The 72,089-nt window shown below is 42.7% G+C and overlaps 1 long non-coding RNA gene across 1 annotated transcript; it reads right to left on the minus strand.

Moving 5' to 3' along the window:
* Positions 1-8,246: 8,246 nt before the first annotated feature.
* On the minus strand, positions 8,247-45,339 carry LOC126456670 (uncharacterized). The gene is made up of 2 exons (XR_007585372.1): positions 45,256-45,339; positions 8,247-9,266 (listed from the first exon to the last, which is right to left on the minus strand). It is a non-coding gene; the product is annotated as an uncharacterized LOC126456670 (long non-coding RNA).
* Between the last annotated feature and the right edge of the window lie 26,750 nt (positions 45,340-72,089).

The raw sequence follows: 72,089 nt of genomic DNA on the forward strand, positions 1-72,089 counted from the left end.
ACAGGACACTAGACTTGACTTTTCCTTGAAAATGAGCTATTTTGCCATTGGTGATGTCCAGATTTCTGTGGATTCAATTAAGAAGAATAGTGGCCATGGGAAATACTGCCAGAGTACAAAAGTCTACTGGGTAGCTCATGACACTTGTATGGAAGGAGCAGCAGTCGGAGTCTACTACAGTTCTTGGTACCAACAAACAAATAAAGTCTAAGATGGTAGAATGAAACAATTTGACAGAATCCTATTGCTTAGAGTTGTTAACCTATTGCTCAAATATGCTAATGAGTTCTTAGAAAGGCCTGAGTGATCCATGGATGTCTGTGTCACTTTGATATAGTGCCACAGAAGACGTTCTGTCATAGTTCATATGCCGTTCTGTGATCAAAGAGACCAGCAGCAGATAGAGAAAGAACAAAAAAGGGCAACTTCTGTGTACTGATCCATTTCGTATTATTAGGATTCCTAATCAAGGAGTGTATGTGCTTGCATATCCTGGTAGTCATAAGATTAAGGGTTTATATCCTCATAAAGATTTTGAGGCGATATTTTCATGAGCAATGAAATAGTATCAAGAACTTTTTACAAGTGTGACATATGACTTTCAGGTAAGTCTATGAGTATTTTTTACATATTTTAAACTGAGGAGTAATGGCACGTAAGTTTTGACTACACAGTACTGTAAAATGTTGTATAGAATGTATATATTTTAATTACACCACATAATTCATCAGAAAAATCTTGCTATTCTGATCAAAACTGTATCAAACAAAGACAGAATAGTTGTACCTGTAATATTGAAATCTTAACTGCGCAACAGTGCTGTTGAATTATGTATTGTTTAAATTCTGACTTACCACAAAAATGATGCATTGACTCATCAGTATTGCAAACCATGTTTGTATCTTAGTGAGAAGGCAAATTAACTTCAACCTGTAGTTAATACTGTCCTATTCTACGAATGAAATTCCATCCATGTTGATCCTTATGGAAAAATTAATATTTATCAGCTTAAAAAGCTAATGGCCTTCAGCCGAAAGAGTTGTGAACTTTGAATGGTAGCTGAAGCATATAACATGTTAAAGATTCTGGCTCCCATTGGGGGCTTTGTAATGCCTCATAATAAGAATTTCATGACTTGTGTAGATCAGAGTAGCTGTTCCATTAGTGGGACACTGCACATGTTGTTATCTCTACTTCTCCCACGATTCAGTAGTTCCACAACTTCTTAACAATAAAATAAAGTGATATTATAATACCTGGACTCCAGCTTTAGATAGAACCAGATGTAATTTTGAAGGTAGGAACCAGCCATTTTGTTGAAATTGATTCAATTGTATTTGCAAGATGTGTGATGCACTTATAGTTCCTAATTGTGAAGACTGAGTTAATAAATATGGAATGGGTGAGCTTGTTCCTTATTAAGTACTGATTATTCTCAGTTATTTAAGTAAGACACCTATCCTTTTCTTTCTTTTTTTGCAAATTGTGATAGCTTTTGTGGTGTGGCTTTAGTGGCCAGCTCGTGGCCAGTTGTGTCATGACCTGCATCTTCAAATTTTGTTATAATTATTTTTCCAGTACAAAAAAACTTATTGCTGACTAATAGCCATCCACATTGTGGATAGCACTGCAGGTGATACCATCAAGCCACTGAGTACAATAAGATTTGCTCCCAAATTAAAAATTAATAATAGCTAAAGGTTTTAAGTTTGAAACAAAAAAAATATGCTGAGGCAGATTCAAAGCATTGAAAGTGATTTGCATTCCTACTTTCGTTATGTATGACTGTCTTAAAAACCACTTTAGTAGGAAGCTGGACTACTGTAAACCCTTCTTCACACCTAGGATTGATGACAATTTTCAGTCAATGTATCTTCAACTCTCTCATGTACATGAAGGAAATACATGATACATTCAGAAAAAGGAGTGATAATCACAATTATAACAGATTATGCTGATCCATTATGGACATTTTAGAACTGTGACTGTATATTAAATATAAATAAGTTATACAAAACTGCAACTAGTCACTTTTTTGAATAATTATGTTTTATTCCATGAACCAGTTTTCGAACCTTTTCAGGATCATCTTCAGATGGTTTCAGGAAGTTACATCATTATTGCTAGCATAATGCTGGGTGCTGGCTTGTGACAGTATAGGCGGCTTTTTTCGGTTAGTGTCCATCTGTCTGACTTCATTTTGATGTCCAGTTATTGTATTACTACACACACTTCCACACAAACTATATTAATTACACTCTGACAGCGAGACTTTTCCAGCATCCAGCATGTGCTTTACAACTGTTGCTTGTGACAAGCACTGCCACAAGCCAGCACCCAGCATTATGCTAGCAATAATGATGTAACTTCCTGAAACGATCTGAAGATGAACCTGAAAAGGTTTGAAAACCGGTTCATGGAATAAAACATAATGATTAAAAAAATGACTGGTTGCAGTTTTGTATAACTTATTTACATACAATTATAACATACACAATAAGGAGAACATACACATGCCAAGCTGTTAACTCTCTATGACATGGGGCAGTTTTCCAGCATGGGCTGTTAAAATGTTCAGTCATCTGCAAAAGACTGTAGTCCTTGGAATTGGTGAAATTTCGAGGAAAGATGTTGGAAAATCTATGCCAAAAACCACTCTTCAATTTGAATGAATTGTTTGATAGTGAACTGGCAAAATGGACTACCTAAACAGTGCAGTACTGTATCAAATGACTTACTGTTTAGTGAACAAGTACTTGGAAAAGAAATTATTACTTTATGTTATTAAGTGTGATACTACACTTACACTAATTTGTTATTGCGTTATTGTCTCTAAATCCTTTTGTAATCCTAATTTTTCATTTGACTCAGTCTCTTCAATCATGACTGGTGAATCACATAGCTATGATAATAAATGTAATATTATTCTGTCATCCGTACCTAGCTTTCGTGTGGGCCTGTGGTGCGTGATTGTTCTCCAAACTGCAACATACATACCACTTATCCATATTTACAGTCTGATAAATTATTATATCAGTAAAAAATATTTTCCTTAACCGCTTTAATAGTAATGGTACTTGATATAATTCAACTATGTCTTACAAGAAAAAAATCCAGTCAACATCAGGTTCTTGACAGTCTATAGCGTTCATAAAATGCAATAAAAATAAAACAGAAAACACATTGGACTATGGATCCCCTTTCGCTTGAAATCGCCCACTTCATGTAAGATGAAGATCTATAGTCTAATTTGCCTTTTTTCTCTATTTTATTTTATTTCATGAACATCGCAAACTCAGTGTCAACAACCTGACGACGAGAGCATTGTCACATAAAATGCATAGTTGAATTTTTCAAGTACTATTGTTGTTGTTGTGGTCTTCAGTCCTGAGACTGGTTTGATGCAGCTCTCCATGCTACTCTATCCTGTGCAAGCCTCTTCATCTCCCAGTACCTACTGCAATCTACATCCTTCTGAATCTGCTTGGTGTATTCATCTCTTGGTCTCCCTCTACGATTTTTACCCTCTACTCTGCCCTCCAATTCTAAATTGGTGATCCCTTGATGCCTCAGAACATGTCCTACCAACCGATCCCTTCTTCTAATCAAGTTGTGCCACAAACTTCTCTTCTCCACAATCCTATTCAACACCTCCTCATTAGTTATGTGATCTACCCATCTAATCGTCAGCATTCTTCTGTAGCACCACATTTCTAAAGCTTCTATTCTCTTCTTGTCTAAACTATTTATCGTCCATGTTTCACTTCCATACATGGCTACCCTCCATACAAACACTTTCAGAAACGACTTCCTGACACTTAAATCAATACTCGATGTTAACAAATTTCTCTTCTTCAGAAACGCTTTCCTTCCCATTGCCAGTCTACATTTCATATCCTTTCTACTTCGACCATCATCAGTTATTTTGCACCCCAAATAGCAAAACTCATTTACTACTTTAAGTGTCTCATTTCCTAATCTAATACCCTCAGCATTACCAGACTTAATTAGACTACATTCCATTATCCTCGTTTTGCTTTTGTTGATGTTCATCTTATGTCCTCCTTTCAAGACACTATCCATTCCGTTCAACTGCTCTTCCAAGTCCTTTGCAGTCTCTGACAGAATTACGATGTCATCGGCGAACCTCAACATTTTTATTGCTTCTCCATGGATTTTAATACCTACTCCGAATTTTTCTTTTGTTTCCTTCACTGCTTGGTCAATATACAGATTGAATAACATTGGGGAGAGGCTACAATCCTGTCTCACTCCCTTCCCAACCACTGCTTCCCTTTCATGCCCCTCAACTCTTATAACTGCCATTTGGTTTCTATACAAATTGTAAATAGCCTTTCTCTCCCTGTATTTTACCCCAGCCACCTTCAGAATTTGAATGAGAGTATTCAAGTCAACATTGTCAAAAGCTTTCTCTAAGTCTACAAATGCTAGAAACGTAGGTTTGCCTTTCCTTAATCTATTTTCTAAGATAAGTCGTAGGATCAGTATTGCCTCACGTGTTCCAATATTTCTACGGAATCCAAACTGATCTTCCCCTAGGTCAGCTTCCACCAGTTTTTCCATTCATCTGTAAAGAATTCGCGTTGGTATTTTGCAGCCTTGACTTATTAAACTGATAGTTCGGGAATTTTCACACCTGTTAACATCTGCTTTCTTTGGAATTGGAATTATTATATTCTTCTTGAAGACTGAGGGTATTTCGCCTGTCTCATACATCTTATTCACCAGATGGTACAGTTTTGACAGGACTGGCTCTCCCAAGGCCGTCAGTAGTTCTAATGGAATGTTGTCTACTCTCGGGGCCTTGTTTCGACTCAGGTCTTTCAGTGCTCTGTCAAACTCTTCATGCAGTATTATATCTCCCATTTTATCTTCATCTACATCCTCTTCCATTTCCATAATATTGTCCTCAAGTACATCGCCCTTGTATAGACCCTCTATATACTCATTCCACCTTTCTGCTTTCACTTCTTTGCTTAGAACTGGGTTTCCATCAGAGCTCTTAATATTCATACAAGTGGTTCTCTTTTCTCCAAAGGTCTCTTTAATTTTCCTGTAGGCAGTATCTATCTTACCCTAGTGAGATAAGCCTCTATATCGTTACATTTATCCTCTAGCCATCCCTGCTTAGCCATTTTGCACTTCCTGTCGATCTCATTTTTGAGATGTTTGTATTCCTTTTTGCCTGCTTCATTTACTGCATTTTTATATTTTCTCCTTTCATCAATTAAATTCAATATTTCTTCTGTTACCCAAGGATTTCTACTAGCCCTCGTCTTTTTACCTACTTGATCCTCTGCTACCTTCACTACTTCATCCCTCAAACCTACCCATTCTTCTTCTACTGTATTTCTTTCCCCCATTCCTGCCATTTGTTCTCTTACACTCTCCCTGAAACTCTGTACAACCTCTGGTTTAGTCAGTTTATCCAGGTCCCATCTCCTTAAATTCCCAACTTTTTGTAGTTTCTTCAGTTTTAATCTACAGTTCATAACCAATTGATTGTGGTCAGAGTCAACATCTGCCCATGGAAATGTCTTACAATTTAAAACCTGCTTCCTAAATCTCTGTCTCACCATTATATAATCTGTCTGAAATCTGTCAGTATCTCCAAGCTTCTTTCATGTATACAACTTTCTTTTATGATTCTTGAACCAAGTGTTAGCTATGATTAAGTTGTGCTCTGTGCAAAATTCTACCAGGCGGCTTCCTCTTTCATTTCTTAGCCCCAATCCATATTCACCTACTAAGTTTCCTTCTCTCCCTTTTCCTACTACCGAATTCCAGTCACCCATGACTATTAAATTTTCGTCTCCCTTCACTATCTGAATAATTTTTTTTTTATTTCGTCATACATTTCTTCAATTTCTTCGTCATCTGCAGAGCTAGTTGGCATATAAACTTGTACTACTGTAGTAGGCGTGGGCTTCGTTGTCTATCTTGGCCACAATAATGCGTTCACTATGCTGTTTGTAGTAGCTTACCCGCATTCCTATTTTTTTATTCATTATTAAACCTACTCCTGCAATACCCCTATTTGACTTTGTATTTATAACCCTGTAATCACCTGACCAAAAGTCTTGTTCCTCCTGCCACCGAACATCACTAACTCCCACTATATCTAACTTTAATCTATTCATTTTCCTTTTTAAATTTTCTAGCCTACCTGCCTGATTCAGGGATCTGACATTCCACGCTCCGAACCGTAGAACGCCAGTTTCCTTTCACCTGATAACGACGTCCTTCTGAGTAGTCCCCGCCCGGAGATCCGAATGGGGGACTATTTTACCTCCGGAATATTTTACCCAAGAGGACTCCATCATCATTAACCATACAGTAAAGCTGCATGCCCTCGGGAAAAATTACGGCTGTAGTTTCCTCTTGCTTTCAACCGTTCGCAGTACCATCTCAGCGAGGATGTTTTGGTTAGTGTTACAAGGCCAGATCAGTCAATCATCCGGACTGTTGCTCCTGCAACTACTGAAAAGACTGCTGCCCCTCTTCAGGAACCAAGCGTTTGTCTGACCTCTCAACAGATACCCCTCCGTTGAAGTACTATTAAAGCAGTTAAATACAAATAATTTTTACTGGTAAACTATAATGACTGCTACCTGACAGCTGAAAAATGGATAGTATTTCAGACATCTTGGGCATGTTTAATACTGTCAGTACTTTCGATGTACTTTCTTTACTAGTTATGTAAGACCCGAAATATTATCTCTGTTATATTTAGTAACCTTTTCATGGATTTTGGTTTATCCTTTTCTACATAAACGACCATGAAGAAACCTCAAGTTTAACATACTTCAAATACAAAATAGTTGTTTCCTACAGGTTTCTGTTATTTTGGCCATTTCATGTGCATAGTTGTCCAAAAATGTGGTCACTAATGAGAGAACTATTCCACGATTCACCTGAAGGAAACCCACCACGATTCACTTGAAGGGAACCCACACATAACCTGAACTGTTATAACTTGATATGGATTTAACTGCACTACTCCACAATGAAATCTCGTGTCCTTAATCTCTATGGCACCTTACCTGATGCTTGGGTGTGTATTGGGCAGTTGGCTCTGTCAGTCATTTCAAACTGACCACAGGAATGACCACATGTATGGTAGATGATAACACAGTGTGAAGAACTTCGAATCCACCCTGCACTGTAAAGTGGCACAGCTGTTAGATTTGGGATGTCACTGGATACTGAGGTTTTAAACTGAATTAGCCAGAAAGTTAACATGTGCAGCATTAAGTGGCATCAAACATGATGCATGGTGTCTTTAGTGTCAAATAAACATGCAGAGCTGTATTTAGCACTTCAATATACTGACTTACAGTTAATAATAATACTAATTGGTATTAAGTGTTAGCAGGTGGTATTGCTTGTTTGTTTAATTTTACTGTCATTAAGCTGATTGTTTTCATATTATTCATATTTCATTTCTTACATTTGTTGACAATTTCAAGTAGTATATCTACATTTGCAGCCACATGATTACTCTGCAATTCACAATTAAGTGTCTGGCAGAGAGTTCATTGAACTGCCCTCAGCTCTTTCTCTATTGTTCCACACTTGAACAGTGCACAGGAAAAACGAACACTTCAATCTGTCGTGCAAGCTCTGATCTCTCTTATTCTATTATGATAATCATTTCTCCCTATGTAGGTGGGCACCAACAAAATATTTTCACACACTGAGGAAAAAGTTGGTGATTGAAATTTCATGAGCAGATTCTACCACAACGAAAAACACATTTGTTTTAATGATTGCCACCCCAATTTGTGTTACATACCTGTGGCACTCTCTCCCCAATTTTAATAAAGTTCATAATTTTCATTCATGTTATTCTAAGTCATCAGTTTTACAATGTTTTATGTGATTTGTGTAAATAGAAATGCGCTGAGGTATTGGAATACTGGTTTAGGATATGGCAACTTGAGTTGTACCAGATCTCACAAAAATCGGATGATTCTTGTAGAGTGTAGAAAAGATAAAAAAGTATCCCAGTTATCCTAAATGGCGTGCAGAGAGTGGAGTTTTTCTGTGGCCTGCACAGAAATTGGGTCCGGTTATCTTCAAGTTTATAGTTCAGTAGAGGGTTGGTAAAGCCATCTTTTAATTTTCATTTATTTCTTTCATTTCATATTTTTTACTTTTTTGAAAAATGTCATTAAAATGGCCAACTGCCATATGGTCAAAACAGAAAAATGTATGGTAGTACATGGTGTAAGCAACATATAATTTACTCTCAAGTGAATGTTTACAGAAATATTGAAATAAGTTTAAAACGATACAAAAATAAATAGATAAAGTTTATGCACATCAGTCAGTGTTCTTTGTTGTTAGATGGAGAAGTGCAGGACTTGATCCTGTGAACTCCCCGGTCCGTAAATGCTTGCAGCGGTTGCAGTCCTCTGCAATGTGATCGGTTGCATGCACAGTTCTCAGTCATACGATTGAACTAAATAGTTGGTCACTAGGAGCACAAGCTGTTGGAGTTCTTACAAGTGAGTGATTGTGTGACTGTGCCTCTTGCCATTGCTTTTCTCGATCCTTACTCTATTCAAAGTCTGGTGTTGCAAAACATACACTCCACAGAGGAGAACGATTTTCGGTGATATGGAGAAACTCCAGTACGCTTCCTGCTGGCGGATGTAAGCTATTTTATGTATAGAATAGCCGTTTATACTCCAAATGAATAATAAAATGTCTCTCTCGAAGATTGTGATTTTAAGACGACTGTTGTTGATTAAGTAGGATATTTAAGGTCATCAAATACGTATAAACCTTCAAATTAACCTTAGTCTGAACGGCTCCTTCAGGCACTAGGGCATTTTGTTACCTATATTAATATGATTGGAAATATGGCAGATAGGACGAGAAAGTACATAAAAATTATTCAGTCTTGAGGCAAATCCCGAAGTGCAAAACTCCAGTTATCTTCCGATGGATACAGATTCAGCGTCGTACATTCTACAGGTTGTCTTTATCTGTGTGTAGAACAACAAGTAAACTGCTCTCACAGAAATAGATCTACCACGCAGAGCCATCATTGGTTCTTGTGTCAACAATCTCAAGAGGGATGGAACTATTCATAACACAAGTGGTGAGAGTCCAGCCAGGTCTTGAAAGTTGAGCACAGAGTGTGTTACGTAACATTCTAGTGCTGATAAGGTCCAATGGAGCCCACTACACGCCTGGCGTTGACCTCTCCTGGTCCATCTCCAGAGGGCATGGCAGATCTGCAAATGGAAAACATGTGAGCAATTAGATCCTCTAAGTGAATTGTTGCCATTTGTTAAATTATTTCAAGGCATCTGAAATAGTTATTAAGGCTAAAGCGATTAGAAGGTAATACTCTCTTTAGCAATGTAATGAGAAATAGCTGTTTTGTCGTATTGCCTGTCTCTGGTTCTTTGGCCGACGTTTGTTTGATGTTTTTTCTGACATTAGCCCGCGCAAGTGGCTGGCATTGTCAAAGCATCATAATCCATTACCACTGGTGGAGTGGAGTCAAATCCACGGCCCGGGATTGTGCGCCTATCTAGCCAGATTCTGAGGGCTTTTCTTGGGCTTTGCTCCCATTGTTGCTTGCAACGGTCGTTCGCTTCAGCACTGAGGTCCAGGATGCTTGAGGCTTTCCTCTTGTTGGCGATCATGTTTTGTGTATTTCTATAGCTTCCCTGGACAAGTGGGTGTGGCAGCTCGCCGGGCGGGATTAGCCGAGCGGTCTAAGGCGTTGCAGTCATGGACTGTGTGGTTGGTCCCGGCGGAGGTTCGAATCCTCATGTGTGTGTGTGTTTGTCGTTGGGATAATTTAGGTTAATTAGTGTGTCAGCTTAGGGACTGATGACCTTCGCAGTTAAGTCCCATAAGATTTCACACATTTTTGTAGCAGCTCTTCTCGACTGCGAGAACTTCCGTGTTTGCGAATTTTGTAATTTGGTGAGCTTCACACAGCGCGTGCTCCGCCACGGCCGATTTCACCACCTATCCTCACCTGCAATACTGTATATGCTTAGAGATGCTTGTGTTGAAAGGATCGTCCGCTCATTATCACATAGAGTTTTCCACATTTGCAGGATATGCGGTATATTCCCAGCATTGCAAGTGGGTCCTATTCTCCATTGCTAACGTGAGACATTCTTTGATCTTCTTCGTCGGTTTACTCATAGTCTTGACGTCATCTTTGCGCAGTATACGGCTGATCTGTCCGTCATCCCGGATATGTATGGTAGAAAGGCCGCAGCCGATATTTCTTCTCCTGGTGTGTCACTTCACCGAGTGTTAGATTTCGTGGCACTTCTTACGCTACTGGTGGAGTATTCATTGCGCCTCAGAACACTTTCCATGTGTTACATCTTGCACCCGACATGGTGTACCTCACGTATTCGTCTCGTCGAGAATTACGAGCGTACTAACCGTTCCTCTTTCCTGGTCTGGTCATAATTTAACGGTTTGTGCAGGTAACGCTCTGTATGTGTCGCTTTTTGATACGCGGTGTGTACCAGGTTCTCACCATTTTTCGCAACCAGCACATCTAAAACGGTATTTGTTGGTTCTTTTTTACGTACTTAGTAAATTTTACGTTAGCGTGGAGACCGTTCAGGAGTTTTAGGAAGTCACCAAGGTGTTCCTCACAATCTGCAATACGAATGTGTCGTCGACTAATTCGTAATACGCCTTTGATTTACAAGGTTCCAACTCCAAAGCTGCAGTGCGCCGATGAGGCGGACATGAGTTACGGGGATTCATAAGCTTGCTGACACTGTCTACTAACACTGCCTCCCTCCCACCCCGCCACCACAAGCCCAGAACATTGTCTAGCCTACGATGCGTCATTGCAGTCTACGGTAGCAGTGAACTTGAATTGAAAGTGATTTGTGTTATTGGTAACAGTAAAATATTTTTGTTAGTAGCCAGTTTCGTAATAGAAAAAAAAAATTAAGGGTACACTACTGGCCATTAAAATTGCTACTCCACGAAGATGACGTGCTACAGACGCGAAATTTAACCGACAGGAAGAAGATGCTGCGATATGCAAATGATTAGCTTTTCAGAGCATTCACACAAGGTTGGCGCCGGTGGCGACACCTATGACGTGCTGATGTGAGGAAAGTTTCCAACCGAATTCTCATACACAAACAGCAGTTGACCAGCGTTGCCCGGTGAAACGTTGTTGTGATGCCTCGTGTAAGGAGGAGGAATGCGTACCATCACGTTTCCGACTTTGATAAAGGTCGGATTGTAGCCTATCGCGAGTGCGGTTTATCGTATCACGACATTGCTGCTCCCGTTGGTCGAGATCCAATGACTGTTAGCAGAATATGGAATCGATGGGTTCAGGAGGGTAATACGGAACGCCGTGCTGGATCCCAACGGCCTCGTATCACTAGCAGCCGAGATGGCGACCATCTTATCCGCATGGCTGTAACGGATCGTACAGCCACGTCTCGATCCCTGAGTCAACAGATGGGGACGTTTGCAAGAGATCAACCATCTGCACGAACAGTTCGACGACGTTTGCAGCAGCGTGGACTATCAGCTCGGATACCATGACTGCGGTTACCCTTGACGCTGCGTCACAGACAGGAGCGCCTGCGATGGTGTACTCAACGACGAACCTGGGTGCAAGAATGGCAAAATGTCATTTTTTCGGATGAATCCAGGTTCTGTTTCGCTCACCTCTTGTTCGCATTGACGGCACTTTGAACAGTGGACGTTACATTTCAGATGTGTTACGACCTGTGGCTCTACCTTTCATTCGATCCCTGCAAACCCTACATTTCAGCAGGATAATCCACGGCCGCATGTTGCAGGTCCTGTACGGGCCTTTCTGGATACAGAAAATGTTCGACTGCTGCCCTGGCCAGCACATTCTCCAGGTCTCTCACCAATTGAAAACGTCTGGTCAACGGAGGCCGAGCAACTGGCTCGTCGCCATACGGCAGTCACTACTGTTGATGAACTGTGATATCGTGTTGAAGCTGCATGGGCGGCTGCACCTGTACACGTTCTGTTTGACTCAATGCCTAGGCGTACAAGGCCGTTATTACGGCCAGAGGTGGTTGTTCTGGGTACTGATTTCTCAGGACCTATGCACCCAAACTGCGTGGTAATGTAATCACATGTTCTAGAATAATATATTTGCCGAATGACTACCCGTTTATCATCTGTATTTCTTCTTGGTGTAGCATTTTTAATGGCCAGTAGTGTAGCTAAATGCTCCACCCACTGTTACGCGGCCTCTAAACACTGATTACGTGTACACTCAATGAACTGTAACTCTGTCCTAGAACGCTTTAAATGACCGCACCAGTTCTCGCGCCTGCGCCGGGGAATGAACTTATTGCGAACTCTTTCGAAGCTTTTGGCACAGGCACACCAGCTTTATTAATCACCAACAGTCTCGAGATGACACTTAAAAAAACCGCTCCACATGTCCCACTACTCGCATGGAACCATCTCGAAGGCTGGTGGCCTATTTTATTATTTCAAGAGCTCGGAAACTGCTCTAAGAAGTTTTTTCTAACTATTATGCCCTTTAAGCAATCAACCTCAGGAGCAGAACACTTGCGTTTTCATTGATCATTTCCCGGTCACGCTTCGAATTCCTTCCAAGTCTGCAAACCTTCTTAAATCAATTTCACGATCTCTCTCTCTCTCTCTCTTTCTCTCCCTCTCTCTCTCTCTTTCTCTCTCTCCACACCATGAAGCATTTATCAGTGCTGTGCAGTTGTTGCAGTGGATAGCGTTTTGGGTTAGCATGCATGAGGTCGAGAGTTCGATGCTCGATTGAGGCGTTCTTGTATTTATTGGCTAAATGTGGTCTGCGTGGTACGGTATCTGGCGTCTTAATCGTCATACAGTGGTTGCAGAGGGTTTTCTATAAAGCATTTGCAGTTAGGTATTATGCAAACGTACATAGAAGTACAGTCGTTTTCGTTGGTCAGTTTTTAAAGAAGCCTTGTGGACATCGTGGACGCGAGTTGTTTCGCGCCACTGCATCTGTTACATTCCAAATGTGTTTTCTCCGTACCCTCCCCCAATGATCCCGTCTAAATTATTTACAAAGCACGTTGATAGCCCTGTTGGTGAAGTAGGCAAGAATAATAGTTGGCATTAATCAATGGAACCGTTAGGAGAGCGTACACACAAAACAAGTTTGGAATCTATAAGATGCAGTGATGCGAAACAATTCGCGTCCACGACGTGCAAAAACCTTCAAGCTGACCAATGAAAACGAGTGTACTTCTATTTCTGTGTTCATAGTACACACCTGCAAATGTTTTGTAGAAGACACACTGCAATCGCTCTACGACGATTAAGACGCATGATACCGTAACATGCATACTATATTTAGCAAATAAAAACAAATAAGCCTCGACCCAGAATCGAATCCTCGACTTCCTATATACTATCACAAAACGCTATCGACTGCACCAAGTGCGCAGCACTACTGCTATGTGCTGACAGAGGCAGTTACCATTCACGTGATTACTGTGTTGCCAGATTGCTAATCTTTGAAGTCCGTTTACTGTCCGAAACACGTGCAGGCTGAAATTTTGTGATAGACATTTTTTTATTGCTAGTATGTGGGAAATCGTGCTGCAATGTGCGAGTGCGCGAATTTTTCGTCACCCTGTTTTCTATTACATATTTAAACCAGCTTACATAATTACACCAGGCTAACGGAAACAAAATTATATTAAGAAAATCTTCCGTCGGTTCTTGGTAGAACAACATTATAATAAACGAAAAGCACCAGTTTGCTTTTGTTCTACAATATTACGAGGGCAGTTCAATAAGTAATGCAACACATTTTTTTTTTCTGAAACAGGGGTTGTTTTATTTAGCATTGATATACACCAGGTTATTCCCCAATCTTTTAGCTACACAACACTATTTTTCAACGTAATCTCCATTCAATGCTACAGCCTTACGCCACCTTGAAATGAGGGCCTGTATGCCTGCACGGTACCATTCCACTGGTCGATGTCGGAGCCAACGTCGTACTGCATCAATAACTTCTTCATCATCCGCGTAGTGCCTCCCACAGATTGCGTCCTTCATTGGGCCAAACATATGGAAATCCGACGGTGCGAGATCGGGGCTGTAGGGTGCATGAGGAAGAACAGTCCACTGAAGTTTTGTGAGCTCCTCTCGGGTGCGAAGACTTGTGTGAGGTCTTGCGTTGTCATGAAGAAGGAGAAGTTCGTTCAGATTTTTGTGCCTACGAACACACTGAAGTCGTTTCTTCAATTTCTGAAGAGTAGCACAATACACTTCAGAGTTGATCGTTTGACCATGGGGAAGGACATCGAACAGAATAACCCCTTCAGCGTCCCAGAAGGCTGTAACCATGACTTTACCGGCTGAGGGTATGGCTTTAAACTTTTTCTTGGTAGGGGAGTGGGTGTGGCGCCACTCCATTGATTGCCGTTTTGTTTCAGGTTCGAAGTGATGAACCCATGTTTCATCGCCTGTAACAATCTTTGACAAGAAATTGTCACCCTCAGCCACATGACGAGCAAGCAATTCCGCACAGATGGTTCTCCTTTGTTCTTTATTGTGTTCGGTTAGACAGCGAGGGACCCAGCGGGAACAAACCTTTGAATATCCCAACTGGTGAACAATTGTGACAGCACTACCAACAGAGATGTCAAGTTGAGCACTGAGTTGTTTGATGGTGATCCGTCGATCATCTCGAACGAGTGTGTTCGCACGCTCCGCCATTGCAGGAGTCACAGCTGTGCACGGGCGGCCCGCACGCGGGAGATCAGACAGTCTTGCTTGACCTTGCGGCGATGATGACACACGCTTTGCCCAACGACTCACTGTGCTTTTGTCCACTGCCAGATCACCGTAGACATTCTGCAAGCGCCTATGAATATCTGAGATGCCCTGGTTTTCCGCCAAAAGCAACTCGATCACTGCCCGTTGTTTGCAACGCACATCCGTTACAGACGCCATTTTAACAGCTCCGTACAGCGCTGCCACCTGTCGGAAGTCAATGAAACTATACGAGACGAAGCGGGAATGTTTGAAAATATTCCACAAGAAATTTCCGGTTTTTTCAACCAAAATTGGCCGAGAAAAAAAATGTGTTGCATTACTTATTGAACTGCCCTCGTACTTTTATTGCTAACCGGTTTTCGGCTTACAAGGCCATCTTCAGACATTTACTTCTGAAGATGGCCTTGTAAGCCGAAAACCGGTTAGCAATAAAAGTAGTATAGTCGAACAAAAGCAGACTGGGAAATAAAATTATGTAGTAAATGATGTACAATGTGAAGCGTTCAGACTCCATTGTAAACTAACTATAAGAAACTTAGGCCTCATCTCGAGTGAACTCTCCCGTGATTGGTTTGTATGTAACGCCTTAAAGTGTACACGAAGTTTCAGCGTCCGCCATACAGACAAATAGCTCGTCGCGAAAGTCTAATTCCAGATCACAGCGAGAACTACTGATATGTTGTAGCATTACGGCTCAGCTGAAAGTCAAGTTTTAGTGAAGGCGTGGCTAGTGGCAGGCAGTTAATTTAGGTTATCCAATAGTTTCATGTTTGTAAGACAATTGGTGTTGCTCACCCCAGATACGTTAGATAATGAATTCTGTCAGTTGTACGAGCGCATTGACTGAATCCACTGTGTAGGGGGACTGTTGCTGCTCTCTAGCTGGACAGATTGGATTGCAAGTTATCATGTGATACCAGTTCTATAAGACCTTGTCCTGTTGATCAGACGTAGCGTGTCTCTGGCGTTTTTCCACAAATACATGGAAAAAGGAAGCGCATTCGTCGCTTTTCAGACGGTTTGGCCGCGTGAATTAAGGTCATTGTCGTTCACAGGGCTATTTTGTGAGAAATATTCTGAAAGATCCCAGTTTAGAAGCTGGGTTACGCCGTTTAAAACTTTTGTTTCCCTCCGGGATCGAACAGGAAACGTTGCGTGTGTGCGCGTAAGAACAACTTTTTTTTCCAGGGAACACACCGGGTGGATTTCGGTAAATAAATTTAATGAACATGGTTATTGCACTCACTTGGCAAGCGCTTTCCTTCTTGCAGTAAGTACACCTGCAACGGATCGAAATCACTAATTCTTCGGTTTCTCAGGAAACGTAGGGTTGCGTACTTGATATGTAGTTTACACAAAATATCCTGGATTCTGCGACTGTATCTTTGGAATTCCCCACAAACACATGAATTTCGGAGCCTTCAGCTGAGTCACTGATAATACATATTTAAGAATTTCTCACTTAGCTCAGTTTGAGAACAAATGAAGGGTCTAGTGGACTAGACCGTCGATTTTGCGACTCGTGATGTCAAAGTGATGTTTCCGACTACAACAATTTTAGCCAAGATTTTTCCGACAGACGAAGGCACCTGCAGCAATGGGGAGAGGCTCTGATCGGAAACACCATGGTGCAAAACTGGTTCGTGTAGTGGCTTTTACGACCATTCTGTAATAAGAAGATCCCTTCACATTTTATATTCATGTATATAATTAAGGCGATGGTGGTCAGTGATCCCTTCAGTGCAGAGGCACTCTAAGCTAGAACTCTTACGGGTACCTATGAGATGCCACAAGTAATAAGATTAGTGGGCAAGGGGCACTACATCGGTAGTGTGCAGATAATTTGGGTCTGTAAAGGAGGCCGCTTATAAAACACTAATACGAGCTACTCTTGAGTACTGCTCGAGTGTTTGGGATCCCTATCAGGTCGGATTGAGGGAGGACATAGAAGCAATTCAGAGGCGGGCTGCTAGATTTGTTGCTGGTAGGTTTGATCATCACGCGAGTGTTACGGAAATGCTTCAGGAACTCGAGTGGGAGTCTATAGAGGAAAGGAGGCGTTCTTTTCGTGAATCGCTGCTGAGGAAATTTAGAGAACCAGCATTTGAGGCTGACTGCAGTACAATTTTACTGCCGCCAACTTACATTTCGCGGAAAGACCACAAAGATAAGAGAGATTAGGGCTCGTACAGAGACATATAGGCAGTCATTTTTCCCTCGTTCTGTTTGGGAGTGGAACAGGGAGAGAAGATGCTAGTTGTGGTACGAGGTACCCTCCGCCACGCACCGTATGGTGGATTGCAGAGTATGTATGTAAATGTAGATGTAGATGTAGATGTCTGACAGGAGAGGTGCTACGGTAGTACGTCCAGTCGCAATGACACTGTGTCCGTATGGCGCAGAGGTCAGCGCATCTGATTTGTAAGCAGGAAATCCTGGTTCGAATCCCAGTCTGCCACAAATTTTCAACTCTCCTCGTTGATTTAAATCAGTGCCCACTGACAGATAATGTCTGCAGTTCCTTTGTGGCTTCAAATTTTATTCAGGCATAGGACTGGTTATGCACATAATACATAGACATGTTTAAATTTTTTTCTTATTAAAAGACGAATATATGGTGTATTTTGAGGCTGTGGTTAAGCAGGAACTTAAGAGTATAGCATAAATTGCTCCGAATGAAACGAGCAACAATATCATCTGTATTGTTGCTTGTCACAAATATTTGGCTGTCCACTTCTGAACATATTGCGATTTCCGAGGGAGTGGTTAGGCAACCTGAAATTGTTACGAGTGAAACGAACAGCAATGCGGTACACCTGTCTGTTGCCACGTCAAAGAACGGCGCAAAAGTGTGGGAGGTTCTGGTCGGATACACCACGGTGCACAACTGGTTGGTCGGAAATGCCACGGCTCCTGCGACACTTGCAAAGGAGCTGCAAACGCCAGTGTAGGGAAGTCTACGGAGCAAACGTAGGCGCTTATAGACTAATACATGGTCCGGCAATAAGACCTTCCGCGTTTGACGTGGCCAGCGTGCGACTTGTGGTAAGAATACTGATGTGGGGAGTGTTCTGTTTGAAAGCGGTGTACGTGCCATTTTCAGTGTGGCCTGGCTTGGTGAGCATCGTTTATTCGTGACGGGATTAGTTCTGGGATTAGTACTCAGCGAGCGTTTCGGAGACGACTCGAAGTTGGCCGACATGGTGGTGTCTCGAATAGAAAAACTATTCAACCGAGGCTGTCAAACTTTAGAAAGACGGGTTCAACACTGGAATGAAAACCTACAGACCGTCCTCGGACTGCAACAAAGCCGGAAAATGTGGCGCGTGTGGGAGTCTCTGTGCAACAATCACCAATGTGCTCAGCACTTATAATTGCAGCTGCCCCGGCGTTATCTGATAGGAGTGTAGGAAGAATTCTTCATAGAGAACTTCATATGCACCGCTTCAAAATGATGCTTATCCAGGAATTAAGTTCAAAAAAATGGTTCAAATGGCTCTGGGCACTATGTGACTTCTAACCTAAGGAAATCACACACATCCATGCCCGAGGCAGGATTCGAAACTGCGACCGTAGCAGCAGCTTGGTTCCGGACTGAAGCGCCTAGAAAAATGGTTCAAATGGCTCTGAGCGCTATGGGACTTAACTTCTGAGGTCAGCAGTCCCCTAGAACTTAGAACTACTTAAACCTAACTAATCTAAGGACATCACACACATCCATGCCCGAGGCAGGATTCGAACATGCGACCGTAGCAGTCGCGCGGTACCAGACTGTAGCGACTAGAACCGCTCGGCCACTCCGACCTGCAAGCGCCTAGAACCGCTCGGCCACAACGGCCGGTGGGAATTAAGTGAAAGAGATTTTGAAACCTGCAGAGCTGCCTGTGAGGAAATTCTTCAAAACATTCCACCTGGCACTTTGTTTGTTTCTTCGGATGAGGCCCATTTCCACTTCTCAGGAACTGTACACAAACAGAATTTCCGCTACTGGGCTGCAGAAATCCCTCGTGGCCGGCCGGTGTGGCCGAGCGGTTCTAGGCGCTAAGGTCTGGAACTGCGCGACCGCTACGGTCGCAGGTTCGAATCCTGCCTCGGGCATGGATGTGTGTGACGTCCTTAGGTTAGTTAGGTTTAAGTAGTTCTAAGTTGTAGGGGACTGATGACCTCAGATGTTAAGTCCCATAGTGCTCAGAGCCATTTGAACCAAAACCCTCGTGGAATTCATCAGCGACAACTACACAGCCCTCCTGTGACAGATTGGTGTGGGGACTGTATTTTTTCGAAGAAGGTGGCCACACGGTAACGGTTAACTGAAGCCGTTATTGTCACATGGTAGAGACCTTCCTCCAACCTAGGCTAAACAAGTTTACTGCAGATCGTGATGATAAATAATTGTGTTTGCAGCAAGACGGAGCAACACTCCACACGTCTCGGCGTTCTGTGGAAATGCTGCGCGAGTTGGTTGCTCGTCATCTTGTCACTTCACGAGGAGACATCGCGTGGCTCTCAAGGTCGCCTGATTTATCGCCTTGCGATTGTTTTTCTTTTGGTACACTTACAGGTTCTAGTGCACAAACATCGTGCGACAACACTGCAAGCACTTAAAAGAGGCCATTACCCAAGAAGTGGCATCCATTCCAAGACAAATGACATGGAGATCTATGGAGAACTTCGAGACAGACTTCGTCAGTGTGTCAACAATGGAGGACGTCATCTAGCAGATATAATTTTTAAAACCAAATAATTCAAAATGACAAAGTACGCATTTTTCATAAATAAAAGTAATATTTCTCTATCAGATTTAGTTTTGCTGTGACAACCTGTTAAAATGAGGGATGTTTTATTGCCGGACCCTGCATTTCCCTCACTGTCATGTTTTTTTAATGAGTGAAGTAACAACATAGGCAGTGTTAAGTAGTGGACATGCGGCTGTAGTGTGGCAATGTTGTTGTGTCAAAAATTGCAATGGAGTAACATCTCCAAATCAAGCGAAATGCATACCGTGGACGAGTGTTTTTTGAAAAAAAAAAAAAAGGAATGTCACGGGTGACGAGACGCAATGTTATTAGAACGAACCTATCACCAAACGACGAACTGTAAAAATTCACGTGAACCGTCAACACTTTGACGGCATAACCGTTATTCAAACCAGTGCGAGGCGCGAGTTGAACAAGATGGCAAAGCAAGACATATCTGACAGTTTCACATTGAAACGTCCCCTTAGAAAAATTAATGAATTACTGTGCTGACAAACCTCTTACATTATTTGATTTTCAAACAGCTGAGCAGAACTGAACGTACTCAGACATTTCGCTCTTTACCTATTCTGATCAACACTAAACTGACACACAATATTTTTAGCGCAACGCAATCTGACTTTCAATAATCCCTACAAAAGAATGGCCCTGACTAACATTAACCTATACCTTTCACAAATCACTTACCTCAGAAAAATCTTCGTTACTCGAACTACTGCAATACAGCGAGCGCCACTACTGCTAGCTAAATAAAAGATTCAAACTACTGAAGGCACTAACTACTGATAGGCATAGTTAGCAAAAGAAAGATTTTGATAGAGAACAAACAATGTATATACCTTAATAGTGTTCAAAAGTCATAATATATATAGCAGTTCATGGCATCCAGTCTTACAAATTTACTGTGTCTGATGGACACACGTCCAGATCATCCGCTCTCAAAACTCTGCCATTTCTCTCCCCACATACACCACTGCTGGCGTCTCACCTCCAACCGCGCGATGCTACGCGCTGTTAACATCCAACTGCCCAACACTACAATAGCAAATATTCCAACAATGGAAACTAGCCACAGCCTTCACACAGCACAGTCAGTGATTTTCATATAGAGCGCTACGTGGCGTTACCAACATAAAAACCTAAACAGCCTACTTACAACATGTTTGTGAGAACGTTCAATGTTTTGTACTGAACAAGGGGGGAACAACGTAGGGCAGCTGAGGCATTAAAACCACTGTGTTAACTCTTCTCTATTTTTTATTAGTCCAGTCTCGAAACTTTCTGGGCTGTTGGTGGGATACATATACGTATCAGTATGTTCTTTCACTACACCGCATATCGATATTGTGAAAAAGCAGTTATCGTCCTTAAAATATAGAATGCGATTGTATAAAAGGTTGGTTGGTTGGTTGGTTTGGGGAAGGAGACCAGACAGCGTGGTCATCGGTCTCATCGGATTAGCGAAGGAAGTCGGCCGTGCCCTTTCAGAGGAACCATCCCGGCACTTGCCTGGAGTGATTTAGGGAAATCACGGAAAACCTAAATCAGGATGGCCGGACGTGGGATTGAACCGCCGTCCTCCCGAATGTGAGTCCAGTGTCTAACCACTGCGCCACCTCGCTCGGTATTGTATAAAAATTTTTATTTCTTAATTACACATACGATAGATCATAAGATAAATAATTTTTTCAAGTTCTAAAGTCTTAGAACTGGCAGACAGCAGAGCCGGATTGTATGTTTCTCGCCAAGAAGAAAGCGACTACAACGAGACAGGCTAAACTTTAATGAAGCCCCACCGAAGTCTGATTCCCTTCCCGTAGAATGGGAATTCAGAACACCCAGAAACGAGGGTCTTGAGATCTGTGAACTCTGTATTTTCGAAAGCGGTAGCATAGCGAGATAATCCTTTCGCAGGAACTACTTCCTTGTGGTCCCCGACTATTGCGCCTAATCACGCCAGATGCGGTGAGTAAACCATTACTCCGCGATATGCATTCTCGCGGGAGTGCTAGTACACCAGAGAATGTAGAGCAGCTGCTGTGAAGTGTATAGGGTGTTACAAAAAGGTACGGCCAAACTTTCAGGAAATATTCCTCACACACAAAGAAAGAAAATATGTTACGTGGAGATGTGTCCGGAAACGCTTACTTTCCATGTTAGAGCTCATTTTATTACTTCTCTTCAAATCACATTAACCATGGAATGGAAACACACAGCAACAGAACGTACCAGCGTGACTTCAAACACTTTGTTACAGGAAATGTTCACAATGTCATCCGTTAGCGAGGATACATGCATCCACCCTCCATCGCATGGAATCCCTGATGCGCTGATGCAGCTCTGGAGAATGGGGTATTGTATCACAGCCGTCCACAATACGAGCACGAAGAGTCTCTACATTTGGTGGGTTGCGTAGACAAGAGCTTTCAAATGCCCTCATAAATGAAAGTCAAGAGGGTTGAGGTCAGGAGAGCGTGGAGGCCATGGAATTGGTCCACCTCTACCAATCCGTCGGTCACCGAATCTGTTGTTGAGAAGCGTACGAACACTTCGACTGAAATGTGCAGGAGCTCCATCGTGCCTTGTAAAGGCACATGTTCTAGCAGCACAGGTAGAGTATCCCGTATGAAATCATGATAACGTGCTCCATTGAGCGTAGGTGGAAGAACATGGGGTCCAATCAAGACATCACCCAAACGTTCACAGAAAATCTGTGTTGATGACGTGATTGCACAATTGCGTGCGGATTCTCGTCAGCCCACACATGTTGACAGTGAAAATTTACAATTTGATCACGTTGGAATGAAGCCTCATCCGTAAAGAGAACATTTGCACTGAAATGAGGATTGACGCATTGTTGGATGAACCATTCGCAGAAGTGTACCCGCGGAGGCCAATCAGCTGCCTGCACACGCTGTACATGGTACGGAAACAACTGATTCTCCCGTAGCACTCTCCATACAGTGACGTGGTCAACGTTACCTTGTACAGCAGCAATTTCTCTGACGCTGACATTAGGGTTATCGTCAACTGCACGAAGAATTGCCTCGTCCATTGCAGGTGTCCTCGTTGTTCTAGGTCTTCTCCAGTCGCGAGTCGTAGACTGGAATGATCAGTGCTCCCTAAGACGCCGATCAATTGCTTCGAACGTCTTCCTGTCGGGACACCTTCGTTCTGGAAATCTGTCTCGATACAAACGTAACGCGCCACGGCTATTGCCCCGTGCTAATCCATACATCAAATGGGCATCTGCCAACTCCGCATTTGTAAACATTGCACTGACTGCAAAACCACGTTCGTGATTAACACTAACCCATTGATGCTACGTACTGATGTGCTTGATGCTAGTACTGTAGAGCAATGAGTCGCATGTCAACACAAGCATCGAACTCAACATTGCCTTCCTTCAATTGGGCCAACTGGCAGTGAATCGAGGAAGTACAGTACATACTGACGAAACTAAAATGAGCTCTAACATGGAAATTAAGCGTTTCCGGACACATCTCCACATACCATTTTTTCTTTATTTGTGTGTGAGGTGTGTTTCCTGAAAGTTTGGCCGTACCTTTTTGTAACACCCTGTAGAAAGTGGGAGAGAGTCGTAGTGGTAAAAGTAAAGCTGTGAGTGGTGCCTCGACCAGTAAGATGATTGGAAGATTCTGGGCACCTTTGGCCGTCCAGCAAAACATTTTGGTGCAATGGAAACGCCTTGGTAAGAGAACATTGAGGTCAGCAGCTTACAGACTGTAGATAGAGCGATCGGTTCGTACCTGTTTGGCAGCGGACATTGGGGAGATATTCACGAGTACCGTCTTCAGGACGCTCCGTTCCAGATGTGCGACGCACAGCTGCCAATGTACTTGTGCAAGGCGATTATCGCCTCGTGTCGGTATTTAGTACTGCCCAGATAACCCGACGGGAAACGGCTTGGTAAGGGCCGGTATCATATGGACTATGAAAGATAAGATAGACTGCAGAAGTGCTCTAAGAGCATGTTTTCAAAAATGGTTCAACTGGCTCTGAGCACTATGGGACTTAACTTCTGAGGTCATCAGCCCCTTGGAACTTAGAACTACTTAAACCTAACTAACCTAAGGACATCACACACATCCATGCCCGAGGCAGGATTCGAACCTGCGACCGTAGCGGTCTCGCGGTTCCAGACTGTAGCGCTTAGAACCGCTCGGCCACTCCGGCCGGCAGCATGTTTTCCATAGCACCGTTGCTTGAAAGTCTGTATACTTTTTAAAAAAGTGAAGTAATTGCTTACACACTTTTGGAAACCATTACTTGCTCAATATCTGTTTGTCATTTTATCCTAAACAACCAGTTTTGGTCAGACAACAGACCACTGACAGAACGTCTTGACGGAAATTGGTTGATGATAAGATGACATACAGAATGTTTTTGTACTTTCAACATTGCAGCCCAGTCAGCAATCGTGGTAATCTAATACATAACAAACTATCAGCCTCGATTGTGGTAATGAAACCAACCTTTACCTATGTTTCAGCCCAAATAATTGAGCCTTCTTCAGAAGATATACCTGAATCTATAATTTGTCTAAGAGGGCATGGCCTAGAAATAAAACGCCCATGGAGATGACGCGCACGCCAGAGCTTTTGACTTAGTAATTATGTACCGCATTTTTAAAATGTGACAACGTCTATTCAGGCTGTTTTAGTTTTATTTCTAGACCATGCCCTCTTAGACAAATCATAGGTTCAGGTATATCTTCTGAAGAAGGCTGAATTATTTGGGCTGAAACCTAGGTAAAGGTTGGTTTCATCACCGCAATCGAGGCTGATAGTTTCTCTTATATACATACAGAATGATTTTTCAATCAACACAGAACAGTAAAAGGGGAATCAGAAGTGAAAGATCGTAAAATAACGAGGAAAATCCTAGGACCAAGAACTAAAGATGGTGTGCATTATCCGAAACCCAATGCAGAAATATATAAAAATTTCTCCAAAATAACAGACACAATGCGCATGAGAAGAATCCAATTCATGGGGCATTTAGAAAGAATGGACTCAAACAGGTTAACGCACAAAATCCATACATTTTTAAAGAAAAAAACCACAAGACTGAACTGGTATAAACAGACGGAAAAAGACCTGAGAGAATTAGGGTCTCCAAATCTACATGACAGAAATGAAATCAGAAAATCACGAACACACGGGATTTTGAGGAAGAAGAGAGAAAAACTAACCGACATACGTGGTGTGCACAACGAAAACTAGCCTATTCATTGCGTATGAAGGAATACTGGGCGAAAAGGAAGGCCAACAAACGTTGATTACGCGTGGTCCTAACTGATCCATCCGCGAAGAAGAAGAAACTATAGGTTACCGCCTCCTTAAAATAATTACTTATATTCTATACCTTGTTACGTCAGATTGTCGCAGGCGAAACGAGTGGTTTTGGGACGATGTACTTTTGCTTAACTATTCACAACTGAGGAGGTAGTTAACAAAAAAAAAAAAATGGCTCTAAGCACTATGGGACTTAACATCTGAGGTCATCAGTCCCCTAGACTTAGAACTACTTAAACCTAACTAACCTAAGGACATCACACACATCCATGCCCGAGGCAGGATACAAACCTGCGACCATAGCAGGAGCGCGGTCCGGGACTGAAGCGCCTAGAACCGCTCGGCCACAACGGCCGGCTGGTAGTTAACACTTTGATAAGTAATAATACAATTTAATTAAATAATTTGCCAATGGTTACCTTTTCCACACAATACTGCATTTGCTTCTATAGTGCCTGTGTTTTATATGAAGGTCCAAGCTGATTAAAGCACGTTTAAGAATTTACGAATTTTGCAGTTCCTCTCTGACAATGGTATTCTTATTGAGGTCGCCAGGCGTCAGCACGTTTAAGAATTTGCGAATTTTGAAGTTCCTCTGTGACAATGACTTCCTTTTTGAGGTCGGCAGGCGACAGCTATTTCGGCCGATCTCGCATTTCATATGGTTTGTGAAGTAGTCCTGACTGACGCTCGGCCGGCCGAAGTGGCCGTGCGGTTAAAGGCACTGCAGTCTGGAACCGCAAGACCGCTACGGTCGCAGGTTCGAATCCTGCCTCGGGCATGGATGTTTGTGATGTCCTTAGGTTAGTTAGGTTTAAGTAGTTCTAAGTTCTAGGGGACTAATGACCTCAGCAGTTGAGTCCCATAGTGCTCAGAGCCATTTGAACCATTTTTGAACTGACGCTCGCGCATGTAGTGGTAGTTCTGAAGCTCCTTGAATATCGGCAGCTTTCATACCAGCGACGCACTCATAGGAAAGGGTCTGTATTTGTGTAAACAGTTCACCCACTTTTGGAGGACACTTGTCATTCTTTGCTCCACACGTCCCTACCTCAACGTGCATCTCTTCATACGAAATCAGTAGTTGAGATCCCGCTAGGACTAACTCTACAACATCTGTGACGTTAATCTGCAGATTGTTTTATTTGGTTCGGATGCTAAAGAAATTCGGCTAAGGCTGAAGGAACTGGACATTGCAACATGACAGTTGGCTTGAAGAGTATTTGCAATAAGACGAAAATAATATACAGTCAGTATGTCGGCAGGAGAATAGTCAAATTTAATCCGAATCTGAACACTTGGTGGCAACTGAAAGCAACAAGCGGATGAACGGTTACCATATTTTATGGACTATAAGAGCCACTTTTTCCCTCGACAGAATACCTCCAAAATTCAGGTGCGTCTTATACTCGAAATTAATACGTATAAAAATGTACAGTGTTTGACTTAAAATTCCAGTCGGTCTTAAAAATGGCCATATAGTCTACGCCGCAGGAAACCTATCTCTATCTGGCAACATTGGATTCAACAGGGATCTCCCGGCACCGATGAGACGAACATTAGTTACGGGGATTCACAAGCTTGGTAACACTGCCTTCCTCCCGCCCCGCCATCACAAACCCAGAACACTGTCTAGCCTATGATGCGTCATTGCAGTCTAGGCTGCCAGTGAACTTGAACTGAAAGTGATTTGTGTTATTGGTAACAGTACAATATGTTTGTGTCTTTGATGTAGGATGGGAGTCTGCGGGTGATAGGTTGTAGGTGCTGGTCTTCCAGAGCTGAGATACGTTCGGTTGGGGATTTGAAGCCTGCTACAATGGGACGGCCAGGATGGTTCTCTTTGTGGATTTTGGGTAATAGGTAGAAGGTACAAACCACGTCCTAGAACGCCTCAAATCCATTCCCACTCCTCTCCCACCTGAAACCTTTCTTGTCACCATAGATGCTACATCCCTTTACACAAACATCCCACATACCCATGGTCTCTCTGCCCTTGAGCACTACCTCTCCCAACGCCCACCCGAAGATCTTCCAAAAACCTCGTTCCTTATCATACTTACCAACTTCATCCTCACCCATAATTACTTCACTTTTGAAGGCCAGACCTACAAACAAATCAGGGGAACGGCCATGGGAACCAGGATGGCTCCCTCCTATGCCAACCTCTTCAGGGGCCGCATGGAGGAGGCTTTCCTGAAGACCCAACAGCTGCTTCCCCTGGCCTGGTATAGGTTTATAGATGACATCATTGTGGTCTGGACTCATGGTGAAGAAACACTCCTTAATTTCCTCCATAACCTCAACTCCTTTTCGAATCTGAATTTCACCTGGTCCTTCTCCAAAACCCAAGCCACCTTCCTGGATGTTGACCTTCATCTTGTTGAAGCTCACATCCACACCTCTGTCCATATCAAACCCACAAACAAACAACAGTACCTTCACTTTGATAGCTGCCATCCTTTCCACATCAAACGCTCCCTTCCCTACAGCCTAGGTATTCGTGGCAAACGTATCTGCTCCAGTAACGAATCCCTCAACAACTACACCAATAACCTGACCAGTGCTTTCCTCTCCCGCAACTATCCTGCAGACCTTGTCCACAAACAGATTTCCCGAGCAATACATTCCTCCCCGTCCAACAACAATGTTCCTACCCCCAGACCACACAGAAGCATCCCCCTTGTCACCCAATATTATACTGGCCTCGAAAACATCAACAAATTACTCCGCCAGGGATATGACTTTCTCAAGTCAACCCCTGAAATGAGATCATCCCTTGACAAAATTCTCCCCACACCACCCAGAGTTGCCTTTCGTCGCCCCCCTAACCTCCGTAACATCCTTGTTAAACCCTACAATATTCCCAGACTACCTTCTCTACCCAGCGGTTCCTACCCCTGTAACCGACCCCGCTGCAAAACCTGCCCCATGCATCCCCCCACAACCACCTACTCCAGCCCCGCTACTGGTAAAACATACACAATTCAAGGCAGGGCTACGTGTGAAAATACACATGTCATTTATCAACTGACATGCCTGCACTGCACAGCCTTTTACATCGGCATGACAACAACCAAACTGGCTGAGCGCATGAACGGACACAGACGAACTGTCCGCCTAGGAGATGCCCAATACCCAGTAGCGGAGCATGCCCTCCAGCATAATTCTAGGGACCTAGGAACCTGCTACACCGTATGTGCCATTTGGCGTCTCCCACCCAACACCAGTCCCTCTGAACTGCGGAGATGGGAACTTGCACTCCAACACATCCTTTCATCCCGCCATCCCCCTGGACTGAACCTACGTTAAACAACCTCACTCCCATTCACTCTTCAGTCTTCTCCTCTTTCCCTTTCCTCTTTAGCCATTCACTCATCTTTTCATCCTACATAGTTGTGTTTATCTTTATACTATATACCTCTTTACTTCTGTATGCACCCTCTTTGGTTTGAAGCTGGCACAGTACTTACAGTAGAATATCTCTGGCTTCCCTCTGACAACCATGCCTCCATCCTTGCTACCCTCCCTGTTTACCTTTCCCTGTTGCTTCATAACCTGGGTTGTGAGTAACTGAATCCACTTTCCCTTCTTCCCTTTTTTCCCCTCTCTCCTCCCTGATGAAAGAACAAAGTTCCGAAAGCTAGGAATGTAAATTTTCAGTTCTGTTTTATGTGTATCTATCGGCTGTACTGAGCTGAGGTAAGTACTGGCCAGCCCCTCTATCTCTTTGTTAGTAAAAGTAACAGGATATGCTGATGAACATGGAAACTGAGCAGCTGAACAGCATTTCGGCCTTCACCTACAGGAAAAAAAAACATTCGCGATTGGAGGGCTAGTAAAGACGAACTGAAAAAAAATATGAGGAAGACTAGGTGTGCAAATAGAAGACTGAACTCGAAATGGCCGATATTAGAAGATGAAAATTTTCAGGGATTTCAATGGTCAGTTCGGTTTTATAAACTTAGATTTTTTTTAGTGTGGCTTTGTAGTCTAAAAATAAAAATGGTAAAAAAATTTAAATTGCTTAAATATGAAGGTGCGTCTTATAGTCCGCTGCGTTTTATAGTCTGTAAAATACAGTAAGTAAATAAACAATAGGGTAAAAATGGTTTGGCGTTCATTTCGTAAATTAAAAGCTGTATTCAAAAACAAATTCCCAATGTGCTTAAACGGAAAGCACACGCCATACAACACCGCGTAGTGCGAAGCAGAGGGAATTTAGCGTGGATCGCATATTAGAGTATGTAACGAGGGAAAAAGGACTGCGTAAATGTCTATGTGGGTGCAGCAATTATTACTCTAGCCATCTCTTCACGGCCTCCATTAGGAAGTCGTGGTCTTATGGCTAGCGTCGCTGGAATCTTACTACGGATTTTCCCCTTCCCGGACTCTGTGTGTGTGTGTGTGTGTGTGTGTTCTCGTCATCACTTCACATCATGGCTGCACAAATCGCGGAAATGCCGTCAAATAAAAAGCCCAGTATCAGCCGACCGAACTCCCTAGAAAGGGACTTCCGGCCAACAACGACTTATATGACATATGCGCATCTCACCTTTTAGGGTTCCGTATCTCATTTGAGACCACCCGTGGTCTAGGGGTAGCGTTTTTGATTCATAATCAAAACGTCTCCGGTCCCAGGTTCATAAATAATCAGCATTGGCGGCCGAAGACTTCCGGCATAAGAAGTCAGCCTCATTCTGCCAACGGCCTTGTCAAAGAGGGCGGAGGAGCGGATAGAGGTTCAGGGCACTCTCTTGTCCTAGGGGTGGGAAATTGCCCCTAAAGGCGGAAGAATCAGCAATGATCAACGACATGAGGATGCAGAAGGCAATGGAAACCACTGCATTAAACACACGTAACGTGTAGCCACAGGACATGTGGCCTGTAATTGAAGAAGTGTCATGAAGATCTCTCCATTGGTAAAAGATTCCGGAATAGTCTCCCATTCGGATCTCCGGGAGGGGACTGCCAAGGGGGAGGTTACCATGAGAAAAAGATTGAATAATCAACGAAAGGATAACGTTCTACGAGTCGGGGCGTGGAATGTCAGAAGCTTGAACGTGGTAGGGAAACTAGAACATCTGAAAAGGGAAATGCAAAGGCTCAATCTAGATATAGTAGGGGTCAGTGAAGTGAAGTGGAAGGAAGACAAGGATTTCTGGTCAGATGAGTATCGGGTAATATCATCAGCAGCAGAAAATGGTATAACAGGTGTAGGATTCGTTATGAATAGGAAGGTAGGGCAGAGGGTGTGTTACTGTGAACAGTTCAGTGACCGGGTTGTTCTAATCAGAATCGACAGCAGACCAACACCGACAACGATAGTTCAGGTATACATGCCGACGTCGCAAGCTGAAGATGAACAGATAGAGAAAGTGAATGAGGATATTGAAAGGGTAATGCAGCATGTAAAGGGGGACGAAAATCTAATAGTCATGGGCGACTGGAATGCAGTTGTAAGGGAAGGAGTAGAAGAAAAGGTTACAGGAGAATATGGGCTTGGGACAAGGAATGAAAGAGGAGAAAGACTAATTGAGTTCTGTAACAAGTTTCAGCTAGTAATAACGAATACCCTGTTCAAGAATCACAAGAGGAGGAGGTATACTTGGAAAAGGCCGGGAGATACGCGAAGATTTCAATTAGATTACATCATGGTCAGACAGAGATTCCGAAATCAGATACTGGACTGTAACGCGTACCAAGGAGCAGGTATAGACTCAGATCACAATATAGTAGTGATGAAGAGTAGGCTGAAGTTCAAGACATTAGTCAGGAAGAATCAATACGCAAAGAAGTGGGATACGGAAGTACTAAGGAATGACGAGATACGTTTGAAGTTCTCTAACGCTGTAGATACAGCAATAAGGAATAGCGCAGTAGGCAGTACAGTTGAAGAGGAATGGACATCTCTAGAAAGGGCCATCACAGAAGTTGGGAAGGAAAACATAGGTACAAAGAAGGTAGCTGCGAAGAAACCATGGGTAACAGAAGAAATACTTCAGTTGATTGATGAAAGGAGGAAGTACAAACATGTTCCGGGAAAATCAGGAATACAGAAATACAAGTCGCTGAGGAATGAAATAAATAGGAAGTGCAGGGAAGCTAAGTCGAAATGGCTGCAGGAAAAATGTGAAGGCATCGAAAAAGATATGATTGTCGGAAGGACAGACTCAGCATACAGGAAAGTCAAAACAACCTTTGGTGACATTAAAAGCAACGGTGGTAACATTAAGAGTGCAACGGGAATTCCACTGTTAAATGCAGAGGAGAGAGCAGATAGGTGGAAAGAATACATTAAAAGCCTCTATGAGGGTGAAGATTTGTCTGATGTGATAGAAGAAGAAACAGGAGTCGATTTAGAAGAGATAGAGGATCCAGTATTAGAATCGGAATTTAAAAGAGCTTTGGAGGACTTACGGTCAAATAAGGCAGAAGGGATGGATAACATTCCATCAGAATTTCTAAAATCATTGGGGGAAGTGGCAACAAAACGACTATTCACGTTGGTGTGTAGAATATATGAGTCTGGCGACATACCATCTGACTTTCGGAAAAGCATCATCCACACAATTTCGAAGACGGCAAGAGCTGACAAGTGCGAGAATTATCGCACAATCAGCTTAACAGCTCATGCATCGAAGCTGCTTACAAGAATAATATACAGAAGAATGGAAAAGAAAATTGAGAATGCGCTAGGTGACGATCAGTTTGGCTTTAGGAAAAGTAAAGGGACGAGAGAGGCAATTCTGACGTTACGGCTAGTAATGGAAGCAAGGCTGAAGAAGAATCAAGACACTTTCATAGGATTTGTCGACCTGGAAAAAGCGTTCGACAATATAAAATGGTGCAAGCTGTTCGAGATTCTGAAAAAAGTAGGGGTAAGCTATAGGGAGAGACGGGTCATATACAATATGTACAACAACCAAGAGGGAATAATAAGAGTGGACGATCAAGAACGAAGCGCTCGTATTAAGAAGGTTGTAAGACAAGGCTGTAGCCTTTCGCCCCTACTCTTCAATCTGTACATCGAGGAAGCAATGATGGAAATAAAAGAAAGGTTCAGGAGCGGAATTAAAATACAAGGTGAAAGGATATCAATGATACGATTCGCTGATGACATTGCTATCCTGAGTGAAAGTGAAGAAGAATTAAATGATCTGCTGAACGGAATGAACAGTCTAATGAGTACACAGTATGGTTTGAGAGTAAATCGGAGAAAGACGAAGGTAATGAGAAGTAGTAGAAATGAGAACAGCGAGAAACTTAACATCAGGATTGATGGTGACGAAGTCAATGAAGTTAAGGAATTTTGCTACCTAGGCAGTAAAATAACCAATGACGAACGGAGGAAGGAGGACATCAAAAGCAGACTCGCTATGGCAAAAAAGGCATTTCTGGCCAAGAGAAGTCTACTAATATCAAATACCGGCTTTAATTTGAGGAAGAAATTTCTGAGGATGTACGTCTGGAGTACAGCATTGTATGGTAGTGAAACATGGACTGTGGGAAAACCGGAACAGAAGAGAATCGAAGCATTTGAGATGTGGTGCTATAGACGAATGTTGAAAATTAGGTGGACTGATAAGGTAAGGAATGAGGAGGTTCTATGCAGAATCGGAGAGGAAAGGAATATGTGGAAAACACTGATAAGGAGAAGGGACAGGATGATAGGACATCTGCTAAGACATGAGGGAATGACTTCCATGGTACTAGAGGGAGCTGTAGAGGGCAAAAACTGTAGAGGAGGACAGAGATTGGAATACGTCAAGCAAATAATTGAGGACGTAGGTTGCAAGTGCTACTCTGAGATGAAGAGGTTAGCACAGGAAAGGAATTCGTGGCGGGCCGCATCAAACCAGTCAGTAGACTGATGACAAAAAAAAAAAAAAAAAAAAAAAAAAAAAAAAAAAAAAAAAAAAAAAAAAAAAAATCTCATTTGATCAAAGCAGCTCCTTATAGGATCGTTTAAAATGAGTGTAAAGAGTCTCGACCGCAAGAAACCTTTATTTTTGTGGTTACCGGTACCCACAAACTCACTCATTAAAACATAACAGAGTACTTCCCTTTGACGTGGAGTCACGAAAGAAAGGTTTCACATTCCAAGTAAAGAAAGAAAGTCAGAAAATTGTTAATTTGTAATTATATTACACGGCAAACGTTTCTTTTGTCATTTGTTATCCGACCTCAAATATCCTCAAAAGTCTTGGAATCCGTGGGACGGATATCTTGCCAGTATCAGTATCGATAACAGGCAAAACTTGTGGAGATCTTCGATTCTGCAATGGATGAACTGTCTGTACACATAACTAAGCTTATACGGAATCCTCAGTGCGCCATCTCTACTCGCATCTTACCACTTTGTAATTATTATTTTTTTCACGACCTCTACGGGAGTAGTACGTAGGGGGCTGAAGATTTATGTTACTAAACAGCTAAGCCTGTTCCTGGTTGTTGGTTTATGTTCATGGTGTATAATCCCAAATGCAGATTGACTATCCAATAGCTTTCAAAGCCGGCCAGTGTGGCCGAGCGGTTCTAGGCGCGTCAGTCTGGAACCGCGCGATCGCTACGGCCGCAGATTCGAATCCTGCCTCAGGTTCGAATCCTGCCTCGGGCATGGATGTGTGTGATGTCCTTAAGTTAGTTAGGTTTAAGTAGTTCTAAGTTCTAGGGGACTGATGACTTCAGATGTTAAGTCCCATAGTGCTCAAAGCCATTTGAACCATTTTTGGTTCAGGATACAATCAAAACACTGGGCTGGGGAGCTGCTACCCCACACGCCGTATTCACCAGACTTGGCCCCTTCCGACTACCATTTGTTTTCATCAATGGGACACGCATTGGCTGAGGAACACTTAGATTCCTACTAAGAAGTCGAAAATTGGGTGTCTGATTGGTTTGCTTCAAAAGACGAACATTTCTATTGGCGTGGTGTCCACGAATTGCCAGAAAGGTGGTCAAAATGTATAGAAAGCAGAGCCATTTGAATCTTTTATTTTTTTATTTTATTTTTTTTTGGCTTTCAAGGCAACAGGCAACAAAACTTTGATTACCGGTGTTTCATATAATTATTGTCCGAATTCAGAAACTGATAATGCTGTCATAATCCAGTCATTAAGAATTATAACCTGATTTTGAAGGATTAACACAGTGATTCAAGTATTAAAGTTAGAAACTGTGTACATGTCTTGAGGCAGAGGTAACTCACGGCGCGTTACCCGGAGTAATTCAACCGGTATTTCCAACAAACTAACTTTATTTACGGCTTCGAACACATGAGAAAGATTTTTCACGCTGACACCACCCCTCTTTCCCCACAAACGATGGAAGTTAAAAAATCTGCTAAAATTTACCAGACGCCTGGACTGCCATTCTACCTCCACTTCTGGCGAAATCAAGTAATCTGTAGATTACGAGGGAAACCCCATAAGTAGGGTCTCCTATTTTTTTATAAGTACATAGACCTGTTTATTTCTACAATGGTTTACATCAGTTTACAGCTTGGACATTTAGCTGTTTGTCGACATAATCACCATTTCTGTCGATGCATTTTTGTAGACGCTGTGGCAGTTTTTGTTTGCCCATGTCATACCAGCTCGCTGCCATGCTGTTCAGAAAGTTATGAATCTCTTCTTTCAACTCGTCGTCGGAGCTGAATCGCTGGGACCACAATTAACGCTGACAGGTACTTTGAGACTCTGAAAAAACTCAAACGGGCAATTCAGAACCGGAGAAGAGGAATGTTGAGCAAGGGCGTACACATTCTCCATGACAACGCTCGCCCACACATCGCTCGGCAAACCGTTGTTCCCCTGCAACAGTTTCAGTGGAATCACCCACCCACCCTATAGTCCTGACTTGGCGCCCAGTGACTATCACCGGTTCCCTAAGTTAAAAGAACATTTGGCCGGAAAGCGATTCAGCTCCAACGACGAGGTGAAAGAAGAGGTTCATAACTTTCTGAACAGCATGGCGGCGAGCTGGTATGACATGGGCATACAAAAACTGCCACAGCGTCTACAAAAATGCATCGACAGAAATTGTGATTATGTCGAAAAAGAGCTAAATGTTCAAGCTGCAAACTGATGTAAACATTGTAGAAATAAACAGGTCTATGTACTTATAAAAAATAGGAGACCTTACTTTTGTGATTACCCTCGTAATTTCGCACTCCCACGGCCTTAGTGGCCAATGATACAGGGTGTTCGGAAATTCCCGTTACAAACCTCTAGTACTTGTAGAGGGGAGTACGTACACAATATTTTGAACAGGAACCCATGTGCGGAAAGGTACCGTTTCCGTACTACGACGGTTTGAGTTCAGATGTTTAACTCATCCACTTCTGCATGGAGAACTGAATTAGGAGTAACGCAGTACCATTATTAGGTAAAAAATCAAAAGGAAGCATAACGAAACATCCATTTATCACAATAGCACATTTGTTGAATTAAGACGTAAACATTATCTGTTTACATTACTAAGAAAAAAAAAAAACGAACCCGGCCTGCTGTAAGTACAGAACAGTACCGATGCAACAACAGCGGCTCGATGTGTCGACCAGCAACGTTGTTACAGACATTGCACCTGCGAAGCATGTTCTAGTACACACTCTCCATCCCACCTGGTGTCTCTTCAGTTTGTTACGGGAATTTCCGAACACCCTGTATATGTTTAGGGGTTCCAACGGTATATTCAGATGGCAGTTATAAGAGTCGAGGGGCATGAAAGGGAAGCAGTGGTTGGGAAGGGAGCGAGACAGGGTTGTAGCCTCTGCCCGATGTTATTCAATCTGTATATTGAGCAAGCATTAAAGGAAACAAAAATTCGGAGTAGGTATTAAAGTCTATGGAGAAGAAATAAAAACGTTGAGGTTCGCCGATGACGTTGTAATTCTTTCAGAGACAGCAAAGGACTTGGAAGAGGAGTTGAACGGAATGGACAGTATCTTGAAAGGAGGATATAAGATGAACATCAGCAAAAGCAAAACGAGGATAATGGAATGTAGTCGAATTAAGTCGGGTGATGCTGAGGGAATTAGATTAGGAACGGAGACGCTTAAAGTGGCAAAGGAGTTCTGCTATTTGGGGAGCAAAATAACTGATGATGGTCGAAGTAGAGAGGATATAAAATGTAGACTGGCAATGGCAAGGAAAGCGTTTCTGAAGAAGAGAAGTTCGTTAACATCGAGTATAGTTTTAAGTGTCAGGAAGTCGTTTCTGAAAGTATTTGTATAGAGTGTAGTCATGTATGGAAGTGAAACATGGACGATAAATAGTTTGGACAAGAAAAGAATAGTAGCTTTCGAAATGTGGTGCTACAGAAGAATGCTGAAGATTAGATGGGTAGATCGCATAACTAATGAAGAGGTATTGAATAGAAATGGGGAGAAGAGGAGTTTGTGGCACAACTTGACAAGAAGAAGGGACATGATATGAGGCATCAAGGGATCACAAATTTAGCATTGGAGGGCAGCGTGGAGGGTAAAAATCGTAGAGGGAGACCAAGAAAAATGGCTCTGGGCACTATGGGACTTAACAGCTGTGGTCATCAGTCCCCTAGAACTGAGAACTACTTAAACCTAACTAACCTAAGGACATCACACACATCCGTGCCCGAGGCAGGATTCGAACCTGCGACCGTAGCAGTCGCACGGTTCCGGACTGCGCGCCTAGAACCGCGAGACCACCGCGGCCGGCGGAGACCAAGAGATGAATGCACTAAGCAGATTCAAAAGGATGTAGGTTGCAGTAAGTAATGGGAGATGAAGAAGCTTGCACAGGATAGGGTAGAATGGAGAGCTGCATCAAACCAGTCTCAGGACTGAAGACCACTACAACGGTATATTTGTTTTGGTCCATCTGTATTTGCGCCATTCTCCTTTTCGATGATGAAATTTTCGTACCGGTGTTGAACACACAAAACTGTAAGTTTGAGATAAACTTCCAGTAACTGTCAAGTTCACCAAGTATTTGCAGCAAGTGTTTCCACTAACTTTTAGCGTCTTCTGCAAGTTGACGAAGCGTGCGGAAGTTTATTTGCTGGGGGAGTTTCCACGTCAAACAGGTTGCAGAAGTGGATTCTGTAAGCGACTTGTGGAAGTTCACTTGCTAGCGGACACACGCCTTTTAAGTGAGCCGCATGCCATCAGTTGCGTGCGTCAGCGCTTATAGCTCTTCGCGCGCAAATTCTGGACACACTGTCAGTTGAACAGCTCTATTGTTTCTGCTCACTGGCCTCTGTCGCTCATTATAATACAGCACAACAAAGGTGTTCTGCGCGCGGCTCGCGATGGAAAAAACTGTGACTGTGTTCGAGGCTTGAGTTTCATTACCGCATTACCGAAGTGAGGAGTAGGCCCGTTCTGAGGGACTGTTCCTCACACTATCAGTCAAACAAATTTAAAGAAAGTCGAAGCCTGCAATGACATATGTCGTATGCAGGGTGTAAATTTTAAGTTGACAAACCAGAATAACCTGAAAAATAAGCTTCACACGAAAAAATATGTAGAATCCAAAGTTGATTATTTCCGAGGGGGACATCTGCTGGTGCTAAAATTAGCCCACCACCCCAGCCCCCGGGGGTGGGGCGGGAGGCAACTTTAAAATTTCAAATGAGGATTCCCGTTTTTTATTGCAGAATTAGATTCTACATAAAAAACTACGTACATTTCGTCTTAAACATTTGTTTTGATTCCTGGTAGTTGGCGCTGTAATTCAAGGAAATCCATGATCTCATTTTTGCGTGGAAAATGGTTACAGATAAATAAAAAATATTTATTTACTACGTAAATTTTGATTCGATAAAGCTAAAACTCTCCCTCTCTCGGCATAGGGTAGGGTTAGAGAGAGAGGAATTAGAGTTTTACAAATGTTGACCCAATTCGAATCTGCAGAAAAATTAATATTTGGGTAAACATTTGTAAAACTCTAATTCCTCTCTCTCAAACCCCACCCTATGGGGAGAGAGGGACAGTTTTAGTTTTAGCGAATGAAAATTTACGAAGTTAATAAGTGTTTTTTATTTATCCGTAACCATTTTCCACGCAAAAATGAGATCATGGATTTTCTTGAATTACAGCACCAAGGAATGCAAACCTACATTTCCAGCATTTCTAGCATTTGTAGACTTGGAGAAAGCTTTTGACAATGTTGACTGGAATACTCTCTTTCAAATTCTAAAGGTGGCAGGGGTATAATACAGGGAGCGAAAGGCTATTTACAATTTGTACAGAAACCAGATGGCAGTGATAAGAATCGAGGGGCATGAAAGGGAAGCAGTGGTTGGGAAGGGAGTGAGACAGGGTTGTAGCCTGTCCCCGATGTTATTCAATCTGTATATTGAGCAAGCATTAAAGGAAACAAAAATTCGGAGTAGGTATTAAAGTCTATGGAGAAGAAATAAAAACGCTGAGGTTCGCCGATGACGTTGTAATTCTTTCAGAGACAGCAAAGGACTTGGAAGAGGAGTTGAACGGAATGGACAGTGTCTTGAAAGGAGGATATAAGATGAACATCAGCAAAAGCAAAACGAGGATAATGGAATGTAATCGAATTAAGTCGGGTGATGCTGAGGGAATTAGATTAGGAAATGAGACACTTAAAGTAGTAAAGGAGTTTTGCTATTTGGGGAGCAAAAAACTGATGATGGTCGAAGTAGAGAGGATGTAAAATGTAGACTGGCAATGGGAAGGAAAGCGTTTCTGAAGAAGAGAAATTTGTTAACATCGGGTATAGATTTAAGTGTCAGGAAGTCGTTTCTGAAAGTATTTGTATGGAGTGTAGCCATGTATGGAAGTGAAACATGGACGATAAATAGTTTGGACAAGAAGAGAATAGAAGCTTTCGAAATGTGGTGCTACAGAAGAATGCTGAAGATTAGATGGGTAGATCACATAACTAATGAGGAGGTATTGAATAGAATTGGGGAGAAGAGGAGTTTGTGGCACAACTTGACAAGAAGAAGGGACCGGTTGGCAGGACATGTTCTGAGGCATCCAGGGATCACAAATTTAGCATTGGAGGGCTGCGTGGAGGGTAAAAATCATAGAGGGAGACCAAGAGATGAATACACTAAGCAGATTCAGAAGGATGTAGGTTGCAGTAAGTACTGAGAGATGAAGAAGCTTGCACAGGATAGAGTAGCATGGAGAGCTGCATCAAACCAGTCTCAGGACTGAAGACAACAACAACAACAAACAGCACCAAACACCAAGAATCAAAACAAATGTTTAAGACAAAATGTACGTAGTCTTTTACGTAGAATCTGATTCTGCAATAAAAAATGGAGGTTCTCATTTGAAATTTTAAAGTTGCGTCTCGTCCCAACCCCCGAGGGCGTGGGTGGCGGGCTAATTTTAACACCAACAGATGTCCCCCTCGAAAGTAATCAACTTTGGATTCTACCCATTTTTTCGTGTGAAGCTTATTTTTCGAGATATTCTGGTTTATCAACTTAAAATTTACACCCTGTATACAGTGACGTGACAAAATTCATGGGGTAACGATATGCACACAGGCAAATGGCGGTCGTATCGCGTACACAACGTATAAAAGGGCAGTGCATTGACTGAGCTGTTATTCGTACCCAGGTGATTCATGTGAAAAAGTTTCCGACGTGATTATGGCCACACGACGGTATTAACAGACTTTGAACGGGGAATGATAGTTGGAGCTAGACGAATGTGTCATTCCAGGTCCGATATCGTTACGGAATTCAATATTACGCGATCCACAATGTCAAGAGTGTGCCGAGAATACCTCTCACCACGGACAACGCAGCGGCCGACGACCTTCACTTAACGATCGAGAGTAGCAGCGTTTACGTAGAGTTGTCAGTGCTAACAGACAAGCAACACTGGATGAATTGACGGCCGAAATCGATATCGGACATACGACAAATCTTCTGAAAATTTTCGTGTCCTTGGAGATGGAAATGGCTTCGTCTCTGCGTAGAATGCTGTACGGCCTTTCACTGCCTACTTCCATGCGGGCAAGAAATTCCAGAGAGAACGTTTGTCTGGCGGGTCAGCAGGCGCAACTCCTGAAGATGAGTGATTTTGTATGGATAACAAGGCAGGATGCTTCGTAGGATTTTATGCACTGTTCTCGCAGCCATGTCCAACGTACGGACAATTCCCCGTGCACTGCGTGTTTGCACACCACCACTCGACTCATCCTGCAATGCTGTGGGCACATCTTCGACAAAAGTTGTCAACTGCTTTCCTCCCTCTGCCACACTGCACTTCGAAAAACCTGAGTTTTCGAATTTTATAATCATTTACTCCATACCCTTAACAGTCATCGGAACAAAGCTTTTTTTCACACTCTTGAGTGTCCGGAACTTCTGCAGAGCTACTACCGTCCACTCACCGCTCTTGCAAAAGAGCTTTGTCAGCAGCAGGCGATCCTTCATGGGGACAGTCATGCTGGTGGACGTCTGAGATGCAAACTGAGGAACAGCTGTGTGTCCCCCGTCTGTTGGTGTGCGTGTCAAATTTTCATTAAATTTTTTTCTTATTTTTATTCCATGTCATTTTCCTCTGCGTTAAAAATTTGCTGTTTAAATCAGTGGCTCTCTTTCTAAGCGCTTTGAAAACGAAGCTTCAATTATTGACTCCCTGTATTTCTTGAGACAGCGAAACTCAAAGCGAAAAATTACCCAGACTATATTCATCCAATATTTGCGAATGAGAGGATTTAGCGACTTCCAATAAACTTCACACAAAATGTAAAACCTTTCCGAAACTATTTCTAGCTGACTACACTGAAAAAATAATGAAAGGGAGAAAGTTTATCTCGTACTATATTTTCGCTATTCACACAGTAAAATTTAAGCATTAGGCATAACGTTTTGAGTGTCTACTTCCTTACTAGTAACTCTACCCACAATACATTTTGCAGTCAGTATGCACATGCACTGCACTTGCAAAATTATATCACAGTGTAACACATACTTCCGAAGATATGACGTAATCTGTATTGAGATGCAAAAGAAATTAGCTTTTCTTTGTTAGTACATTTAAACGCTTTTGTAATTTGCAACACACCCATAACATAAACAACAGAAATGCTATCGCAATATTTGAAAAATGTTTTATTACTAAATTGCAGATCAATAACTTGTTACTATCAAGCCTAAAATTAATTGTTTGACATTATGCACTCCGACAAAAAGGCCTTACATGAACATATAATTGGGTTATCACTTTTTTGGTTTATCAGTTGTAGTTTTGATTTTTTCATCATTATATAGGTGAATAAAACCAACATAATTATTATTTGCATCTTCATCCATAAAGTTTTTACAAGCATAACATCAAATGTTTAACACAGCAACTCATTTATAAAGAACTCAGACGTTTGAAGCTATTTTATACATGCGAGTTCGGAGTGGATAGCCGGTTTTATTGTAATCGGAGGTCTAAGCAGCATTTTATATTTTAGGATGAGCTGTTTATAATTTCGGAACAGCCTGTACTAGTCAACACTCGCAACCGTGGGTAACTGACCTTTCCGCTTGTCGTTACTTCAAGCGATGGTAAAATCTGTAACAGCGGTTACCTAAATGGTCCCATTCAGTAAGAACAAAAGAACTCCCTGGTCACTTCGACACTTTTAGTGTATACATAGTCTGCGCAGGTAATGGTCCAAAAATTTTATTTCAGATTTGTAATGGCGACCCTTACTATTAGTAAACAGCGGTCTATCCTGGTCATGAGAAAGGTGCTTACAGAAGTCGACAGTAAAAGGTAGTTTAAGTGTCACGACTAATGTTTATTATTGTATAAAACGGCGAGAGGGTGCAGGCAGGATGGAAGAGGTGGTTGTCAGTGACGATTGAAAGTCATAAAAGCAAAGAAAACGTTTACGCTTGGTGCAGTTTAGGGTTTACATTTGGAACCTCTAGTTTAGATGTACTTGTATACTATGCCAGTCGCATAGGCTATCAGAGGTGGGTAGCCAAAAGTTAAAAGATGTGAGAAAGGAACATAATCTTCGCTTTTAGAGTGTTTACTTCGACGCCTTGACAGCAATTGGCAACTCGCCGAAGTATACACTCCAAAAGCGAATTCACAGAATCCAGATATTGATGGCTACAGTATGCAAGTATCGATACATCTGATTGTCTGAACATGGAGTGGATAGAGGCCTGAAGATGACATTACTGAGATGCCGAAACTGGTTGTCATCAAAATAAAATGACTTCTCAAAACATACGGCTGTTTGGAGATTTTCCTGGGTAAATACCTGTTTATTGGTTAGCAGTTTCATATAACAGCTGTGCTGTAGGGTCCGAAAGTGAGTCTGCGATACATTTAGGCGTTTTAGAATGTTCACACTTTTACTAATGAGTATGACAGATCTGGCCTATACGACCAGATACGCTTTTTCGCCAGGGACTTGTATTTCATACCAGTCTGATGTCTTTGAAAATGCCCTAAGGCCGAAATCTAGATCGCATAACAATAAAATAAAAATTATTGCAGTCAAATGGTGGTAGCATTTGAACAGTGTTTGAAATGTTATGTGGAAATGGTGATCTAGCGGGTAGAGCACTACGTCTCCCTGAGCCTGGACATCTCGGGTTCAATTCCGGATAGGGGAGGGGATTATTCCTCTTTCCAGTCCCTCTAGAACGACCCCATGTCCACTCAACCTGCTGTCAAAATTACACTACTGGCCATTAAAATTGCTACACCAAGAAGAAATGCAGAAACGGGTATTCATTGGACAAATATATTATACTAGAACTGAACATGTGATTACATTTTCACGCAATTTGGGTGCATAGATCCTGAGAAATCAGTACCCAGAGCAACCACTTCTGGCCGTAACAACGGCCTTGATACGCCTGGGCATTGAGTCAAACAGAGCTTGGATGGCGTGTACAGGTACAGCTGCCAATGCAGCTTCAACACGATACCACAGTTCATCAAAAGTAGTGATTGGCGTATTGTGACGAGCCAGTTGCTCGGCCACCATTGACCAGACGTTTTCAATTGGTGAGAGATCTGGAGAATGTGCTGGCCAGGGCAGCAGTCGAACATTTTCTGTATCCAGAAAGGCCCGTACAGGACATGCAACATGCGGACGTGCCTTATCCTGCTGAAATGTAGGGTTTCGCAGGGATCGAATGAAGGGTAGAGCCAAGGGTCGTAACACATCCGAAATGTAACGTCCACTGTTCAAAGTGTCGTCAATGCGAACAAGAGGTAACCGAGACGTGTTACCAATGGCACCCCATACCATCAACCCAGGTGATACGCCAGTATGGCGATGACGAATACACGCTTCTAATGTGCGTCCACCGCTATGTCGCCAAACACAGATGCGACCATCATGATGCTGTAAACAGAACCTGGATTGACCCGAAAAAATGACGTTTTGCCATTCGTGTACCCAGTTCCGTCGTTGAGTACACAATCGCAGGCGCTCATGTCTGTGATGCAGCGTCAAGAGTAACCGCAGCCATGGTCTCCGAGCTGATAGTCCATGCTGCCACAAACGTCGTCGAACTGTTCGTGCAGATGGTTGTCGTCTTGCAAACGTCCCCACCTGTTGACTCAGGGATCGAGACGTGGCTGCACGATCCGTTACAGCCATGCAGTTAAGATGCCTGTCATCTCGACTGCTAGTGATACGAGGCCGTTGGGATCCAGCACGGCGTTCCATATTACCCCTCTGGACCCACCGATTCCATATTCTGCTAACAGTCGTTGGATATCGACCAACGCGAGCTGCAACGTCGCGATACGATAAACCGCAATCGCGATAGGTTACTATTCGACCTTTATCAAAGTGGAAACGTGATGGTACGCATTTCTCCTCCTTACACGATGCATCGTAACAACGTCTCACCAGGCAACGCCGGTCAACTGCTGTTTGTGTATGAGAAATCGGTTGGGAACTTTCCTCACATCAGCACGTTGTAGGTGTCGCCACCGGCGGCAACGTTGTGTGAATGCTCTGAAAAGCTAATCATTTGCATATCACAGCATCTTCTTCCTGTCCAGTAGTGTAATACCGGCGAACTTTCCCACGGGCAGAAGGCGGCCTGGTTTTGAGTTTCAGTTGCATAGTTTTCACCGAGTACACAAGTAGTTTCTTTTGGGATTTAATTAGATTTATGTTCATTATTTCAAAGTCAGCATTTCACTAAGATTTCAGGGAGAAATGATCATCACGATAAAGTAAGAGAAAACAGGGCTCCCAAAGAAAAATTTAAGTGCTCGTTTTTCCCGCTCGCCGTTCTAGAATGGAACGGTAGAGAGACAGCTTGAAGGTGGTTCATTGAACCCTCTGACTGGCACTTTATTGTGAACAGCAGAGCAATCACGTAGATGCAGATGAAGATTTAAGTTTTGTTTCAAGACACTGTTCACAAGCGCAGTACAGTCCCAAATAACAAGTAAGAGTCGATATTGTTCAGCAGTGAATACGATATGTTATGGACACGTTACACGAGGAGAGAGCTTTTGAAAAAGAGTATTCATTATTCCACATATAGATAAACTACGTAGAAAGCTTATAAAGTGTCGCCAAGTGTCAAAAAATGATTCAAATGGCTCTGAGCGCTATGGGACTCAACATCTTAGGTCACAAGTCCCCTAGAACTTAGAACTACTTAAACCTAACTAACCTAAGGACATCACACACACCCATGCCCGAGGCAGGATTCGAACCTGCGACCGCAGCAGTCCCGCGGTTCCGGACTGCAGCGCCAGAACCGCACGGCCACCGCGGCCGGCGCCAAGTATCAAAAACTATGCTTCAGGAATGAAAATTAAGTGGATACGACCTAGTCGGCCAATCCTGCAAACACCGGAGCACCAAAACCAAAGATGACAAGAGTTTCATGGAATATACTGAAGAGCTCGCCACCAAGCCCGTCGCAAGGCGACTATCTCTCTGGGAAGAAATGGTGCCACACTCCACAATGGAACTACTTGAGGAGGGATCTGCAGGATTTCAACTACCTTTTACAACTTGGAGGTCATTAAACCGGCTGCGCACTGGAGTAACTGGGTGCAAATCAAACCTATTTAAATGGGGTTACAGTGATAGCGATAGGTGTGAATGCGGAGCAATACAGGACTTGGACCACCTACTGATCTGCCCAGACATGTCTATAACATGCACTAAAGATGATATTTTGAAAGTCAATGAAAAAGCAATCTACGTTGCTAATTACTGGGAAGGGAAGATATAATTGGTGCATCCGGACACGAAAGAAGAAGAAGAAGTGGATTATTTAAAATTTGTGTTTGTTGAAAACGTTCTTTTTTTGGAGGAAAGTTATTTTGGAAATACGCTATTCAGTTGTAGGCAGAGACGCGCTAGGCCGGTAGGCGCACATACCTTGGTATCGACAGAGATCGGAGTGTTGCTCTTCCGCACCATCGCGGACCGCGTTCACTGACGGGTGTGAATCGCGGTGCGGACAGCCGGTTGTAATGAATAGGCGGGCGCATTGCGAAACCGGCGAGCAAGGAGGAAGCGGCCACTTCGCAGAACGCCCTCCACACGTGGGCCGCCGTGTCAGCTGAGGCGATACTCGCGGAGAAGGCGCGCACGTAGGCAGGAAGTCACCTCCACTGTGCACACAGCTCCGGGCGAGGTGGCGGGCTCTGAACTCTTCCGGTTTCAATGCTTACATTGAGTTAAAATATTCCAAGCTGTTTCATCTGTCCCAATATTGTTCAATTTTTACCACAGAGGCAATAGTGATTCGAAAGGCTCTCAATTTTGGTGGTCATGCGTGGTTCAAGAACCTGCCGATAGTGTTGGACCCAAAAAGCGTACTGTAATCTATTGAAAACCTAAAGTGGAACAGTAAACTGAGTATTCGAGTACTGCAATACGAGAATCATGGTTAGACATGCGCTCTCCCCCAAAACTATGGGCGGTCTTTTCGGTGCAGTACATTAACGACCTAGTAAATGGTAGCTTTGACGGTAGTATTGGTAGCATTGGTAGGAAGAGAAACATAAATAAATGTGTGTGAGAGAAATCGGGAGCCGACGACATCTCTTTGTGTTTTATTTGTTTGTTTCTTTTGCACATAATTAGAACCGCATGTCATTCGGTGTTAGTCCATGGTGTATTATATATCCTCACAAAATATTAGCCGGCTGGAGTGGCCGAGCGGTTCTAGGCGCTGCAGTCTGGAACCGCGCGACCGCTACGGTCGCAGGTTCGAATCCTGCCTCGGGCATGGACGTGTGTGATGTCCTTAGGTTAGTTAGGTTTAAGTAGTTCTAAGTTCTAGGGGACTCGTGACCTCAGAAGTTAAGTCCCATAGTGCTCAGAGCCATTTGAACCATTTTTTTGAACAAAATATTATTTGCATTTCATAGCGAACAAAAAATTAGTTGATCACTTAACTTGTGCTCTTTCATGTAACCAAAGCAATTAGTTTCGATGCAAGTACATTTTACTTGCGCAAACATAAAGAAGTCTATATTGTTGTTCTTGTTTTTTATACTCAATGAAATGTTCTCCATCATGATCAAGGGGAAGATTTCCTGTTATTATTCACAAATGTGAAAGTTGTATATGAATAACAGTAATATGTTTTATGTAAGCTATGTTTTTCTTGAAATGATAATCAAATCGACACCCTAGCTGCAAACAGGCTTTGATATACATCACTGGTGACATGTTGAAAATGTGTGCCCCGACCGGGACTCGAACGCGGGATCTCCTGCTTACATGGCAAACACCGAGACTCGAACCCGAGATCTCCTGCTTTATGGCAAACCCTCCATCCATCTGAGCCACCGAGGGCACTGAGGATAGTGCGCCTGCAGGGACTTATCCCTCGCAAGCTTTCCGCGAGACCCACATTCCCATGTCCACACCAATTCGTAGTGCGTCTAATAGATGTTTGCCCAACATACTCATTTCTCGTGGCAGATTAATCTACCAAGTCCCGTACGAGTTGGGGCATAGCGTGTGCATTCGCACAAGAAGGTCAGTGGCCAGATAGCCATATTTTAACTATACATAAAGGTAGTATCTGTTCCCGAAAGAACAGATACCATCATTTCATTCTAGAGAAGCTGCACGGTCATCAGTGGTATCTGTTCTTTCGGGAACAGATACTACCTTCATATAAACTGTGCTTTTCTTCTACTTGGATACTCTGCAAATCACATTTAAGTGCCTGGCCGAGGGTTCATCGAACCACCTTCACCATTCTGTATTATTCCAATCTCGTATAGCGCGCAGAAAAAACGAACACCCATATCTTTACGTGCGAGCTCTGCTTTCCCTTATTTTATTATGGTGATCGTTTCTCCCTTTGTAGGTCGGCGTCAACAAAATATTTTCGCATGCAGAGGAGAAAGTTGGTGATTGAAATTACGTGAGAAGATTCCGCCGCAACGAAAAAGCCTTTATTTCAATGATCGCCACCCCTTAATGATCGCCACCCCAAATCCTGTATCATTTCAGTGACACTCTCTCCCCTATTTCGCGATAATACAAAACGTGATGCCCTTCTTTGAACTTTTTCGATGTACTCCGTCAATCCTATCTGGTAAAGATTCCACACCGCGCAGCAGTATTCTAAAAAAAAACGGCAGTCTCTTTAGTAGATGTGTTACATTTTCTAAGAGTCCTGCCAATAAAATGCAGTCTTTGATTAGCCTTCAAAATGGTTCAAATGGCTCTGAGCACTGTGGGACTTAACATCTGTGATCATCAGTCCCATAGACTTAGAACTACTTAAACCTAACTAACCTAAAGACATCACTCACATCCACGCCCGAGGCAGGATTCGAACCTGCGACCGCAGCAGCAGCGCTGTTCCGGACTGAAGCGCCTAGAACCGCTCGGCCAGGTTAGCCTTCCCCACAACATTATCTATGTGTTCCCTCCAATTTAAGTTGATCGTAATTGTAATTCCTAGGTATTTAGTTGACTTTACGACCTTTAGATTTGACTGATTTATCGTGTAACCGGAGTTTAACGGATTCCTTTCAGCACTCACGTAGATGACCTCAGACTTTTCTTTATTTAGGGTCAACTGCCAATTTTCGCACCATACAGATATCTTTTCTAGCTCGTTTTCCAACTTTTTTTGATATTCTGATGACTTTACTAGTCGATAAACGATAGCCTCATCTACAAACAACTGAAGACGGCTGTTCAGATTGTCTCCCAAATCGTTTATATAGATAAGGAAGAGCTAAGGGCTATAACACTACCTTGGTGAACGCCAGAAGTCACTTCTGTTTTACTCGATGACTTTCCGTGAATTACTACGAACTATGACCTATCTGGCAGGAAATCACAAAAAAATTGTGTGTGAAATCTTATGGGACTTAACTGCTAAGGTCATCAGTCCTTAAGCTTACACAATACTTAACCTAAATTATCCTAAGGACAAACACACACACCCACGCCCGAGGGAGGACTCGAACCTACGCCAGGAAATCACAAATCCAGTCACATAACTGATACGATATTCCTTAAGCACGCAAATTCACTACAAGCCGCTTGTGTGGTACAGTGTCAAAAGCCTTCCGAAAACCCAAAAAATGTGTAATAAATGTGAAATCCCTTGTTTTCCGTTTTTTTATTTTACACCTTTTTGAGGAAATTATATTTCCTAGCGCTATGTGATAAATCTGTATTGTTTTTTGTTATAATTATTTTTACTACAACATCCCTCTGTTCCACCTCACAAATCATCAATTTGCGAATAAAACCAGAACTATATGTTGACAATTTCAATTTTTATAAAGATATTGTTTATTTTTAAATAACAGAAAAGAGGATAACTATGTAGAACAAAAATGTTGCGTGGCTCTTTATATAACCTCATTCAGTTTCTTGACGGTTCACCACCTCTGTTTTCTAGGGGAACATAAACACACTGCATACGCAAACAAAGTGATCGAAATGAGGTAACGCCTGACAGGTACGCAACACACCTAATTTACAGGTAACGCGTTTACGATCTTAGATGACCAAAGCTACCAGGAAACCTACCGTAGTCTACGCTTACTTGTGGTAGTCTACAGTCTACGGTGTTTTCGCAACTCTAATCATGCCTAAATAAACGAGTAGGTACGAGAGCCTCCTTTATACAGGCTCTGGTTCATGTAGAATTTGTCTACGGTGACGAGGTCGACCAGTCAGCGAAGGAGGCCCTGTAATGAGCGTCAATCCATACCAACCTCCGATTTCAAGTTATGGATGCGACGACTAGCCGAGGAAAAATAAGCACTGAATCTACGCCATTCAAACTGTCTAATGGCCAACACTGCGCTACGATCCGACCAACAATCGGGTGCATCCCATGGTTTCGATAATTTCAGGCAGGAGGAAGCTTATGACTATCTTGGTACGAAAACGAGAAAACTATGATTCAGCTCCTTATGTCGGATCGGCGTCAAGGATATCCCTATCAGAAAGTAGAAGGAGATGCCAACCATTTTTTTGTTGCAGTTTCTTTGAAGCACAGCAAACCCACTTCTTCCAAAACGTTGTGAAATTGAAGGTGCCCCATACTACAAGTGCTCCAGTTTTATTACGTCATGAAGATCCTCAAATAAATAAAACTTTTTTTTCTACGACATTGTACCGTGTGCATCTGTGGTTGCATAAACACTCTTAATTTCCAGATATGTGCATCCCAGTCTGTGTTGAGTTCTATTTATTTTTTATTTTCTCTTGTTAATACGTCATGTTTCCTTAGCGATGTGTGTTGTATCTGTGAGCATTGCATAATACACTGACGGAAAAAATTAATAGACCTGGAAAGACGTCGTCGATTTTGATCTGATGACGGTATATGCCACCTGGGTGATAGTGGATGTACTAATAATGGCTTCAACGTCGTCCACCAACAATAGCACAGTGGTTCAATAAATGGCTCTGAAAACTACAGGACTTAACTTCTGAGGTCATCAGTCCCCTAGAACTTAGAACTACTTAAACGTAACTAACCTAAGGACATCACACACATCCATGCGCGAGGCAGGATTCGAACCTGTGACCGTAGCGGTCGCGCGGTTCCAGACTGTAGCGCCTAGAACCGCTCTGCTACTCCTGCCGGCGATAGCACAGTGGCATAGCTACCAGAGCACCATCTGTGTCCATTCATTAACAGGGAATGCTCTCATCCAGAAGACTCAGTGTAGTGCAAACGCTTGAAGCAAGAGGCAACCATGCCACGGCGACGTACTCGTGCTCCCTACAGACAACTGAGCGAGTATGAAAGAGGAAAGTGTGGGCTTTCGAGTGGCAGGATGGTCCTTTCGGAAAATTTCCACACAAGTTGTACATGCTGCATGAGTTGTGCAACGATACTGGTACCAGTGGTCACATCCGCAGATGAGGTATCGGGTGCCCACGCACCACAGACGCCCGCCAGGATCGCCGTATTGGTAGGGCAGCAGTAGCAGATACAGTCACCACTGCACAGATAAGAGGGTTTGTAAGCCCTCACATTTCAACACGAACTACTGCGAACTGGTTATTAACAGATTTTGGGCACACACGTCTCTAACCCGTGTTTCACTCATGCCACAGCGTCAATGTGCACGGCTCGACTGGTGCCGTCAGAGGACGGAATGGTGTCCCATGGTATACAACGATGAAGTGAGATTCTGCCTGCATGCAAGTGATGGTCGTCTGCTCGTACGACATAGAACTGGCGAGCGCTGTCTCGTAGAGTGCATTAGTTCAAGACACACTGGCCCCATCCTAGATCTTATGGTCTGGGGTGCGATAAGCTACAACTCTCGTTGGTATTGGGGCAACAGGGGTATGACACGAAAGTACCGTTATCGAAGATGGAGGTGATGGCGTCATCCAACATGGCGGAGATGGCGTCACCCAAGATGGCGGCGATGACGTCACCCAAGATGGCGGCGACGACGTCATTCAAGAAGGCCGGGAGTTTGAATTTTGGCGGGAAAGTTCCACACCCCCCGCCCCCAGAAAAATGGCGGGAAGTTCAAATTCCAACATGATAATGCGTCACACCTCGTTTATCTCTACTAAGCAAAGAAAATCGTGGAAAGATAGGTGACTTGGGCTAACCTAAGTCACCCGACCGCCACTTCCTCCTATGAACTGGCGCCAAGTTTGAATTTTGGCGGGAAGACAGGTCACTTGGGGTTTCGCTGACAATCTAAGGTAATGACGCGAAAGAAAGGGCACTTGCACTAACCTCACCTCCTCCTACTAGGGATTGGTGGGAAAAAAGGACTTTTCTTTATTATTTAACCAATTTCATGCAGATGTGTTCGCCTCTGGGTTCAGATCCCAACTGGCTTAGTACACATCGCTACCAGCAAAGGGCGCTCTCATGATGTCAGGTGATGACACAAGTACCGTAATTCAAGATGACGGCACCCAGTGTGTTCACCATGAGCTCCAGAGCCCAACTGACTTAGTACATTTCGTCACCGCCAGAGGGCACTATGTGACGTCGGGTGATGTCGCAAGTACCATTATTCAAGATGGCTGCATACATTTTGTGCGCCATGTGGGATAGTACATATTGCTGCTTTTTCTCTCACGCGTCAATAACGGCGTGTGCCGCGCGTGTAGAGACCGCAGGTGCCACAGATAGTCTTCTGGAATTATGCTAGCGAATGTAACGGAACACATGTGACACCAACATCGCGCATCTAACGTATCAGTTACCTAAGTACTTAATTCCAATTCAAATTTAATGATATTCCATAAATGAATGTACGATCGTTGATACACTTTTAAACATAACAAGTTCATTTCCACTTTGCGCTAAACTTCCAGCATTTCCACCAACGTTACCTGCTGTCAACGCTGCACTTGGTTCTTGAGGTTGTTCTGCAGAAGCCGTAACGACGTCTTCTTCCCACTCTGTTTCCGCTTCAAAAAAACCGAAGTCTTCGTCAAAGGTGATAAATCTTGTGGACCTGGTTCGTCACCAGCAGCAACTTGACTTATATGTTGAAGTACGTCTTCGTCTGTACAGAAAATACTATGAATCAGATACTGTGAAAATAACAAAGAGTAAAGTATTTAATGCTGATGATTGGAAAACATTATTATGGGGAAATCAAGATGATTCAACAACATATCCTGCTGTTTTAGGACTACAACGAATTGGCCAACGTATGATGCTTGGGTTACACCTTTGAATTAACCCTGCATCCACAGAAGAATATGGGTCCATTCAATATAACAGCTTGGGCAGTCTGTAGGGGGAAAATGGCGGGAAAATGATTAAGGCTGCGCTGGGCTGCTGGGGAGAGTAAGGAAGCAGTGCACTCTACTTATTTTGGAACATTTTATCACACTGATACAAAAGACATGCTTGGGGTCATGCCACACAGCCCACAGATCTGTAAACTACTCCTAAATAACGCTCTCCAGACACGGAAACAACTCCTAATTTACCCAAATAATTTAAGTACAGACATGCAGACTCCTCCTAAATAATGCAGCACAGGGATGTGTAGACACGCTCAGTATTGTAAACTGTCCAAATAACTCTTAGCACAGCCTACAGACCTGCTCGCAAAATAATGCAATCAAAAGGCGCAAGCACCCTCCACCAACCCCTGTCCAGTAGAGCACACAGGCAACCCCAATGAAGTGGTGCAGCCGTCAGCTGTCAAACCACACACAGGCCCCTGCCCGGGTCCTGCAAGAATGAGGCGGTGACATCTCATTCATACTTCATTTCTCAGAAATTGCTATCTAAATACGTGTTCACCTAGTCACACGTGCTGATGTAATCTGGCGGGAGCGCAGATGCGAGCCGCCGCCGAACGCATGTGAAAGTTGTATCTAGGCGGCGTTGATGACGCGATCGGACGGGGGTGAAGACTTATTTACAGAGTACAGACGATCCAAGCAGGGCCGCGCACGTGGGTTCGTTGCTACTCTCGCTCTAACTGCGGTCCGAAGACGTTGCAGAAATCCATTCCAGAACAGCACAAGCTGCTATCTCCTTAGCGATTCTAACGAACTATGCGTGACTCTTGACTGACGCTTCGCCGCGCGTAACTACTTACCATCGCAAGTGCACCTAGCAACGTTCTCAATGTTATACTGAAGCCACATTGCTATGTAAAATAATAACCAAGTCGAACTCCAGTAAATTGAATAGTCCCCCAGAAATACACTACTGGCCATTAAAATTGCTACACGAAGTAGAAACGCAGATGATAAACGGGTATTCATTGGACAAATATATTATACTAGAACTGACATATGATTACATTTTCACGCAATTTGAGTGCAGAGATCCTGCGAAATCAGTACCCAGAACAACCACCTCTGGCCGTAATAACGGCCTTGATACGCCTGGGCATTGAGTCAAACAGAGCTTGGATGGCATATACAGGTACAGCTGCTCGTGCAGCTTCAACACGATACCACAGTTCATCAACAGTAGTGACTGGCGTATTGTGACGAGCCAGTTGGTCGGCCACCATTGACCAGACGTTTCAATTGGTGACAGATCTGGATAAAGTGCTGGCCAGGGCAGCGGTCGAACATTTTCTGTATCCAGAAAGGCCCGTACAGGACCTGCATCATGCGGTCGTGCACTATCCTGCTGAAATGTAGGGTTTCGCAGGGATCGAATGGAGGGTAGAGCCAAGGGTCGTAACACATCTCAAATGTAACGTCCACTGTTCAAAGTGCCGTCAATGCGAACAAGAGGTGAGCGAGACGTGTAACCAATGGCACCCCATACCATCAAGCCAAGTGATACGCCAGTATGGCGATGACGAATACACGCTTCCAATGTGTGTTCAACTCGATATCGCCAAACACGGATGCGACCATCATGATGCTGTAAACAAAACCTGGATTCAACCGAAAAAATGACGTTTTGCCATTCGTACACCCAGGTTCGTCGTTGAGTACACCATCGCACGCGCTCATGTCTGTGATGCAGTGTCAAGGGTAACCGCAGCCATGGTATCCGAGCTGATGGTCCATGCTGCCTCAAACGTCGTCGAACTGTTCGTGCAGATGGTTGTTGCCTTGAAAACGTCCCCATCTGTTGACTCAGGGATCGAAACGTGGCTGCACGATCCGTTTAGCTATGCAGATAAGATGCCTGTCATCTCGACTGCTAGTGATACGAGGCCGTTGGGATCCAGCACGGCGGTCCGTATTACCCTCCTGACCCCACCGATTCCAAATTCTGCTAACAGTCATTGGATCTCGACCAACGCGAGCAGCAATGTCGCGATACGAGAAACCGCAATCGCGATAGGCTACAATCTGACCTTTATCTAAGTCGGAAACGTGACGGTACGTATTTCTCCTCCTTACACGAGGTATCACAACAATCTTTCACCAGGCAACGCCAGTCAACTGCTGTTTGTGTGTGAGAAATCGGTTGGCAACTTTCCTCATGTCAGCACATTGTATGTGTCGCCACCGGCGCCAACCTTGTGTGAATGCTCTGAAAAGCTAATCATTTGCATATCACAGCATCTTCTTCCTGTCGGTTAAATTTCGCGTCTGTACCATGTCATCTTCGTGGTGTAGCAATTTTAATGACCAGTAGTGTACTTAACATGCGCTTTCGTAGGAGGTTTCGTGTTGTCTCGGCTTGTATGCACGAAAATTCCTGCCCTAACAGAACCTGTTTACGAAAATAACTCACAATAACGTCGAATGCAGTCTTCATCGAGGGCCTAACATGGTATCCACTCCATCACATGCTACTCTTCCTGATCTCAACATACGCAAGTGTTCTCACAGCTATGTAGAGGCTCCTATATCCCAGCACAAAGGATATGAATGAATCAACCACTTTGATTCGCTCTTATTGAATTTACTGGCCGAATTACTGATGCCGCCGGTATCCAGGCACCATCCACATCTTCTTTCTGGGACTTTCAGCGATAAAATTATTTTGCACAGATCGCGAAAGTGCACTGACAGTTAAACACGTAAACTTGTCTATAGATCATCAAATACATACCAGATTCACAGGGATGTTGGAAGCCAGGAACATATCTACCACTGTAACTACAATTAAATATTACTATTATTACTACACTCTGACACCAATCGATGTACACTTAATACCTCCTCTTGATGGCTGTCCTTCTGGAACCAATCTCACTATCTATAGCGCACATAATTTTCAGCATAAAAAATCTTTCGCCGTTATCCATGTGCTGAATCTATATGACCCTCACGATAGGACACACAGTCATCCTCTCTAGTCATGCCACAACATAAACCACACTAACTTTACAATGGAATATATACACATTTTGCACCACATAAGCCACAGTAACTTTACAATGCAGTATATACACATTTTACACATGCAGTGCAGTTATCTTTTATGTCTGTACAGCACCTGAAAAAAAATTATCGTATGCCTCACTCACACCAACTTTGTCACGATGCTCCTCAGTCCTAGGGAAGCACCATTCACCTTTTCTCTCTTTCTACACACGTGACATTCAGCCGCAGTAAACTATTTTACACTGATAGCCATATTGCTCCGACTACTAAACCTCGCAAAGTGCCATACATATAGTCAAATATGTAAAGATAACTACTCATTTACACTCTCCTTCCACTGGGGCCAGGAGCTTGAACATTAGTGCGTGAAACCGATCTCCAACTCAGCAATATATCAATGCGTACCGTGCCGATGTAGCAAACATACAATTTGTATCCTACACCATACAAAATCACCCCTTCTACATCAGAATGTCCTCAGTGAATCGAAGTCACTTTCAGAAATATTGTGCAAAGACAGGCTCGTTTCCCCCTCGGTACAAATGCGCTACTGTTTCTGGTCCAGACATGCTTGCTTGCTTGCGTTCCTATAGACATCTCCAGACTTGGGGATTTCAAGAACATACGTATTTCCCCATCATCTGCCATAATATTATATCATTACCGCGGTATTTCTCTATATCAAGCGCTAGGCAGCATCATACCGATCGCCAGAACAACATGGTCTTTCTCATGTCTAGAGAACAGGCAACCATGTCTTTCACCTGCCAGATGCACACACCACACTCGATCTTCTCTCAACTAAATAAAGGCGCGAAATATGCAGAAGCAGTGAACTGAACAATTTACATGGGAGGGAATAACGGTCCAGCACAAATGCACCCCCATACACAATCTTCTCAAATTTCAACTTGATCACGAAAGCTGCCCATCTTATGATCGCGGTCTCAATTGAATGTCATTCGACAATGAGCCAAGTATTGCAAATACACCATACTGTTGGCAGTGGCTCTGGAAGTATAAATATCAGTACCTTTATTATGACTTGACATACTCTTCTCTTTGCTATCACAGTACTCCAAAGCCGGCCGCGGTGGCCGAACGATTCTAGGCGCTTCAGTCTGGAACCGCTCAATTGCTATGGTCGCAGGTTCAAATCCTGCCTCGGGCATGAATGTGTGTGATGTCTTTAGGTTAGTTAGGTTTAAGTAGTTGTAAGTTCTAGGGGACTGATGACCTCAGATGTTAAGTCTCATAGTGCCCAGAGCCTTTTGAACCATTTGAACAGTACTCCAAGTCAAATCCATGCCCTCCTTACGACTAGACATAGTCATTTCCGTTCCAGAAACACACAATTTATGAACCTGATGCTCAAATGCGAACATATCACTCATCCTCTAGGACTAAGTATAATACTTCGTCAATGGATCATTGCCTACGATACTGCTGTCAGGAAGGAGTACTCCATTCTTCTTATTGGTCTTCTGGTCATCGTCATCATCACAGGAGCACTCACGTACAACAAAGTCCTTGCAGCGAGAGTGCTTGCACCAGCCTGCCATGATACCTTCTGTGTTAGGTACTGGTGTGCAATAGGCTTTTGTATGATAACGAATGTGTGTGTAGCTACTATAGCACAGCCACCTTACCAACTGAGCTACAACAGCTACACGATAGAATGAACTCCAAGTGGTATATTTCAAGGGAAGAGTGTCGTATACATTAATGTACATAAAAGTGCACTAACGTGTACTAACACATGTGACATTTTTGTCTAGAGAAATAAAAAAAACATAAACACAAGTTTAATATTTTAAATATATTTATTTATTCAACATCTACAATTCTCATCAGTACTCTGTCTTCAGGCCACAAGTGGCCCATCGGGACCATCCGACCGCCGTATCATCCTCAGCTCAGGATGTGGATAGGAGGGGTGTGTGGTCAGCAGACCACTCTCCCAGTCGTTATGATGGTTTTCTTTGACCGGAGACGCTACTGTTCAGTCGAGTAGCTGCTCAGTTGGCATCATGAGGCTGAGTGCACCCCGAAAAATGGCTACAGCGCATGGCAGCCCAGATGGTCACCTATCCAAATGCCGGCCACGCCCGACAGTGCTTAACTTCGGTGATCTGACGGGTACCGGTGTATATACTGCTGCAAGGCTGTTGCCCACAATTATCATCAGCATGGGCAAAAAAGTCATTTTATTCTTTTTTAAATGGTGCAACAGCAGTACAGTATTTGGAAAATAGCTGCTTCTTGTATCCCTCAAATTCAGCACATATATCTCATAATGTTATTGGCGCATTGCAATAGTCTGGTATTCCATGAGTAAATTTGAGTTCAACATTTTCAATACGTATTTGAGGAATAGCACAAAACTTTGGCACTGCAGTTATACAGGTACTAAAACAATGATCTATATCTTCTATGTGAACGCTACATTTGTGAAGCCAGTTAATGCTGCAGTACATGTCCTGGTAGGAGAGGGACAGAACATATTCGGTAGTCATATGCTTCTTGCTGTATGTTTTTACATGACAGAGTTCATCCCACTCGTAGTCAGAAAACCTCACTTTAATGTTTTTTGGCACATTTTCAAGCACTACCACAGTTGACAGTTTACCGTCTTGCGAAACTTCAAGTCCTACATGAAGACGTTTTGAACCACTAAGAGTTAACACATAGCGTGAGGCGAGTAGTAAAGGCTGCATTGCACTGGGGGTTGGTATCTTCTCATCCACAACTTCCACACCAGCACGGTTAGCCTGCTGTTCTTGCACTGATGGTTGTATGTCTCTTGTGCCATGATCAATGGATGGCGTGTACGAAGGAGTCCAGTACCGTGAAGATCCCTCAAATGGAGCCTCTGGTACTGACATTAGCACCTCGCTATCCTGCTCCAACATAGTGAGAAGCTGCACTACAGGATCCTCCCTGGAAGAGTCTGGGGTCACCACGTGTGCGGATCCTGACAGGTTGGAGCCTGCTGATGCTGACGTCAGGGGTGCAGCTAGCAGAAAAACAAGGACATTCATAAGCACAATATACTGCTGCTGCTACAGAAATAATAATAATTTTGCGAAATAGATAGTTACTTTTCTGCTGCTTCCTCCTCCTATTCTGCTGCTGCTGTGGTAACTGATGATTCTTCTTGACTGACTGTCTGACCTGAACAGAGATCGAGCAGCTGCTGAGTTCTCCTTATATGCCATCCACCTATGTCATCATGATGTTGTGTTCATATTGGCTGAATCGCATGATCATGTGACCTATCGAAGTGCCCTCTAGCGGTGAGCTCGTGAACTAGATCAGTTCTTTGGTCTGCTGGATCGGAGGCAGTCATCTCTTGTGGGCTGGGAGCTTACATGAAGCCTTTAGAAAAGGCAGACAGTTTCAACAGTAGCAGATGTATCCATGAGATGGGTAATGCATCTTTAAAGCATCTCGCTGCAAAGCATTTATTTGCAGGATCATATTCTTCGTCTTCATATGTTTGAGCATTATTGCGCACTTCCATTCCCCATGTAGGAGGCTATGGGGTCAGTGTTCGACTGTATGCTTACAAATAACATAGCTGTTAAACTCTTCCTGCTCAAACACTCATCAATAGAACACATTCGTCATGACCACGAGGATGGGGGTGAACAGCTTATCTTCAATGCTATATATTGAGTATACGAATATGCTTACGCCGAAGCGAAATGACATCAACTGGACGTCTCTTCTGTTTTGGAAGAGTGAATGCTTCATGATGAATATCTTGGTATTTTGCGCATGTGCATGAGCATGTGCTGGTTATGAGGTGCATCCTGACTCCATCCCTCTGGACTGCTGAAATCTGCTGAACAGAATTCTTGTACCTATTCCTCCTACACTCCTCCATTATCATACTCTTCCATATCTCATGTAGTGAACTGTGACTACAGTCCCCCATCAAATGTCTAAATGTAATGTAGCTATTGAAAGCTGCTCTATCCTTCACATTCATCTCAATGGTCGAACACATGACGATGGTTTGACAACAGCAGATCAGCAAAGACTGAATCACCACCATCAATTCTGGTTATCTGAGTGGAGAACAAATATAGCCATCTTGGATAATGGTACTTGCATAATCAGATGACGTCACAGTAACGCACTCTGGTGGTGGCTATATGTACTAGACCTCCTCATGGTGAAAACACTGTTTGCCGCCATCTTGGATAACGGTACTTGCATCATCAGCTGATGTCAAGGTAGCGCCCTCTGGCGGTGGCGCTGTGTACTAAGTCAGTTGGAGTCTGGAACTTGTGGTTAACACATTGGATAGCCGTACTGGATGAAAATGATTAAATAAAGACTTATGTGCAAGTCTTTTCACTATGAATACTTAGGAGGAGGTGGTGGTTGGGTGACTGAGGTTAGTACAAGTGTCCTTTCTTTCGCGCCATTTTCTTCTCGGGAACTGACCTTTGTTTACCTCCAAAATTCAAACTTGGTGCCAGTCCACAGGAATAAGTGGCGGTCAGGTGACTTAGGTCAGTGGAGGTAGCCCAAGTGAGGTATATTCTGGCGATTTTCTTAGCTTAGTAGAGATAACAGCAGTGTGATGCATTATCCTGTTGGAATTCAAACTTGGCACCAGTTCGTAGGAGGAGGTGGTGGTCGGATGACTTAAGTTAGTACAAGTGACCTATCTTCGGGAAATTTTCTTAGGTTGGTAGTGAAAACACAAGTGACCTTTCTTACTGTCAAAATTCAAAATTGGCCCCAGTTCGTAGGAGGAAGTGGAGGTCGAGTGACTTAGTTTAGTACAAGTTAGCTATCTTCCAGCCATTTACTTTGCGTAGTAGAGATAACCGGGATGTGGTGCATTATCCTGTTTGTATTTGAAATTCTCCCCATTTTTCTGGGAGGGAAGAGGGTTAGGTTATTGGAGGTAGTCCAATTGACCTACTTCCCACAAAAATTCAAACTTCCCGCCAAAATCCGCCATGTTGGATGACGTCATCGCCGCCATGTTGGATACATCTGGCAACAATGCAGAGTGGTTCTATACCGCCCTTGTCCCAATACTCACCTGTTCATAGTGCACAGCCTGTGGCAGAGTGGTTACATGACAATAACGTCCCTGTAATGGACTAGCCTGCACACAGTTCTGACCTGAATTGTATAGAACACCTTTGGGATGTTTTGGAACGCCAACTTCGTGCCAGGTCTCACTGACCAACATCGATACCTCTCCTCAGCGCAGCACTTCGTGAAGAATTGGCTACCATTCCCCAAGAAATCTTCCAGCATATGATTGGAGGTATGCCCGTTTGAGTGGAAGCTGTCATCAAGGCAAAGGGTGGGCCAACACCATAGTGAATTCCAGCGTTACCGATGGAGGGCGTCACGAACTTGTAAGTCATTTTCAGCCAGGTGTCCGGTTACTTTTGATCACAAAGTGTAGTTTAGGAGATTCGACGCCTTAATCAGTAACATCCGGGGAAAACTAGCTTTTGCTTAAAATGGAGGGCAAATTTTCCAGTTTACATTCATCCAGTGGTTCGTGACCACGTAACAAAATAGCACTGGCAGTTACCAGAATTGCAGCGGTGTCGCATATTTCCCAGCTGAATATTATGCAGGAATAGGCGAAGTAGAAAATCAACCTTCTATGCATAACGTACATGTGGGAGTGCAATGAAATAAAAAAGTCGAAGTTCTCCATGGGCGATGTGTGGTACATTTTTCCATGTTGCGGCATTTTAATGAACTGTCATTAGAGCACCAAGTATAAGGGAATATATTTTCGCGTACTTATGCCTCCTTTTTCACTGCAAGGGAGATGTAACTCTAAATAAGTTATTGAAAGTTTCATTGTCTATCCGCAGAAAGTTGATGTAATCGTCAGGTTCTGTGTGTAGCACTTCGTTTAACAGGTTATCATATATATTCCTCTCTCATTTTAAACCATCCCCTTGACCTGTACCTTGATTATTTCTTCTTCTTGGTTAAACACAGTGCCTTATTTCTTCTTCTCGATTAAACACAGTGCCAGAGTCAATGCTACAAATACTTTCTCTGTATTTGTAGCCATTCGCACTAATATCAAAATACAGCATACATGAAAAGCGTCTACTTGAAATGTAAGGTTAAACTGACAAACTTCACGGGTACGTGTACGGACTTGTTTGACATATCCGTTGTTACATAAATGCGAATTTGACAAATAAGTTTGCTCTTTTACGAGAGCACAGGTTATCAAAGGTTTAATTGTACATTCGAAGAAAGCTGATGTAATCATTTGGCTCAGAGTAATATTTCCTTTAGCAGGGTTTCGTGGGTAAATCTCTCCCTCAAATTAAGTCATATCCATCGTCTACTTTTCTACTTCTTCTTCAATCATAGTGTCAAAGCCAATGCATTTGTGGCCATTCTCACTCTTGTCAAAATACTCTCAAACACGAAGAGCGTCTGATTCTGAGTGAGGTCAAACTGACACATTTTATTTTTACATGTATAGGCTTGTTTGAGAAATACGCGGCGACGAAGGCAATTTTGACAAACAAACTTGCTGGTTTTTCTGGGTCGTAATGTACGGCAACTCTCCTTAAATGTGGATAAATGTAACATAATGCCCATAACAGAGGGAAAGAACAGTATGGTATAGTATCTAATAACAAGATTAATGGTGAACTTCTTGAGCATGTCATATCGTGCAAGTATTTAGGGGTAAAAGATGCGATGTGAAATTGGACAATTACCTCAGTATTAGGGAAGGAGAATGGAAGACTGAGATTTGTTACAGATATTTAGAGAAAGAGCGGTGCATCTATAAAGGAAATGGCATACAAGACGCTAGTGCGCCCAGTTCTAAATTAAGTTATTGAGCCGGCACAGCAACAGACGTCGATACAATTCAGAGACGCACTTCTAGTACCGTGACAGATCGGTAGAGGCCATGCGAAAGTGTTACGGATACATTCGGAGAACATAAACGGTAATCCTTGGAAGAAAGATGACGTAGTTCTCGCGAAACATTGTTGAGCAGGTTTAGAGAACCTGTATTCGGAGATGACTGCGACCATTATGGTGACACCAACGTATACAGGGTGGTCCATTGATCGTGAGCTGGCCAAACATCACACGAAATAAGCGTCAAACAAAAAAACTACAAAGAACGAAACTTGTCTATATTGAAGGGGGAAACCAGATGGCGTTATGGTTGGCCCGCTAGATTTCGCTGCCATAGGTCAAACGGATATCACCTGCTTTTTTAAAAATAATAACCCCCATTTTTATTACATATTCGTATAGTACGTAAAGAAATATGAATGTTTTAGTTGAACCACTTTTTTCGCTTTGTGATAGATGGCGCTGTAATAGTCACAAACATGTTGTTGTTTGTTGTTGTGGTCTTCAGTCCTGAGACTGGTTTGATGCAGCTCTCCATGCTACTCTATCCTGTGCAAGCTTCTTCATCTCCCAGTACCTACTGCAACCTACATCCTTCTGAATCTGCTTAGTGTATTCATCTCTTGGTCTCCCTCTACGATTTTTACCCTCCACGCTGCCCTCCAATACTAAATTGGTGATCCCTTGATGTCTCAGAACATGTCCTACCAACCGATCCCTCCTTCTGGTCAAGTTGTGCCACAAACTTCTCTTCTCCCCAATCCTATTCAATACTTCCTCATTAGTTATGTGATCTACCCATCTAATCTTCAGCATTCTTCTGTAGCACCACATTTCGAAAGCTTCTATTCTCTTCTTGTCCAAACTATTTACCGTCCATGTTTCACTTCCATACATGGCTACACTCCAAACAAATACTTTCATAAATGACTTCCTGACACTTAAATCTATACTCGATGTTAACAAATTTCTCTTTTTCAGAAACGCTTTCCTTGCCATTGCCAGTCTACATTTTATATCCTCTCTACTTCGACCATCATCAGTTATTTTGCCCCCCAAATAGCAAAACTCCTTTACTACTTTAAGTGTCTCATTTCCTAATCTAGTACCCTCAACATCACCCGACTTAATTCGACTACATTCCATTATCCTCGTTTTGCTTTTGTTGGTGTTCATCTTATATCCTCCCTTCAAGATACCATCCATTCTGTTCAACTCCTCTTCGAAGTCCTTTGCTGTCTTTGACAGAATTACAATGTCATCGGCGAACCTCAAAGTTTTTATTTCTTCTCCATGGATTTTAATACCTACTCCGAATTTTTCTTTTGTTTCCTTTACTGCTTACTCAATATACAGATTGAATAACATCGGGGAGAGGCTACAATCCTGTCTCACTCCCTTCCCAACCACTGCTTCCCTTTCATGTCCCTCGAGTCTTATAACTGCCATCTGGTTTCTGTACAAATTGTAAATAGCCTTTCGCTCCCTGTATTTTACCCCTGCCACCTTAAGAATTTGAAAGAGAGTATTCCAGTCAACATTGTCAAAAGCTTTCTCTAAGTCTACAAATGCTAGAAACGTAGGTTTGTCTTTCCTTAATCTTTCTTCTAAGATAAGTCGTAAGGTCAGTATTGCCTCACGTGTTCCAGTATTTCTACGGAATCCAAACTGATCTTCCCCGAGGTCGGCTTCTACTAGTTTTTCCATTCGTCTGTAAAGAATTCGTGTTAGTATTTTGCAGCTGTGGCTTATTAAACTGATTGTTCGGTAATTCTCATATCTGTCAACACCTGCTTTCTTTGGGATTGGAATTATTATATTCTTCTTGAAGTCTGCGGGTATTTCGCCTGTTTCATACATCTTGCTCACCAGATGGCAGAGTTTTGTCAGGACTGGCTCTCCCAAGGCCGTCAGTAGTTCCAATGGAATGTTGTCTACACCGGGGGCCTTGTTTCGACTCAGGTCTTTCAGTGCTCTGCCAAACTCTTCACGCAGTATCGTATCTCCCATTTCATCTTCATCTACATCCTCTTCCATTTCCATAATATTGTCCTCAAGTACATCGCCCTTGTATAAACCCTCTATATACTCCTTCCACCTTTCTGCTTTCCCTTCTTTGCTTAGAACTGGGTTTCCATCTGAGCTCTTGATGTTCATACAAGTGGTTCTCTTATCTCCAGAGGTCTCTTTAATATTCCTGTAGGCAGTATCTATCTTACCCCTAGTGAGATAAGCCTCTACATCCTTACATTTGTCCTCTAGCCAACCCTGCTTAGCCATTTTGCACTACCTGTCGATCTCATTTTTGAGACGTTTGTATTCCTTTTTGCCTGCTTCATTTACTGCATTTTTATATTTTCTCTTTTCATCAATTAAATTCAATATTTCTTCTGTTACCCAAGGATTTCTACTAGCCCTCGTCTTTTTACCTACTTCATCCTCTGCTGCCTACACTACTTCATCCCTCAAAGCTACCCATTCTTCCTCTACTGTATTTATTTCCCCCATTCCTGTCAATTGTTCCCTTATGCTCTCCCTGAAACTCTGTACAACCTCTGGTTCTTTCAGTTTATCCAGGTCCCATCCCCTTAAATTCCCACCTTTTTGCAATTTCTTCAGTTTTAATCTACAGCTCATAACCAATAGATTGTGGTCAGAGTCCACATCTGCTCCTGGAAATGTCTTACAGTTTAAAACCTGGTTCCTAAATCTCTGTCTTACCATTATATAATCTATCTGTGGCTCACAATTTTAGACGAACAGTTGGTAACAGGTATGTTTTATGCATTAAAATACAGAACGTAGGTACGTTTGAACACTTTATTTCGGTTGTGCCAATGTGATACATGTACCTTTGTGAACTTATCATTTCTGAGAACGCATACTGTTACAGCGTGATTACGTGTAAATACCACATTAATGTAATAAATGCTTAAAATCATGTCCGTCAACCTCAATGCATTTGGCAATACGTGTAACGACACTCCTCTCAACAGCGAGTTGTTCGCCTTCCGCAATGTTCGCACATGCATTGACAATGCGCTGGCGCATGTTGTCAGGCGTTGTCGGTGGATCACGACAGCAAATATCCTTCAACTTTCCCCACAGAAAGAAATCTGGGGACGTCAGATTCGGCGAACGTGCGGGCCAAGGTATGGTGCTTCGACGACCAATCCACCTTTCTTGAAATATGCTATTCAATACCGCTTCAACCGCACGCGAGCTATGTACCGGACGTCCATCATGTTGGAAGTACATCGCCATTCTGTCATACAGTGAAACATCTTGTAGTAACATCGGTAGAACATAAGTAGGAAATCAGCATACATTGCACCATTCGGATTGCCATCGATAAAATGGGGGCCAATTATCCTTCCTCCCATAATGCCGCACCATACATTAACCCGCAAAGGTCTCAGATGTTCCACTTGTCGCAGCCATCGTGGATTTTCCGTTGCCCAATAGTGCATATTATGCCAGTTTACGTTACCGCTGTTGGTGAATGACGCTCCGTCGCTAAATAGAACGAATGCAAAAAATCTGTCATCGTCCCGTAATTTCTCTTGTGCCCAGTGGCAGAACTGTACGCGACGTTCAAAGTCGTCGCCATGCAATTCCGGGTGCAATCGATGTTGATGTAGCATTCTTAACACCGACGTTTTTGAGATTCCCCATTCTCGAGCAATTTGTCTGCTGCTGACGTGCGGATTAGCCGCGACAGCAGCTAAGACACCTACTTGGGCATCATCATTTGTTGCAGTTCATGGTTGACGTTTCACATGTGGCTGAACACTTCCTGTTTCCTTAAATAACGTAACTATCCGGCGAACGGTCCGGACACTTGGATGATGTCGTCCAGAATACCGAGCAGCATACATAGCACACGCCCGTTTGGCATTTTAATCACAATAGCCATACATCAACACGATATCGACCTTTTCCGTAATTGGTAAACGGTCCATTTTAACACGGGTCATGTATCACGAAGCAAATACCGTCCGCACTGGCGGAATGTTACGTGATACCACGTACTTACACGCTTGTGACTATTAAGCGCCATCTATAACAAAGCGAAAAAAATGGTCCAACTAAAACATTCATATTTCTTTACGTACTACACGAATATGTAATAAAAAGTGGGGGGTTCCTATTTTAAAAAACGCAGTTGATATCCGTTTGACCTATGGCAGCGCCATCTAGCGGGCCAACCATCTAGCGGGCCACCTCCAAGCAAGATGAGTTTCGTTCTTTGTAGTTTTTTGGTTTGATGCTTATTTCGTGAGATATTTGGCCTGGTCATTATCAATGGACCACCCTGTATATCGCGTAGCGGCCATAAGAAAAATATGAGATAGGGTTAATACAGACGTATTTAGACAGTCATTTTTCCCTCGCTTAGTACTTGAATGGAACAGGACAAAAATCGATAGTTGTGGTAGAATGTGCCCTCCGTTATGCACTGTACATGGCTTGTGGAGTATTTATGCGTATCTTCGGTTTACAATGCAGCGACAGGTACGACACTGGTCCGTGGTAGTACAATTGTAACAAAATGGAACTTAGAAACAGGCCATTAAGTGAATACCCTGAAAATAGGAATAGGCCACGGAAGTGGTAGAAACTCCCGCTCCGACTCTGAGGGTTTCTGCCACCTGCGAAATCCTTCCCCGGTGAGAGAGAGAACGGCGTGCACCTTGCGGCTGATGTAAACCACAAGATTTCTTTCTACATTTTCCGTTACGTGAGACATCGCGGCCAAACCTACAGCTGCGGCGAATCATACTAGGTTCTTTCCCGCACTGCCTTTCCTGTTAGTCTTGAGCCCAATAAACTTCTGACTCGCGGAAACCGGAAACAAGAAGTTCTTGAGTCACGTCCCCTCCACAGTCAGGAAAGAAGCCTTTCCAGAAGCTGCACGTCACAGATTCCACGAAGGTTAAACTAGCAGTACGTTTACTGTATCTCCGCGATACCGTTGTTGTTGTTGTTGTTGTTGTGGTCTTCAGTCCTGAGACTGGTTTGATGCAGCTCTCCATGCTACTCTATCCTGTGCAAGCTTCTTCATCTCCCAGTACCTACTGCAACCTACATCCTTCTGAATCTGCTTAGTGTATTCATCTCTTGGTCTCCCCCTACGATTTTTACCCTCCACGCTGCCCTCCAATGCTAAATTTGTGATCCCTGGATGCCTCAGAACATGTCCTACCAACCGATCCCTTCTTCTAGTCAAGTTGTGCCACGAACTTATCTTCTCCCCAATCATATTCAATACCTCCTCATTAGTTACGTGATCTACCCACCTTATCTTCAGCATTCTTCTGTAGCACCACATTTCGAAAGCTTCTATTCTCTTCTTGTCCAAACTGGTTATCGTCCATGTTTCACTTCCATACATGGCTACACTCCATACAAATACTTTCAGAAACGACTTCCTGACACTTAAATCTATACTCGATGTTAACAAATTTCTCTTCTTCAGAAACGATTTCCTTGCCATTGCCACTCTACATCTTATATCCTCTCTACTTCGACCATCCTCAGTTATTTTGCTCCCTAAATAGCTAAACTCCTTTACTACTTTAAGTGTCTCATTTCCTAATCTAATCCCCTCAGCATCACCCGATTTAATTTGACTACATTCCATTATCCTCGTTTTGCTTTTGTTGATGTTCATCTTATATCCTCCTTTCAAGACACTGTCCATTCCGTTCAACTGCTCTTCCAAGTCCTTTGCTGTCTCTGACAGAATTACAATGTCATCGGCGAACCTCAAAGTTTTTATTTCTTCTCCATGAATTTTAATACCTACTCCGAATTTTTCTTTTGTTTCCTTTACTACTCGCTCAATATACAAAAGGCAAACCTACGTTTCTAGCATTTGTAGAGCTTTTGACAACGTTAACTGGAATACTCTCTTTCAAATTCTGAAGGCGGCAGGGGTAAAATACAGGGAGCGAAAGGCTATTTACAATTTGTACAGAAACCAGATGGCAGTTATAAGAGTCGAGGGGCATGAAAGGGAAGCAGTGGTTGGGAAGGGAGTGAGACAGGGTTGTAGCCTCTCCCCGCGATACCGTACGTGCTTAGAAATATGTAGTTTCACACAAGATTTCTTGATGTTGGTGTTTTATATGATGTTTCATTTTTGATCGCTTCGTTTGCATACTCGCGGATAATTTAATGGATATGACTGCTTCCAGTGATTGTTCCGCCTGTGTATATATAATACTTCACATACATATACTCATACATCGTCAAATGCCAATCCCTGAACGAAACGTAGATCCTCCGCAGTTCTTAGGCATTTTTTTATTTTATTTTTCCAAGTAACACAAAACGGTCGATGAGTGTAACAATTGCAGTTACATTTGTTATTGTGTATTTTAACATAGAACCGAACTTGAATGTACTGCAATTAGTTCTTTTCAATTCTGTACTAGATTATAAGACAAAAAACTTGGCATACTGTATTATGTTACTGTTATTTTTGCAACATGCAGCTTCTGAAACATAACTCGGTATAATCACGGACGTAGCTGGGATTTCTTAAAGAGGACCTTAAAAAGGCTCATGTGTTTCATTTATTCTGAATATTTCAGTAATGAACGACATACCATTCTATTCGACAATATTTTCAGAGTTTTACCAGAGACATGATCTCATTATTTCGGAATGCTGTATTTCGGCAAACCACTAAGCCTTCCTTCACACTTAAAGATCATTTTACACTCTTCTCCTTTCAGTCTGTATTTTAGATGAGGAAGTGATCGGGAATGGACGAGCGAGAATTTTTTGCGACAACGTGGTTACCGACAACGTTCAACAGAGAAGACAGAACAAGTATTGGTGGCGAATATGCTAACGATCTGGAATTATTCAGCCTTACACTTCCCCAAATTTCCTCATGTAAATATGCATCTGTCACTTCTTGCAATGTAGAAAGATTATTTTCTGCATTAAAGTATTCCCTGGCAAACAAATGCGCGAGCCTAAATTAGAATTAAGATTGTTATTTATATTATAGCTTCTAGAGCCCGGATTACATATTCCATAGATCCAGTACGGCGTGATTACGCATGGATGTGCAGTGAGTCAAAGAAGATACAATACAGATATCTTAAAATACAATACATACTGGTATACTACACATGGTAGATGAATGATTCAAAACTGGTACAATACAATAATATAATAGAGATAATAAACAATATAATAATACAATAGTGATAAAAAACATTACAGATACAATGACAAAGGAAATAATCTGAATTACTACTCAAATTATTTATCTCTGCAGAAGAACTCATCTAAAGGGTAGAAACATTTTTCCAGTAGGAATTCCTTTAGCTTCTTTTTTAGATAACCTTTTATTTTCTTTTAGACACTTTATATTACTCGGGAGTATGTTAAAGATTTTTTGTACTTGTGTACTTTACCCCTTCTTATACCATAGACAATTTTTCCGTTCACAGTGCATATCATCATTCCGTCTTGTGTTATAATGATGGTGTGCCCCATTTGTTTCATATTCAGAGGAACTGAGAAGTGTGAAAGCCATGAGTGAGAGGAGATATTGTGAGGTAGTGGTTAATATACCAACTGTTTAAAAGATTGCGACGTGAGGTTATTGGAGGAGCACTACATATCATTCGGACCACTTTTTTCTGGCTTACAAAAATTTTTTTTTGAAAGTGGAGAGTTGCCCCAACAGATTATTCCATAGCACATCACTGAATGAAATTAGCCAAAATATGCAGACTTTGATACGTTGATGTCTCCAATTTTGGAGATTATTCGGATGGCGAATGTTGCTAAGCTAAGCTTTTTTAGTGTTTGCTCTATGTGGAATTCCCAGTTGAGCCGGTTATTTATGTGAACGCCTAGGAACTTTGTGCACTGTAACTGTTGGCTCTCATGTGCGATGTTAATCTCTTCTGGGTTTATGTAACTGGATTGGAACTGCATGTAATTTGTTTTACTGAGGTTTATTGATAGAGAATTTCCTGTGAACCAGTTCAGAGCATTTTCAAGTGGCTGGTTGGCATTTAACTCTACGTCAGTGGAGATTTTGCTGGCTGTCACTATACTTGTGTCATCTGTAAACATTGTGATATTGCTAGCACTGTTTGAAGACAGGGGTAGGTCATTAACATATATAATAAATAGGAGGGGACCAAGGACTGACCCTTATGGAACCCCATTATGTACTGTTCCCCAGTCAGACTCTACCTCTCCTACTTGTAGACTGTTAACATCTAATACTGTTTTTTGTTGTCTGTCTTCTACATATGATCTGAGCCAGTTACCCATTTGTCCACGGATTCTGTATAGGGCTACTTTTCCTACAAGTATTCTGTGATTGATGCAGTCGAAAGCCTTAGTCAGGTCACAGAATATGCCAACTGGTAATTTCTTCTTGTGAAGGCATTGTAAAACGTTATTTGTAAGTGTGTAAATTGCTTCGCTTGTAGATATACCTGATCTGAAACCAAATTGTTGTTTACTAATTAGTGAAAATTTTTCAAGGTGATTGACAATCCTGATGTATATCAATTTTTCAAAGAGTTTAGAAAATACTGTTACAAGAGAGATAGACAATAGTTGGAAACATCTGTGGGATCACCTTTTTTGTAGAGGGTCTTCACAGTAACATACTTCATTCTGTCAGGGAAGATACCTTGATTTAGAGAGGCATTGAATATATGAGCTAGAACTTTAGTGAGTTGATTACAGCTGGCTTGTAGCAGTTTGCGTGAAATATTGTCCACACCCAATGAATTTTTACTTTTTAGAGAAACTATGGTTTTTCTTACTTCTTGCACAGTTATAGGGGCCATACCTATCATGTCTACAGAGTTAGGGAAAAGTCCTTTCAGAGTTTTTGTTGCCTTTTCTCAAGAGCCTTTGCGTGCTGTTTTCTCAGCAACAGTTAAAAAGTGCTCATTAAAGATTTTAGCTACAATATCTTGATTTTGAACTACCTTACCTTCATTGTTAAGAGCAATATTTTGGGTCTTGTTGGGGTAATTTGCACCAGTCTCATTTCGTGTCACTTCCCATATAGTTTTGATTTCATCAGTGGAGTTATTAATTTTTGAGCACAGATACATACTTTTGGTTTCTGAATGATTTTGTTCAAAGTTTTACAGTATTTTTGTAGTTATTTAAAAGGTTAGGGTCATCTGATTTTTTTGAGGCAATGTACAACTCTCTTTCTTTTGCATGAAATCCTAATTCCAGTGGTAATCCAAGGCTTGCTGGTGGATTTTTTAGTATGGGTTTTATATATTCTTTTTGGGAAGGTACTTTCAAATATTAGAGCCATTTCATTAATGAAAAAGTTGTATTTGGAAATGGCATTTTCTACATTATATACTGGACCTCAATCCACATTCTGGAGATATCGCTTTTGGTGATGTGGACGATGCACATGAGGGAAGATTCATCAATTACTGCACTAAAGTTTTAACCGGGCACATAATAATTCAACTTCAAACCATAAGAGACAAGAGTGCGCAGTTCACATTAATAAGGAAACTGTGCGGACTCGCAGTCAGATTTTAATCATTATGCAAGGAACGGTTTCTTAAGAGCTTTTTCAGCTCTTCTCTCGTTAACCGATGGAGACATGCACCATCGCGCATCGCGTCTCGACTCCACCGACCGAGCTGTAGCAGTAACAGCGTCGACAACACCAGCACGCGGCGGAGAGGAGACGTCACATCATTCTGGCGCCTACAACGTGGGGCCCGACGACGCCAGCTGCCGTCTCATCTGGGAGAAAACGCAGCGCCTAACGACGACAGTCGACGCCTCATCGAGCAAACGACGCTAGCCGAATCATCATGACGTTATCTTCATGGACAACAGCTATACATTGTTTGTCCACAGAACGGAAAATCTTGAAGAACTTGTGCAAAAATTTCATGGAGTTAAGTTTCTGACCTCCCTAGACCTGAGAACCTCTTATTGGCAAACAAAAATCTCCAAGGAATCACGAAAATACACCGCTATTATATATTTGGGAAGAAGTTATCAATTTAAAGTAATGCCATTCGGGCTAAATATTAGTGGTG

This window comes from Schistocerca serialis, chromosome 2 (genome assembly GCF_023864345.2).
Source record: "Schistocerca serialis cubense isolate TAMUIC-IGC-003099 chromosome 2, iqSchSeri2.2, whole genome shotgun sequence".
Taxonomy (NCBI): Eukaryota; Metazoa; Arthropoda; class Insecta; order Orthoptera; family Acrididae; genus Schistocerca; species Schistocerca serialis.